Source organism: Bubalus bubalis, chromosome 6 (assembly GCF_019923935.1).
Source record: "Bubalus bubalis isolate 160015118507 breed Murrah chromosome 6, NDDB_SH_1, whole genome shotgun sequence".
Taxonomy (NCBI): domain Eukaryota; kingdom Metazoa; phylum Chordata; class Mammalia; order Artiodactyla; family Bovidae; genus Bubalus; species Bubalus bubalis.
This window is the reverse complement of record NC_059162.1, coordinates 2,183,700-2,255,044: the sequence shown is the minus strand read 5'-3', so window position 1 is coordinate 2,255,044 and position 71,345 is coordinate 2,183,700. Positions and strand designations below refer to the sequence as shown.

The following is a 71,345-nucleotide window of genomic DNA, read 5'->3' as shown; positions in this document are numbered from 1 at the left end:
ACTTTTGCAAAATCTCTCTCATACATGAATATCTACCCAGGGCAACACTCTCCAGGGTTTTTCTTGGCTGTACTGATGAAGGCCTGGGTAAGTTTGCTGGCTCCCCAGTTCCACAGCCCATACCAACGTCTGTCTGCCTATTATTGAATGCACAGGTGGGCACGACTCCTCCCAGATTCCTTGGCAATATGGTGCTAGGTCCCACAACACCCACAGAGGCCCTTATGTTCATGGATGGGATATTTCATTGTTTGAAAGTAAAAGTGTTAATCTCTCAGTTGTGTCTGACTCTTTGCTACCCTATGGACTATAGCCCACAAGTCTCCTCTGTCCATGGAATTCTCAGGTAAGAATACTGGAGTGTAGTCAGTATTCTGCCATTCCCTTCTCCAGGGCATCTTCCTGACCCAGGGATCAAACCTGTGTCTCCCCCACCGCAGGTAGATTCTTTAACAACTGAGCCACCGGGGAAGCCCATTTTGTTGTTTAAAAGGGAGGATATAAAGGAGAACTGTCTTACACCACCATGATGCTGACACTGTTCCTAGGCAGCACATCTAATGGTCTTGCTTAGAGACCCTTAAGCAGCTACAGTCAGACTGATCTTGAGTGACTGCAGTCTGCAGTGGCTTGGAATAGGGTTTTGGTTCCCAGCCAGAGATTAAGATCAGGTCACAATAGTGAAAACACCAGATCCTAGCCACTAGACCAGTCGTCAGTGACAAGGGCTGTGACTCTTTTGACTGTGCAAAAAAGAATTTCTAAAAAGATGGGAAATAATGAAGCAAATAATTATTAAGAGGAAAAAGAGTACAGTGTGTGTGGATAGATACATGGGCAGACTCAGGGGGAGAGTCCCTGAGTCGTGCCCTCATGGCAGTTTAAATCATTTATGTGGAACATTTCTTCCAGTTTTCCTTTGGCCAAACTTTTTTATTTTCCTGGATCACAGTCCATATTTTGTATATGTCATGATTCTTCCATGTGTGTGAAAGCATCTCTTAGCCAAGATGGATTTTATCAAACAGGTGTATGGGTAGAGCATCCCTTGACATCACCTCCCCCTTTGATCTCCAGTGAGCCTTTCTGTGCACGTGTGGTCAGGGAAGTCTACTGACTTTGGGAATGAGAAATATGTGGTCTGGGAAAGGTCCATTCTTCCCCCCCCCAGTTGTCCTGCTTTTCTCATCTTGGAGTTTTGGTCCATACAGAATGAATCTCCAATTGCTTTACCATGGGTTGGGGAAGCGGCAGGGGACATCAACCTTTCTGCCTCAAGACAACAGGATGGCTGGGAGCTTACTCTTTCCCAATGGCCTCAGTCACAGAGCTGGAGATCGGTTTGGGCTGCCATACCTTGATTCTCCTGCACATCACCTCTCCAGCAGGATGGCACAGATTTTTTCCTTGGGAACCAGGCTCCAAGAGTGACAGTATCAAAGCAAAAGTGCTTATCAAACTTATGCTTGCTTCAGACTTGTTGATGTCTCATCAGTCAACACAAGCCCCACGGCCAGTCCAGTTTATGTGGAAGAATACCACATGGGCACCCCCATCCTAAGACACATGACTCTTTGGAGATAGTAATATAACAATATCTCATAATTCAGTAAGATGCAGATAGAGAATTGGAGAGGGAAATAACCAACTCCAGCCCTGTCTTCCTGTCTCATTTAAGGATAATAAATGGAATGTTTTCTGCATATTAGTCATCAGTGATTGCAGCCCTCTAACATGAGGAAACGCAGGATGTGAAAATATAGTATACGAGCCCAGATAGCTGAGGTGTATATCAAAGGAATGATTGCAGTGAGCCTAGATTCTTGCATCTTCCTATACATAGGAAAGCGCTAAACTTCTTAACTTGGGATACCTGGCTTTTTTAATTAACAATGATCTTTTGACGTTCAGACTACCTACACTTTGTTGCAGAACTTCTGTATAGCCTGGCTCCCCACTCGCCCCCTCAGAGCAGTTCTATCAAGGTTACTTGAGATGCTGCCTCCTGGGATTGAAGTCCTAAAAATTCCTTCAGACTAAAACACAACTCTCAATAAGGTTGTGAATAATTTATGGCAACAAGGGGGGAGGAGGGAGAAGCTGAAAAGCACTTGTGAAGATCAGAGTCCAGGAACACAGGCTCATTAGAAGACTGAGACTTAATCATAGCAGTGTGGACATTACTGATCACCTTGACAAGTTCCGCAATTAGGGAAAGAGAGAAAACAATGTTGAAGGGTGTTTAAGAGTAAAGAGGAGACAAAGGAGACAGTGAGAACAGACAACTCAAAGGGGATTGTGGTAAAAGAGTGAAAAAAGGTGTATGGAGGGAGATATGAGGTAAAGAATGGCTTGTTTGTTTGTTTGTTTTATTGAGAAATACTGTAACACACTTTTATGCTGATAGAAAAGACCAATAGATAATTCATGGGACTACTGTTTCTCGGTACTCTCTGTAGGACAATTGTTAACATCTGCTTTAAAGATTTTCAAGGCCAAAATTACTTTATCATCCTTGAGGTCAAGCACTTTAAGGATACCACCAAGCATGTGCTGAGGCAGATCTAAAATTCCTTTCATTTAAAAATAAAAGCCTAGCCTTTTTTGCCCACAGGTGCCCTTCTGTATATGTCACTTAATTTTTGTAATATTGTCATTGAATGTCAATTCCTAACCCCCATCCTCACCCTTTCCCACTGCTGATGTGGATCCCAAAGCACATGGAGTTTTCCTGTGGGTGATATAAGACACCAGCAATTCTGTCTCTCATTTGAAAATTATCTCCCTTCAAGCTTCTAGAAAAAGCTAGGCCAGTAGCAATGATATTCAGAGAAAACTGATCAACAAATTAATTTTCATTGACTCCTCCAGCAAAACCTGGAGGTGACTCTGGCTCAGATCATCAGCTCCTTACGGCAAAATTCAGGCTTAAATTGAAGGAAGGAGGGAAAACCACTAAGCCACCCATGTATGACCTAAATCAAATCCCTTATGATTATATACTGGAGGTGACAAATAGATTTAAGAGATTAGATCTGAGACAGAGTGCCTGAAGAAATATGGATGGAGGTTTGTAACATTGTACAAGAAGTGGTGACCAAAAACATTCCCAAGAAAAATAAACGCAAGATGGCAAAGTGGTTGTCTGAGGAGGTCTTACAAATAGCTGAGGAAAGAAGAGAAACGAAAGGCAAAGGAGAAATGGAAAGATATACCCAACTGAATGCAGAGTTCCAAAGAATAGCAAGGAGAGATAAGAAGCGTTCTTAAGCAAACAAGGCAAAGAAATAGAGGGAAAAAATAGAATGGGAAAGACAAGCGACCTCTTCAAAACAATTGGAGACTCCAAGGGAATACTTCATGCAAAGATGAGCACAATAAAGGTAAAAAAAATGTCAAGGACCTAATAGACGCAGAAGAGGTTAAGAAGAGGTGGCAAAAATATCCAGAAGAATTGTACAGAAAAGGTCTTAATGATCCAGATAACCACAATGGTGTGGTCACCAAACTAGAGCCAGACATCCTGAACTGTAAAGTCAGGTGGGCCTTAGGAAGCATTACTGCAAACAAAGCTAATGAAGGTGATGGAATTCCAGTTGAGCTATTTCAAATCCTAAAACATGATGCTGTTCAAGTGCTGCACTCAATATGCCAGGAAATTTGGAAAACTCACCAGTGGCCACAGAACTGGGAAAGGTCAATTTTCATTCCAAGCCCAAAAGAAGGCAATGACAAAGAATGTTCAAACAGCCACACAATTGCACTCATTTCACATGCTAGCAAGGTAATGCTCAAAATCCTTCAAGCTAGGCTTCAATAGTACATGAACCAAGAACTTCCAGATGTACAAGCTGGACTTAGAGAAGGCAGAGGAACCAGAGATCAAATTGCCAACATCCATTGGATCATAGAAAAAGCAAGGGAATTCCAGAAAAGCATCTATTTATTTTTCATTGACTATGCTAAAGCCTTCAACTGTGTGGATCACAACAATCTGTTGAAAATTCTTAAAGAGATGGGAATACCAGACCACCTGACCTGCCGCCTGAGAAATCTGTATGCAGGACAAGAAGCCAGAGTTAGAACTGGACATGGAACAATGGACTGCTTCAAAATTGGGAAAGGAGTACATCAAGGCTGTATATTGTCACCCTGCTTATTTATCTTATATGCAGAGCACATCATGGGAAATGCCACATTCTGGAAGGCTTACAAGCTGAAATCAAAACTGCTGGGTGAAATATCAACAACCTCCAATATGCAGGTGATACCACTCTAATGGCAGAAAATAAAGAACCTCTTGGTGAAGGTGAAAGAGGAGAGTGACAAAGCTGGCATAAAACTCAACATTCAAAACACTAAGATCAAGGCATCTGGCCCCATCACTTCATGGCACATAGATGGGGAAAAAGTGGAAAGAGTTACAGACTTTTCTTGGGCTCCAAAATTGCTGCGATCTGTGACTGCAACCACAAAATTAAAAGACCCTTGCTCCTTGGGAAAAAAAAAGCTATGACCAACCTAGACAGCACATTGAAAACCAGAGATATCACTTGTCCAACAAAGGTCCATCTAGTCAAAATTATGGTTTTTCCAGTAGTCTTGTACAGACGTGGGAGTTGGACCATAAAGAAGGCTGAGTGCTGAAGAATTGATGCTTTTGAACTGTGGCGTTGAAAAAGGCTCTTGAGAGTCCCTTGGACAGCAAGGAGATCAAACCAGTCAATCCTAAAGGAAATCAACCCTGAATATTCATTGGAAGGACTGATGCTGAAGCTGAAACTCCAATATCCTGGCGACCTCATGCAAAGAACCGACTCATTGAAAAAGACCTTGATATTGGGAAAGATTTAGGGCAAGAGGAGAAGGGGTGAAGGAGGATGAGATAGTTGGATGACATCACCTACTCAATGGACATGGGTTTGAGCAAACTCTGGGAGATAGTGAAGGATAGGGAAGCCTGGCATGCTACAATCCATGGAGTCTCAAAGAGTCGAACACAACTGTTACCAATAACAACTCCTCCAAAATCTCTAAATTCACTCTTTACATCAGATTGGATATCTAAGAGAGAAATAGTAAATGTCATCCATTTATGACCTTCCTGACTCCTTTTACTGAGTTACATTTCTATGTTATTCTCTCATCTTCTCCTAAAAAACAACCATATTTAGCAGTTACATGTGTGTCATGAGAGTTTCAAGTGATTTTTATTCTTTTCTGTGAGTAAAAGTCTTCTTTTTTCCTGATAAGAGAATCAGTTTCTTTCTGACATATAATGGGCTTGGAAGTGGTCGTTCCTGTCCTCCCAAGAAAAGAAGCTGAACAAATTGAAAATCAACAACCCTTCTTAGATCTGTGAGAAAGCTGAAGTCACTGTATTGGTGTACGAGACAGCAAAAGAGACACTGATGTATAGAACAGTCTTATGGACTCTGTGGGAGAGGGAGAGGGTGGGAAGGTTTGGGAGAATGGCATTGAAACATGTAAAATATCATATATGAAACGAGTTGCCAGCCCAGGTTCGATGCACGATACTGGATGCTTGGGGCTGGTGCACTGGGACGACCCAGAGGGATGGAACGGGGAGGGAGGAGGGAGGAGGGTTCAGGATGGGGAACACATGTATACCTGTGGCGGATTCATTTTGATATTTGGCAAAAACTAATACAATTATGTAAAGTTTAAAAATAAAATTAAATTAAATTAAAAAAAAAAAAGAAAGAAAGAAAGCTGAAGTCACAAGGCAAGTAGCCACACTGAAAATCAGAGAGATGGGTGAACACAGAGAAACAGTTTCCTGGAAGCAGGAGCCCATGCTAGCGCCAGTGTAGGTACAGCCCTTTGCTAGAGGCTATGTGTGCACCAGCCATAAGCTTAAAATCCCAGGGGCCCGGTCTTAGTGGAACCCTAACTTTCATAAGCTTTACCTTCAGAAGCCCCATCAGGTCCTCAGAGTAAAGACTAGATTAGAGAAAATTTCCCTTATGTTTCTGGCAAGGGGAGAGGACAAATAGGTTTTTTAAAACAAGTCCATAGCATTCTGTTTTTGTTTTTATTTATTTGTTTATTGTTGTATGGCTGTTCTATTTCTAGTTTTATAAGGAATCTCCACACTGTTCTCCACAGTGACTGTATTAGTTTGCATTCCCACAAACAGTGTAAGAGGGTTCCCTTTTCTCCACACCCTTTCCAGCATTTATTGCTTGTAGACTTTTGGATAGCCGCCATTCTGACTGGCGGGAAATGGTACCTCATTGTGGTTTTGATTTGCATTTCTCTGATAATGAGTGATGTTTAGCATCTTTTCATGTGTTTGTTAGCCATCTGTATGTCTTCTTTGGAGAAATGTCTGTTTAGTTCTTTGGCCCATTTTTTTGATTGGGTCGTTTATTTTTCTGGAATTGAGCTGCAGGAGTTGCATGTATATTTTTGAGATTAATCCTTTGTCAGTTGCTTCATTTGCTATTATTTTCTCCCATTCTGAGTCTGTCTTTTCACCTTGCTTAGAGTTTCCTTTGTTGTGCAGAAGCTTTTAATTTTAAGTAGGTCCCATTTGTTTATTTTTGCTTTTATTTCCAATATTCTGGGAGGTGGGTCATAGAGGATCCTGCTGTGATGTATGTCGGAGAGTGCTTTGCCTATATTCTCCTCTAGGAGTTTTATAGTTTCTGGTCTTACATTTAGATATTTAATCCATTTTGAGTTTATTTTTTTGTATGGTATTACAAAGTGTTTTAGTTTCATTCTTTTACAAGAGGTTGACCAGTTTTCCCAGCACCACTTGTTAAAGAGATTGTCTTTTTTCCATTGTATATTCTTGATTCCTTTGTCAAAGATACCATGTCCATAAGTGTGTGGGTTTATCTCTGGGCTTTCTATTTTGTTCCGTTGATCTATATTTCTGTCTTTGTGCCAGTACCATACTGTCTTGATGACTGTGGCTTTGTAGTAGAGCCTGGAGTCAGGCATGTTGATTCCTCCAGTTCCATTCTCCTTTCTCAAGAAGAAAGAAGAATCGCTTGCTTTGTCTATTCGAGGTTTTTTGTATTTCCATACAAATTGTGAAATTATTTGTTCTAGCTCTGTGAAAAAATATCGTTGGTAGCTTAATAGGGATTGCATTGAATCTATAGATTGCTTTGGGTAGTATACTCATTTTCACTATGTTGATTCTTCCGATTGATGAACATGGCATATTTCTCCATCTATTGGTGTCTTCTTTGATTTCTTTCACCAGTGTTTTATAGTCTTCTATATATAGGTCTTTTGTTTCTTTAGGTAGATATATTCCTAAGTATTTTATTCTTTTCATTGCAATGCTTAATGGAATTGTTTCCTTAATTTCTCTTTCTATTTTCTCATTATTAGTGTATAGGAATGCAAGGGATTTCTGTGTGTTGATTTAATATCCTGTAACTTTACTATATTCATTGACTAGCTCTAGTAATTTTCTGGTGGAGTCTTTAGGGTTTTCTCTGTACAGGATTTCTTTGGAAGGAATGATGCTAAAGCTGAAACTCCAGTACTTTGGCCACCTCATGCGAAGAGTTGACTCATTGGAAAAGACTCTGATGCTGGGAGGGATTGGGGACAGGAGGAGAAGGGGACAACAGAGGATGAGATGGCTGGATGGCATCACTGATTCGATGGACGTGAGTCTGAGTGAACTCCGGGAGTCGGTGATGGGCAGGGAAGCCTGGCATGCTGCGATTCATGGGGTTGCAAAGAGTCGGACACAACTGAGCAACTGATCTGATCTGATCTGATCTGATGTAGAGGATTATGTCATCTGCAAACAGTGAGAGTTTTACTTCTTCTTTTCCAATTTGGATTCCTTTTATTTCTTTTTCTGCTCTGAGTGCTGTGGCCAAAACTTCCAAAACTATGCTGAATAGTAGTGGTGAGAGTGGGCACATTTGTCTTGTTCCTGACTTTAGAGGAAATGCTTTCAATTTTTCACCATTGAGGATAATGTTTGCTGTGGGTTTGTCATATATAGCTTTTATTATGTTGAGGTATGTTCCTTCTATTCCTGCTTTCTGGAGGGTTTCTATCATAAATGGATGTTGAATTTTGTCAAAGGCTTTCTCTGCATCTATTGAGATAATCATATGGTTTTTATTTTTCAATTTGTTAATGTGGTGTATTACATTGATTGATTTGAGGATACTGAAGAATCCTTGCATCCCTGGGATAAAGCCCAGTTGGTCATGATGTATGATCTTTTTAATGTGTTGTTGGATTCTGATTGCTAGAATTTTGTTAAGGATTTTTGCATCTATGTTCATCAGTGATATTGGCCTGTAGTTTTCTTCTTTTGTGGCATCTTTGTCAGGTTTGGTATTAGGGTGATGGTAGCCTCATAGAATGAGTTTGGAAGTTTACCTTCCTCTGCAATTTTCTGGAAGAGTTTGAGTAGGATAGGTATTAGCTCTTCTCTCAATTCTTGGTAGAATTCAGCTGTGAAGCCGTCTGTCCTGGGCTTTTGTTTGCTGGAAGATTTCTAATTACAGTTTCAATTTCCGTGCTTGTGGTTGATCTCTTAAGATTTTCTATTTCTTCCTGGTTCAGTTTTGGAAAGTTGTACTTTTCTAAGAATTTTTCCATTTCTTCCAAGTTGTCCATTTTATTGGCATATAGTTGCTGATAGTAGTCTCTTATGATCCTTTGTATTTCTGTGTTGTCTGTTGTGATCTCCCCCATTTCCATTTCTAATTTTGTTGATTTGATTTTTATCCCTTTGTTTCTTGATGAGTCTGGCTAATGGTTTGTCTATTTTATTTATCTTCTCAAAGAACCAGCTTTTGGCTTTGTTGCTTTTTGCTATGGTCTCTTTTGTTTCTTTTGCATTTATTTCTGCCCTAATTTTTAAGATTACCTTCCTTCTACTAACCCTGGGGTTCTTCATTTCTTCCTTTTCTAGTTGCTTTAGGTGTAGAGTTAGGTTATTTATTTGACTTTTTTCTTGTTTCTTGAGTATGCCTGTATTGCTATGAACCTTCCCCTTAGCACTGCTTTTACAGTGTCCCACAGGTTTGGTGTTGTTGTGTTTTCATTTTCATTCATTTCTATGCATATTTTGATTTCTTTTTTGATTTCTTGTGTGATTTGTTGGTTATTCAGCAGTGTGCTGTTCAGCCTCCATATGTTGGCATTTTCAATAGTTTTTCTCCTGTAATTGAGATCTAATCTTACTGCATTGTGGTCAGAAAAGATGCTTAGAATTATTTCAATTTTTTTGAATTTACCGAGGCTAGATTTATGGCCCAGGATGTGCTCTATCCTGGAGAGGGTTCTGTGTGCACTTGAGAAAAAGGTGAAATTCATTGTTTTAGGGTGGAATGTCCTATAGATATCAATTAGGCCTAACTGGTCTATTGTATCATTTAAAGTTTGTGTTTCCTTGTTAATTTTCTGTTTAGTTGATCTATCCATGGGTGTGAGTGGGGTATTAAAGTCTCCCATTATTATTGTGTTATTGTTAATTTCCCCTTTCATACTTGTTAGCATTTGTCTTACACATTGTGGTGCTCCTATGTTGGGTGCATATATATTTATAATTGTTATATCTTCTTGGATCGATCCTTTGATCTTTATGTAGTGTCCTTCTTTGTCTCTTTTCACAGCCTTTGTTTTAAAGTCTATTTTATCTGATGTGAGTATTGCTACTCCTGCTTTCTTTTGGTCTCTATTTGCGTGGAATATCTTTTTCCAGCCCTTCACTTTCAGTCTGTATGTGTCCCCTGTTTTGAGGTGGGTCTCTTGTAGACAACATATATAGGGGTCTTGCTTTTGTATCCATTCAGCCAGTCTTTGTCTTTTGGTTGGGGCATTCAACCCATTTACATTTAAGGTAATTGTTGATAAGTATGATCCCATTGCCATTTACTTTATTGTTTTGGGTTCGAGTTTATACACTCTTTTTGTGTTTCCTGTCTAGAGAATATCCTTTAGCATTTGTTGGAGATCTGGTTTGGTGGTGCATAATTCTGTCAGCTTTTGCTTGTCTGTAAAGCTTTTGATTTCTCCTTCATATTTGAATGAGATCCTTGCTGGGTACAGTAATCTGGGCTATAGGTTATTTTCTTTCATCACTTTAAGTATGTCCTGCCATTCCCTTCTGGCCTGAAGAGTTTCTATTGAAAAATCAGCTGTTACCCTTATAGGAATCCCCTTGTATGTTATTTGTTGTTTTTTCCCTTGCTGCTTTTAATATTTGTTCTTTGTGTTTGGTCTTTGTTAATTTGATTAATATGTGTCTTGGAGTGTTTCACCTTGGGTTTATCCTGTTTGGGACTCTCTGGGTTTCTCGGACTTGGGCGGTTATTTCCTTCCCCATTTTAGGGAAGTGTTCAACTATTATCTCCTCAAGTGTTTTCTCATGGCCTTTCTGTCTCCTTCTTCTGGGACTCCTATGATTCAAATGTTGGGGCATTTAACATTGTCCCAGAGGTCTCTGAGATTGTCCTCATTTCTTTTCATTCGTTTTTCTTTTTCCTCTCTGTTTCATTTATTTCTACCATTCTATCTTCTACCTCACTAATCCTATCTTCTGCCTCCATTATTCTACTGTTGGTTCCCTCCAGAGGGTTTTTGATCTAATTTATTGCATTATTCGTCATATATTGACTCTTTTTTTATTTCTTCTAGGTCCTTGTTAAACCTTTCTTGCATCTTCTCAATTCTTGTGTCCAGGCTATTTATCTGTAACTCCATTTTGTGTTCAAGATTTTGGATCATTTTCACTATCATTATTTGGAATTCTTTGTCAGGTAGATTGTCTATCTCTTCCTCTTTTGTTTGGTTTGGTGGGCATTTATCCTGTTCCTTTACCTGCTGCATATTTCTCTGCCTTTTCATCTTGTTTATATGGCTGTGTTTGGGGTGGCCTTTCTGTATTCTGGCAGTTTATGGAGTTCTCTTTGTTGTGGAGTTTCCTCGCTGTGGGTTAGGTTGGACAGGTGGCTTGTCAAGGTTTTCTGGTTAGGGACGCTTGTGCCCGTGTTCTGGTGGGTGGACCTGGATTTCTTCTCTCTGGAGTGCAATGAAGTGTCCAGTAATGAGTTATGAGATGCCAGTGGGTTTGGTGTGACTTTGGGCAGCCTGTATATTGAAGCTCAGGGCTATGTTCCTATGTTGCTGGAGAATTTGCATGGTATGTCTTGCTCTGGAGCTTGTTGGCCCTTGGGTGGTGCTTGGTTTCAGTGTAGGTATGGAGGCATTTGATGAGCTCCTATCGATTAATGTTCCCTGGAGTCAGGAGTTCTCTGGTGTTCTCAGGATTTGGACTTAGGCCTCCTGACTCTGGTTTTCAGTCTTACTCTTACAGTAGCCTCAAGACTTCTCCATCTATACAGCTTTGATGATAAAACATCTAAGTTAAAGATGAAAAGTTTCTCCACAGTGAGGGACACCCAGAGAGGTTCACAAAGTTACATGGGGAAGAGAAGAGGGAGGAGGGATATTGAGGTGACTAGGAGGAGAAGAGGGGGAATCAAAAGGGGAGAGAGCACGCTAGCCAGTAATAACTTCCCTATGTGCTCTCCACAGTCTGGATCCCTCAGAGATGTTCACGGAGTTACACAGAGAAGAGAAGAGGGAGGAAGGAGACAGAGGTGAGCAGGAGGAGAAAAAGGGGGAATCAAAAGGAGAGAGACAGATCGAGCCAGTAATCAGTTCCCTAAGTGTTCTCCACAGCCCAGAACACACAAAGAGATTCACAGAGTTGGGTAGAGAAGAGAAGGGGGAGGGAGAAGATAGAGGCGACCTGGTGGAGTAAAAGGAGAGTCCAAAGGGGTAAAGAGCAGTCAAGCTAGTAATCTCATTTCCAAGTAAAAATGGGTACTGAAGATTGGGTTCTTAAAGGTACAAAATTGATAACAAATACCAAAAAGCAAAGATTAAAATTCTAGAGTAGAGGCTGGATTCTCAAAAAGACAATATTAAAGGAAAAAAACAAAGTTACAAAACTTATAAAAAATATATATATATATATGAAGTTTGCTTTAAAAAAAAAATAGGGTCTTTTTTTTTGTTTGTTTTTTGCAAAGTAATCTGTCCTGTCACTTCGGTCATGTCCGACTCTGTGCGACCCCATAGACGGCAGCCCACCAGGCTCCCCAGTCCCTGGGATTCTCCAGGCAAGAACACTGGAGTGGGTTGCCATTTCCTTCTCCAATGCATGAAAGTGAAAAGTGAAAGTGAAGTTGTTCAGTCGTATCTGACTCTTAGCAACTCCATGGACTGCAGCCTACGAGACTCCTCTGTCCATAAGATTTTCCAGGCAAGAGTACTGGAGTGGGGTGCCATTGCCTTCTCTGCCTTGAGAAGCTACCAGAGCCCAACTGATGTGAGGGAAGGGTGATACTCAGCTGCAGCCCCCTCTTATTATCTCCCTTAAGGGTGTAGGGGTAGAAAGCAGAGAAACACTTGAGAAGGTCAGAGCCCAAGAATACAGGCTCATTAATGACTGAGACCTAAGCAGAGAATTAGAGGATGCTTCTTCTCACCCCCATATCTTTATACCATATCATTCAGGTACCTAATAACAGGGAGTCAGCAGAAAAGCAAATGGAAGGTAGCTGAGTGTGTGTGTTAGTTGCTCACTCATGTCCGACTCTTTGTGACCCCATGGATTGGGGCTGACCAGGATCCTCCCTTTCATGGGATTCTCCAGGAAAGAATACTGGAGTTAGTTGCCATTCCCTTCTCCAGGGGATCTTTCCGACCCAGGGATCAAACCTAGGTCTCCCACACTGCAGGCCGACTCTTTACCATCCGAGCCATTAGGGAAGCCTAATTGTGCTAAATTGTTATCAGTTATCAGCCCCAATTGTTCATGCTTCTGTGTTATTTTATGCCGATGCCGTTGCTATGGCCTTGAGGTCAGCAGGGTGTACGTTTCTCTGCTCCTTGACTTCAGACTTGGCCATGTGATTTGCTTTGGCCAACAGGATATTAGTAAATAAGTGAAGACTTGAAACGTGTTCTCCTACAGTGGGTCTTGCCCTACTGTGTTTCTGTAATTCCCCCATGAGAAGAATTTCCTTCTAATAGCTGCTGCTCCTTCAATCTGTTTGTTGTTGCTTAGTTGTTAAGTTTTGTCTGACTCTGTGACCCCCATGAATTGTAGCCCACCAGACTCCTCTGGCCATGGGATTTCCCAGGCAAGAATACTGAAGTGGGTCGCCATTTCCTTCTGTAGGGGATCTTTCCAAACCTGGGATCGAACCCATGTCTCCTGCAATGGCAAGTGAATTCTTTACACTGAGCCATGAGGGAAGCCCCTTTGATTTGGAACCCAAAGCAAACACATGTGAGCACACCTGAGCCTAGGCCACAAGCTGGAAACACATGCAGCCAGCCTCCTGCCAGAAACACATGCAGCCAGCCTCCTGCCAGAAACACATGCAGCCAGCCTCCTGCCAGAAACACATGCAGCCAACCTTTAGCACAGCTAAAGCCCAGCTGAGATCATCTAAACAACAGTTGACATGCAGGCCCATGAGCATAAAAATAAATGCTTGAGCTTTTTTGTGTTTTGCTTTGTGTTTTTGGTTATACTACATGTAGGATCTTAGCTCCCCCACCAGGAATATAACCTGCACTCCCTGAAGTGGAAGTGAGGAATTTTAACCACTGAACAGCCAGGGAAGTTCTAATAAATGCCTGTGTTTCTAAAACGCTGAGTTTTGGAGTATATATAATACAGCAAAAGCTAATAAAGAAGCTCGTAGCCAGAGGTGAGTTACTGCTACAACAGAAATGTAAAAACGTTTGGGACTGGGAAGCAAGTGGCCCAGAAACTGTTATAAGCTGGAAGATGATGATGTGTGTAGTGGTAACATACTTGATAAAACTTTCACTATTTATTCAATATTGATAAAACTTTCAATATTTGATAAAACTATCTACTTGAAAGGTAGATAATCTAACTAATGAAAGGAGGACAATGTTTTAAGTTGGACTATTTGACTGTGAACTAACTGCTACTAGCTACATTTTAAAGCCCTAGAGCAAAGACAGCTCTGAAATGAGCTGAGGAAAAAACTGGTCAGATTTTGAGCAGAGATTAGAAGGAATATAGAGGTCACAGAAATTGCAGAGTAGGGAAAAGAAATGATTTCTCGTCAAATAACAGGAGTGGATATTAAAATAGGATCTCAAGAAAAAAACCCAAATCAAAATTATAGCTTTTATTAAGACCTTGGAAAGGACAAAAGTATCATAGAGCAGATCCTTCCAGCTGCACAAAAGGATCACTTGAAATATTAAAAAAAAAAAAAAAAAACTTGGCCCAGAAGCTGGAAGCACCCTAAATTTCCTTAACTGTGTCTATAGAAAGAAAGCCATCTCCCCCAAAGAATGGAAGATGTGTCTTTGGACACATGATGCAGATTGTAATCAAATACTTAGAAAACTCACAAAGTTTTTAGGAGAGCTGTGTTGGCAAAAGGTTCCTCACAAACCCAGACTATATTAAAAAAAAAAAAAAAAAACACCTTGAGGGTGTTCACAATGTATAAGGATCTATAAATGATGATTACTATATAAGAAGCAACAGTTAGACTCCTGTATGGAAAAACCGATTGATTCAAGATTAAGAAAGGAGTACAACAGGGCTGTCTTCTCTCACCCTGTTTGTTTAATCTATATGCTGAGCACTTGTGAGAAATGCCAGGCTGGATGAGTTACAAGCTGGAATCAAGATAGGTGGGAGAAACATCAACAACCTCAGATATGTGGATGATACTATTCTAATGGCAGAAAGTGATGAGAAACTAAAGAACTTCTTGATGAGGGTCAAGGAGGAGAGTGAAAGAGCTGGCTTAAAACTAAATATTAAAAAAAAAAAACAAAACACTAAGATTATGGCATCTGGCCCCATTGCTTTGTGGCAAATAGAGGGGGAAAAGGTGGAAGTAGTGACAGAATTCCTCTTCTTGGGCTCTAAAATCACTGCAGATGGTGATTGCAGCCATGATTTCAGAAGACGTTTGCTTCTTGGTAGGAAAGCTATAACAAACCTAGAGAATGTGTTGAAAAGCAGAAACATTACTCTACCAAAAAAGGTCCCTGTAGTCAAGACTATGGTCTTCCCAGTGGTCACGTATGGTTGTGAGAGCTGGACCATAAAGAACGTAGAGCATTGACGAATTGATAGCTTCAAATTATGGTGCTAGAGAAGACTCCTGAGTGTCCCTTGGGCAGCAAGCAGATCAAACCAGTCAATCTTAAGGGAAATCAACCGTGAATACTCATTGGAAGGACTGATGCTGAAATTGAAACTCCAGTATTTTGGTCATCTAACGTGAACAACTGACTCATTGGAAAAGTCCCTGATGCTGGGAAAGGAGATGGTGGCAGAGGAGAAGAGGACATCAGAGGGTGAAATGGCTGGATGATACCACCAATGCAGTGGACATGAACTTGGGCAAACTTGGGAGATGGTGAGGGACAGAGAGGCCTGGTGTGCTGCAGTCCATGGGGTCTAAAGAATCAGACACAACTGGGAAACTGAACAACAACTATATAAGGATCTATATAAGCATCTATAAAAATAAAGCCTTTTGTAGTTTAAAGGCAGGAAGCAGGTTGAGAAGGTTACTCTTGCCACCAAGATGGGCATGTTCCCCTCTGGCCTTGGAAGAGGCTAAGGAGAATGATGGAAAGTGAAGGGCCTCCTAGAGCTTGGAGCCATAATGGTAAAGAACATAAACTTGGGAGTCACTCCCAGGAGCAGATCCAGGGCCTAACCAAGGGACAACATTCACCTAGTGGGCTTCCAGAGTTGTTATGATTATGACTGCTCTACCTCTCACTCCTCTTCCTTTCAAATCAAAGTGTTCATGTGGTTTTCCTGTCCCTGGGCTCTCATTCTACACAGGTGTGCAGGGCTGGGGAGGAGGATAACTTGCCTTCTTAGTTTATAGAGGTCCTGATTAAGCAGACATGATGAAAGTCGTGAAAATCTGGACTTTGAGCTGATGCTGTGATTAGATGAGACATGGGTGGAGAAAGATCTTGGACTGGGTGTGAATATATTTTGCAAGAGGAAAGGTCATTAGTAATTTTTCAGATTGAATTAATGGTGCCAATTATTCATCCCTTATGGTAATATGACACAGTGACACCTACTATGGACTGAATTGCCTCCTAAAAATTCATATTTTGAAGCTTAATACATGTCTGCATTTGGACATGGGGTCTTTGGGAGGTAATTAAGGTTGTAGGATTAGGTCCCTAATCCAATAGGACTGGTGATCTTATAGGAAGAGGAAGAGAGAAAGAATTCTCATTCTCTCTTTCCACATGCAGCACTGAAGAAAGTTCGTGGGAACACACAGTGAGATGGTGATCACCTACTACCTAAGAGAAGAGGCCACAGAATGAAACCTTAGCAGCACTTTGAACTGGGACTTATCAGATTCCAGAACTGTGAGATTTAAATGTCTGTTCTTTAAGCACTTTCTTAAGGCAGTCTGAGCAGATAAGACAACAGTCTTACCATGGCCCCATGGTGGACAGAGTATTTCTCTAGCTCTTGACTTCAGGCCTGGCGATGAGAGTTGCTGTGACCAATAGTAAGTTCAGTTCAGTTCAGTCGTTCAGTCGTGTCCGATTCTTTGCGAACCCATGAATCGCAGCACGCCAGGCTTCCCTGTCCATCACCAACTCCCGGAGGCCACCCAAACCCATGTCCATCGAGTCAGTGATGGATCTAACCATCTCATGCTCTGTCGTCCCCTTCTCCTCCTGCCCTCGATCTTTTCCAGCATCAGGTTTTTTTCAAATGGGTCAGCTTTTCACATCAGATGGCCAAAGTATTGGGGTTTCAGCTTCAACATCAGTCCTTCCAATGAACACCCAGGACTAATCTCCTTTAGGATGGACTGGTTGGATCTCCTTGCAGTCCAAGGGACTCTCAAGAGTCTTCTCCAGCACCACAGTTCAAAAGCACCAATTCTTCAGCACTCAGCTTTCCTTATAGTACAACTCTCATATCCATACATGACCACAGGAAAAACCATAGCCTTGACTAGACAGACCTTTGTTGACAAAGTAATGTCTCTGATTTTTAATATACTGTCTAGTTTGGCCATAACTTTCCTTCCAAGGAGTAAGTGTCTTTTAATTTCATGGCTGCAATCACCATCTGCAGTGATTTTGGAGCCCAGAAAAATAAAGTCTGACACTGTTTCCACTGTTTCCCCATCTATTTCCCATGAAGTGATGGGACCGAATGCCATGATCTTAGTTTTCTGAATGTTGAGCTTTAAGCCAACTTTTTCACTCTCCTCTTCCACTTTCATCAAGAGGCTCTTTAGTTCTTCTTCCCTTTCTGCCATAAGGGTGGTGTCATCTGCATATCTGAGGTTATTGATATTTCTCCCAGCAATCTTGATTCCAGCCTGTGCTTCCTCCAGCCCAGCATTTCTCATGATGTACCCTGCATATAAGTTAAATAAGCAGGGTGACAGTATACTGTCTTGATGTACTCCTTTCCTATTTGGAACCAGTCTGTTGTTCCATGTCCAGTTCTAACTCTTGCTTCCTGACCTGCATACAGTTTTCTCAAGAGGCAGGTCAGGTGGTCTGGTATTCCCATCTCTTTCAGAATTTTCCACAGTTTATTGTGATCCACACAGTCAAAGGCTTTGGCATAGTCAATAAAGCAGAAATATATGCTTTTCTGGAACTCTCTTGCTTTTTTGATGAGCCAGCGGATGTTGGCAATTTGATTGGTTCCTGGTTCCTCTGCCTTTTCTAAAACCAGCTTGAACATCTGGAAGTTCATGGTTCACACATTGCTGAAGCCTGGCTTAGAGAATTTTAAGCATTACTTTACTAGCGTGTGAGATGAGTGCAATTGTGCAGTAGTTTGAGCATTCTTTGGCATTGCCTTTCTTTGGGATTGGAATGAAAACTGACATTTTCCAGTCCTGCAGCCACTGTTGAGTTTTCCAAATTTGCTGGCATATTGAGTGCAGCATTTTCACAGAGTCATTTTTCAGGATTTGAAATAGCTCAACTCAATTCCATCACCTCCACTAGTTTGTTCATAGTGATGCTTCCTAAGGCCCACTTGACTTCACATTCCAGGATGTCTGGCTCTAGGTCAGTGATCACACCATCGTGATTATCTTGGTCGTGAAGATCTTTTTTGTACAGTTCTTCTGTGTATTCTTGCCACCTCTTCTTAATATCTTCTGCTTCTCTTAGGTCTATACTATTTCTGTCCTTTATTGTGCCCATCTTTACATGAAATATTCCCTTGGTATCTCTAATTTTCTTGAAGAGATCTCTAGTCTTTCCCATTCTGTTGTTTTCCTCTATTCTTTGCATTGATCGCTGAGGAAGTCTTTCTTATCTCTTCTTGCTATTCTTTGGAACTCTGCATTCAAATGGGTATATCTTTCCTTTTCTTCTTTGCTTTTCACTTCCCTTCTTTTCACAGCTATTTGTAAGGCCTCCCCAGACAGCCATTTTGCTTTTTTGCATTTCTTTTTCTTGGGGATCATCTTGATTCCTGTCTTCTGTACAATGTCACGAACCTCCATCCATAGTTCATCAGGCACTCTGTCTATCAGATCTAGTCCCTTAAATCTATTTCTCACTTCCACTGTATAGTCATAAGGGATTTGATTTAGGTCATACCTGAATGGTCTAGTGGTTTTCTCCACTTTCTTCAATTTCAGTATTTTAGTGGTTAAACATGCACAGATGATTGACATGTACTTACACAGTTGGGCTTGTTTCTTATGCCCAACTGACAAGCCTGGTCCCATCTCCTAAAACTCAGCGATTTACATAAAAAGTATTTTCATGTTTACTGGTCCTTAAGTCAACTATGTATCAGATGATCTGGACTGGGCTTCCACGGCAGCTTTGTCTGCTTCAGGCAATGAATTGGTTGGGCTTGGTTCCAGGCTGTGGGTTGAGTTAAGGTCAGCTCCACATGTAAGGTCCAGAGACCAAGCTTGAGGAGCAGCCACCCAGGGGAAACTCTTCATAGCCAATCACTGGTGCATCAGAGGCAAATCCCACTGTGCCAGCACAGGTCAATTCTCTGCTCACATACATCCACTAGCATCCCATTGTGCAGCAAAAGCTGGCAATTACATTATTTGAATTTGAAACTACATTTTATCAAACAATGTTGTTGAGGATGGTATTATATCACTCAGTATCCCTTATACAAGACACATGAGAAACTGAGCTAGCATTCACTGCTAGGGAAGATTTTGTTTCCTGCTGAAGAACTAGTCTGCTTTTTCCTTTCCAGTAAAAAGCCTTTCTGTTTGTAGAAAGAAGAAAAAATAAATGCACATAGAAATATATGTGGGAAAATTACTATGAGGATCATGTACCACTAAGACCCATAGTCTCAGGAAAATCCTGAACTACAATAAATGATCAGTTCAGTTCAGTTCAGTCACTCAGTTGTGCCCAACTCTTTGCGACCCCATGAATCGCAGCATGCCAGGCCTTCCTGTCCATCACCAACTCCCGGAGTTCACCCAGACTCACGTCCATTGAGTCAGTGATGTCATCCAGCCATCTCATCCTCTGTTGTCCCCATCTCCTCCTGCCCCCAATCCCTCCCAGCATCAGAGTCTTTTCCAATGAGTCAACTCTTAGCATGAGGTGGCTAAAGTACTGGAGTTTCAGCTTCAGCAACATTCCTTCCAAAGAAATCCCAGGGCTGATCTCCTTCAGAATGCAGTGATTGGATCTCCTTGCAGTCCAAGGGACTCTCAAGAGTCTTCTCCAACACCACAGTTCAAAAGTATCAATTCTTCAGCACTCAGCCTTCTTCACAGTCCAACTCTCACATCCATACATGACCACAGGAAAAACCATAGCCAATGATAAATAATCTCAAAGGACAAGAAACGTGAAACCATGCCCTATGAAGGACTATTGAAGAAAAAAGGAACTTTTAGGAGATTTTTAAAGGAACAGAAGTTTTTAAATCTTAGATTTGGTTTGAACAACTTCAGAGACTAAGACTAGGAGCAATAAATAAATATTACAGAAGAGAATGGAAGAAGGTTGTAGACAAAACATATAAACTGAGAGTTAAGAAGAACAGTGATTAAGACTCCACACTCCCAAAGCAGGGGGCATAGGTTCAATCCCTGCTTAGGAACTAAGGTCCCACATGCTGTATAGTGCAGTCAAAAAGAAGCAGCAGCAGCATGAATGAGCTGTACTGAGCTCAACTCTGATGGTGAAAAGAAAATTAGCTCTTATACTGTGTCATCTCTGAGGATAAAGTAAAGTAGGAGACTCTTGCCATAAGCCTTATCTCCAACTTAAAAATCAATAGCTTCCCTATTTAAAGAACCCCTGGCCAGTCTGACTTGTGAAGAGCTTGGAAGTCATCACTCCTATTCTCACAGAAAGAAAATACCTTGAACAAACTGAAAATCAATGAGTGTTAGATATACCAGGGAACTGAGTTTACAGGAAAAACTGCAACCCCAAAAACGCAAGAACTGCAACCCTGGAGAGACAGGAAAATACAGAGAATTATAGTTTACTAGCTGGAGCCTTGTGCTCCAGTGTTCTTGCCTGGAAAATTCCAGGGATGGTGGAGCCTGATGGGCTGCCGTCTATGGGGTCACACAGAATCGGACACAACTGAAGCGACTTAGCAGCAGCAGCTGGAGCCTTGTAGAAAGGGCCACTGACTAATTACTGGATACTGGGCCTGGGTTAGTTTAGGAGATAAATGTGCCTGGGGGGCCCCCAAATTTTTGAGTTTTATGTCTAGAAGCCTCACAATGTTCTCAGGCTGAATATGGGAGAAAAATCCCTTCATACATCCAGAAGAAGGGGGAAAGTAACCATTTTAAAAGAGTGCTTTGTTCTCTTTAACAAAAGCCTGCTTTTAAGGAAAGCTATTTTACCAGAGCTTAACCAACTCTGTTTTACCGGAGCCTAACTGACCTGGGAGAAGGGCAAGACCCAATGCCAACTCCTCTTCCTGTCTCAGTTAAGGAGGAGGGGGAAGACTGAGACCCAAGGCCAACTCCTCTTCCTGTCTCAGTTAAGGAGGAAGGAGAAGAAGACTGAGAAGTACTTGTGAAGGTCATAGCTCAGGGATGCAGGCTAAAACAATGAAGACCTGATTATAGATTATGACATGCTTATCCTCCCCCAATAGTTTTCACCATATCAAAGAGGCTCCTATATGGTACAATAACATATATTTACAGCTAAAAGAACTTCAGGGCTCAGAGCCTAAAGAAAGAGTCTCTAGGGAAATCCAACGACAACAAAGGAGACAAAAACAAAGACACTCAGGAAATTTTAGGGTCAGCTGAAACTCCAGTACTTTGGCCACCTCATGCGAAGAGTTGACTCATTGGAAAAGACTCTGATGCTGGGAGGGATTGGGGGCAGGAGGAGAAGGGGACGACAGAGGATGAGATGGCTGGATGGCATCGCTGACTAGATGGATGTGAGTCTGAGTGAACTCCGGGAGTTGGTGATGGACAGGGAGGCCTGGCGTGCTGCAATTCATGGGGTCGCAAAGAGTCGGACACGACTGAGTGACTGATCTGATCTGATCTTATCTAATGGTTAATATGCTAAGGGATTTAATAGGAAAAGTATATCATATGTAAGCAAAGTCAAATGATGTCAGCAGAGAGATGGAAACTCTGAGAAGGTATCAAAAGGAAATTCTAAAAATAAAAAACAGTGCAATATAAGTCAAGAGTGCTTTCAACAGGTTCATCAGTAGTTTGTGCACAGTCAAGGAAAGAATCAGTGAACATGAAGATATGTCAGTAGAAATTTCCCAAACTGAAAAGCAAAGAAAAAAACAGGTGAAAAATAACTATAAACGATTACAGCAGGTATAACATACACATAACAAAAACGCCAGAAGGAGAATAGAGAAAGGAATGAAAGAAATATTTTAAGTAATAATAATGAATTTCCCCAAATCAATGACTGACAACAAACCATAGATCCAGGAAACTCAGAGAATAACAAGCAGGAAAATATCAAAAAACTACACCTAAAAATATCCTATTCAAACTACAGAAAAACAAAAAGAAAATCTTAAAAGCAAGAGGAGAGTAGAGTAAAATAATTCAAGTGTTGGGGAAAAAAAAAAAAGCATCCCCGTGGCAGAGACAAAAATCCAGGTTCCCCTTAACAATGTGTGGAACTGTCATTGGAAAGTGACTGCCTAGATACATTCTACATTTCCCAGCCCCTCCTCATATAAATGTAATTAATCCTAACTAATAGAATGTAAGCAAAAGAGATGTGTATCACTTTAGGGCTTAAAAAAAAAAAGGTGTACATTCTCCATTTTCTCTTTTCTCCTCACTCAGGTGGATGAAGGAAGCCACAAGGCCTGGAGGTGTGGCAGAGCCACAAGGTGAAAGGAACCTGGCTCCATAAATGACAGCGTGGAGTAGAGTCATCTGTGCACCAGGAATACCCACAAAGGACTGTTACCTAAGTAAAGACACATTTCTATTGTTTGAGCCTTTACATATTTGATAGTCTGTTTGTAGTCTGTACAGTATTCTCCCCTCATCCACAGTTTCACTTTCCATAGCTTTAGTTACCCATAGTCTATCATAGTCCGAAAATATTAAATGGAAAATTCCAGAAATAAACGACTCATAAATGTTAAATTGTGCATCATTCTGAGTGGCATGATGAAGTCTTGCACCCTCCCCTCCATCTTGCCTGGGACATGAATCATCCCTTTGTTCAGCACATCCTTTCTGTTAGTCACTTAGTAGCCATTTTTATTATAAATTGATTGTATCAGTATATCAGTGTTTGTGTTCAAGTGATACTTATTTTACTTGATAACAGCTCCAAAGTACAGGAGTAGTGATGCTGGCAATTTGGTTATGCCAAAGAAAAACCATAAAGTGCTTCCTTTAAGTGAAAAGATAAAAGTTCTAAACTCAATAAGTAAAAAAGATCATATGCTGAGTTTGCTAACATATGGTAAGAATGAATCTTCTATCCATGAAATGGGGAAAAAGAAAAAATAAACTCATGCTAGTTTTGCTGTTATATCTCAAACTGTAAAAATTACAGTCACAGTGTTTGATAGTATTTAGTTAAGATGGAAAATGTATTAAATTTGTGGGTGGAAGACATGAAGAGAAAATGGTTCAGTACTATCTGTGGCTTCAAGCATCCACCGAGTGCCTTGGATCATGTCCCCTGCTAACAAGGGGAGACTACTCCACCACAGTCCATATTACAATTCTCTTCCCTTTTTCTCTAGAAAATTCTTTACCTGTTCCTTCACCCCCTGAGTTGCTGTAACAACAAACTGCCTCTCCAGGAACTTAAACCTTCTAAGAACTGTCCCAAGAAGGTTTTCCCTTAGCACTTTATCAAGATCTCCCAGGAACAGTTTGAGGCTTTATGGGGAATATGAATGTAGAGGTCCTATCTTGATCTTCCTCTGAAGTGCCAGAATCCCAGGGGAGAAAAAGAGCCAGCAATGACACTCCTCCCCTGTTTTGGTTCTCTCTTCCTCTGCTTTCAATCTTGGATTCGAAGGAGGAGATGGAGACGACAGAGGATGGCATCACCGACTCAATGGACATGAGTTTGAAGAAGCTCCAGGAGTTGGTGATGGACAGGGAGGCCTGGCATGCTGCAGTCAATGGGGTCGCAAAGACTTGGACATGGCTGAGTGACTGAACTGAACTGGACTAAGTCATGTTAGCAATTGTGACTTCTACAAAGGTAGGCCCCATGACAGGAATTGAGATCATGGGGCTGGGAGTTCAAAGTTAAGAACTCAGGTGGGTCACTGTTAGTTGGCATCTTCCCAGGAAAAAGCTAGTCAAAACTGCATGAGAATAGTCAGGCTATTAGAGACTCAAATCCTAGCATAACATTCCTCTTTGGTTATCTCATACTCTGTCTTAATACTTTTTTTGTAAGAAGGTGAGTTACCAGCAGTGTCCCTAGTATTCTTCTCCTTCCTGATTCCCTCTTCACCATTTCACTTGAACCAGCTATTTTCTCAGAAAACTTAAAAGTGGAATGTCAGTCAGTGTACGCTAAAATGTCACTCTTACCCTAAAATGTTAAATTTATATAGAAAAAGAATATTTTGTAAAAACAAAAAATCTTAATATCTGTCCCAATATGTGAATCAAATGTTCTCCATTGACTAGACTTCTTTGGTCTTGAGTTGTCTGCCACAATTACTCTTCAAAGACATGACTATCATACTATATTTCATATACTGAGTGATACATGGTCCCACTGTACCCTCTCCATGGCAGAGAGAAGTCAAAGTCACACGTGAATACAGGAATGGTGACAAAAACTTGGAGAAATATTTCTCTGCAGACAACTCATGTCTAAAGGACAATCTGAAATGTGACAAAACCCTCTCCTTCACCAAATTTGAGTCAAGCTCCTCTGAACCCTCTTCTCTACCTTGAACACATAAACACACTCACTCTGATCCCAGGACCGCCAAGCCCAGTGGTAGTAAGAATTCTGCTAAGTCAGGTTAGAGAGAATCCCCCATCTTGGATATCAATCAAACCAGCTTGCCGTCAGCAAGAATCCTTCTACCCTTCATGTCTCCTCTTAGTATTCAATCCACTGACCCCCCACTCAATGCGAGCGATGATCCCCCAATTTGTTTTTCCTGTATTGAGCCAGAGAGCTCATCTCAATTGCAATAGTATTGCCAACTATGTCAATGCTGCTGCTGCTGCTAAGTCGCTTCAGTCGTGTCCGACTCTGTGCAACCCCATAGATGGCAGCCCACCAGGCTCCCTCGTCCCTGGGATTCTCCAGGCAAGAACACTGGAGTGGGTTGCCATTTCCTTCTCCAATGCATGAAAGTGAAAAGTGAAAATGAAGTCGCTCAGTCGTGTCTGACTATTAGCGACCCCATGGACTGCAGCCTACCAGGCTCCTCTGTCCATGGGATTTTCCAGGCAAGAGTACTGGAGTGGGGTGCCATTGCCTTCTCCCTAATCCTGAATAAAATCCTATTTCACTTTAAGCAGTGTCAGAATAATTTCTTATTTGAGATACCAACAAAAACTCAAACCTGAGATCTTTTTTCTGGAATGAGATGAGCTTCAGGGCTTCACTGCTCACTTTTATTGTATCATCCACAGTTCAGTTCAGTTCAGTCCCTCAGTCGTGTCCAACTCTTTGCGACCCCATGAATTGCAGCATGCCAGGCCTCCCTGTCCATCACCAACTCCTGAAGATCACTCAAACTCACGTCCATCGAGTCAGTGATGCCATTCAGCCATCTCATCCTCTGTCATCCCCTTCTCCTCCTGCCCCCAATCCCTCCCAGCATCAGAGTCTTTTCCAATGAATCAACTCTTCGCATGAGGTGGCTAAAGTACTGGAGTTTCAGCTTCAGCAGCATTCCTTCCAAAGAACACCCAGGGCTGATCTCCTTTAGGATGGACTGGTTGGATCTCCTTGCAGTCCAAGGGACTCTCAAGAGTCTTCTCCAACACCACAGTTCAAAAGCATCAATTCTTCAGTGCTCAGCCTTCTTCACAGTCCAACACTCACATCCATACATGACCTCAGGAAAAACCATAATCTTGACTAGACGGACCTTTGTTAGCAAAGTAATGTTTCTGCTTTTGAATATGCTATCTAGGTTGGTCATAACTTTCCTTCCAAGGAGTAAGCGTCTTTTAATTTCATGGCTGCAGTCACCATCTGCAGTGATTTTGGAGCCCAAAAAAATAAAGTCTGACACTGTTTCCACTGTTTCCCCATCTATTTCCCATGAAGTGATGGGGCCAGATGCCATGATCTTAGTTTTCTGAATGTTGAGATTTAAGCCAACTCTTTCACTCTCCTCTTTCACTTTCATCAAGAGGCTTTTTTTTTTTTTTTTTTTTTAAGCTCTAAAAACCACCAGGCCATTCAGTCAGTTAAATATGTTGCTCAGTCGTGTCCGATAGTTTGTGACCCCATGGACTGCAGCACACCAGGCTTCCCTGTCCATCACCAACACCCAGAGCTTCTTCAGACTCATGTTAATCGAGTCAGTGATGCCATCCAACCATCTCAACCTCTGTCGTCCCCTTCTCCTCCTGCCCCCAATCCCTCCCAGCATCAGAGTCTTTTCCAATGAGTCGCCTCTTCACATCAGGTGGCCAAAGTATTGGAGTTTCAGCTTCAGCATCAGTCCTTCCAGTGAACACCCAGGACCGATCTCCTTTTTAGGATGAACTTGTTGGATCTGCTTGCAGTCCAAGGGACTCTCAAGAGTCTTCTCCAACACCACAGTTCAAAAGCATAAATTCTTCTGCACTCAGCTTTCTTTATAGTCCAACTCATACCTGACCACTGGGTGGGGGCGGGGGGGGGGGAACATAGCTTTGACTAGACAGACCTTTGTTTGCAAAGTAATGTCTCCACTTTTTAATATGCTGTTTAGGTTGGTCATAGCTTTTCCAAGGAGCATGCATCTTTTAATTTCATGCCTGCAGTCACCATCTACAGTGATTTTGGAGCCCAAGAAAATAAAGTCTGTCACTGTTACCATTGTTTCCCCATCTATTTGCTATGAAACAATGGGACCAGATGCCATGATCTTAGTTTTTTGAATTTTGAGTTTTAAGCCAGACTTTTCACTTTCCTCTTTCACTTTCATCAAGATACTGCTTAGTTCTTTGCTTTCTGCCATAAGAGTGGTGTCATCTGCACATCTGAGTTATGGATATTTCTCCCAGCAATCTTGATTCCAGCTTGTGCTTCTTCCAGCCCAGTGTTTCTCATGATGTACTCTGCATATAAGTTAAACAAGCAGGGTGACAATACACAGCCTTGATGTACCCCTTTCCCAATTTGGAACCAGTCCATTGTTCCATGTTTGGTTCCAACTGCTGCTTCTTGACCTGCGTACATGTTTCTCATGAGGCAGGTCAGGTGGTCTGGTATTCCCATCTCTTTAACAATTTTTCACAGTTTGTTGTGATCCACACAGTCAAAGGCTTCGGCGTACTCAATAAAGCAGATGTTTTTCTGGAACTCTCTTGCTTTTTCTATGATCCAGTGGATGTTGGCAATTTGTTCTCTGGTTCCTCTGCCTTTTCTAAAACCAGCTGGTACATCTGTAAGTTCTCAATTTACATACTGTTGAAGCCTGGCTTGGAGAATTTTGAGCATTACTTTGCTAGCGTATGAGATGACTGCAATTGTGCCATAGTTTGAATAATTGTTGGCATTGTCTTTCTTTGGGATTAGAATAAAAACTGACTTCTTCCAGTCCTGTGGCCACTGCTGAGTTTTCCAAATTTGCTGGCATATTGAGTGCAGTACTGTCACAGCATCATCTTTTAATATATGAAACAGCTCAACTGGAATTCCATCACCTCCACTAGCTTTGTTTGTAGTGATGCTTCCTATGTCCCACTTGACTTCACATTCCAGGATGTCTGGCTCTAGGTGAGTGATCACATCATTATGGTTATCTGGGTCATGAAGATCTTTTTGGTGTAGTTCTTCTGTGTATTCTTGCCACCTCTTAGAATCTTCTGCTTCTGTTAGGTCCATACCATTTCTGTCCTTTATTTTGCCCATCTTTGCATAAACTATTCCCTTGGTATCTCTAATTTTTTTGAGGAGATCTCTACTCTTTCCCATTCTATTGTTTTTCTCCATTTCTTTGCATTGATCACTGAAGGCTTTCTTATCTTTCCTTGCTATTCTTTGGAACTCTGCATTCAAATGGGTATATCTTTCCTTTTTTCTTTTGCCTTTAGCTTCTCTTCTTTTCTCAGCCATTTGTAGGGCCTCCTCAGATAACCATTTTGTCTTTTTGCATTTCTTTTTCTTGGGAATGGTCTTGATTACTGCCTCCTGTACAATGTCACAAACCTCTGTTCATAGTTCTTCAGACACTCTGTCTATCAGATCTAATTCCTTGAATCTATTTCTCACTTCCACTATATAATTGTAAGGGATTTGATTTAAGTCATACCTGAATGGTCTAGTAGTTTTCCCTACTTTCTTCAATTTAAGAATGAATTTGGTGATAAGGAGTTCATGATCTGAGCCACAGTCAGTTTCCGGTCTTGTTTTTGCTGACTGTATAGAGCTTCTCCATCTTTGACTGCAAAGAATATAATCAATCTGGTTTTGGTATTGACCATCTGGTGATGCCCATGTGTAGAATCTTCTATTGGGTTGTTGGAAGAGGGTATTTGCTATGACCAGTGTGTTCTCTTGATCTTTTCTCTGCTTCATTCTGTACTCCAAGGCCAAATTTGCCTGTTACTCCAGGTATCTCTTGACTTCCTACTTTTGCATTCCAGTCCCCTATGATGAAAAGGACATTTTTGGGGCATGTTAGTCCCAGGAGGTCTTGTAGGTCTTCATAGAATCATTCGGCTTCAGCTTCTTCAGTGTTAGTGGCTGGGGCATGGACTTGGATTACTGTGAAATTGAATGGTTTGCCTAGGAAATGAACAGAGATCATTCTGTCGTTTTTGAAACTACACCCAAATACTGCATTTCGGACTCTTTTATTGACTATGAGGGCTTCTCTATTTCTCCTAAGGGATTCTTGCCCACAGTAGTAGATATAATGGTCATCTGAATTATATTTGCATATTCCCTCCATTTTAGTTCACTGGTTCCTAAAATGTTCACTCTTCCCATTTCCTGTTTGACCTCTTCCAATTTACCTTGATTCATGTACCTAACAGTCCATGTTCCTATGCAATATCGTTCTTTACAGCATCAGACTATTTCCATTACCACTCACATCCACAACTAGGTGTTGTTTTCACTTTGGCTCTATCTCTTCATTCTTACTGGAGTTATTTTTCTACTCTTCTCCAGTACCATATTGGGCATCTACTGACCTGTGGAGTTAATCTTTAAATTTCATATCTTTTTGCCTTTTTCATACTGTTCATGGGGTTCTCAAGGCAAGAATACTGAAGTGGTTTGCCATTCCCTTATCCAGTGGACCACATTTTGTCAGACCTCTCCACCATGGCCCGTCTGTCTTGGGTGGCCTTACATGGCATGGATCATAGTTTCATTGAGTTAGAATGGCTGTGGTCCATGTGATCAGTTTGATTCATTTTCTGTGACTTTCATTTTCATTCTGTCTGTCCTCTGAGGGATAAGGATAAGAGGCTTATGGAAGCTTCCTGATGGGAGAGACTGACTGTGGGGAAATCTGGGTCTTGTTCTGATGGGCAGGGGCATTCTCAGTAAATCCTTAATCCAATTTTCTATTGATGGACTGGGCTGTGTTTCCTTTCTGTTGTTTGACCTAAGACCAAACTATAGTGGAGGTAATGAAGATCATGGTGACCTCCTTCAAAAGGTCTGTGCGTGCACTGTTGTATTCAGTGCCCCTGACCCTGAAACAGGCCACTGTCAACCCACACCTCCACCAGAAACTCTTGAACCCTCATGAGAATGTCTGGATCAGTCTCTTGCGGGGTCACTGCTTCTTTCTCCTGGGTCCTGGTGCACACAAGGTTTTGTTTGTCCCCTCCAAGAGTCTGTTTCCCCATCCTGTGTAAGTTCTGTAATCAAATCCCACTGGCCTCCAAGTCAAATTGCTTGGGGGTTCTCAGCCCCTTTGTCAGACCCCCAGGTTGGGAAATCTGTTGTGGGTCCTAGAATTTTAACAATGCAAGAATTTATTTGGTATAATTGTTCAGCACTTTGTGGGTCATTTGCTCAGCAACTCTATGGCAGGGTTACTGGCGACCTCCTCCAAGAGGGCTTATGCACACGCTATGTGACCAGGTATGCTGCACCCAGAGCCCCTGCCCCTGTGGCAGGCCACTGCTGACCTGTATCTCTGCAGGAGACACTCAAAAACACTCAAAGGCAGGTCTGGCTCAGTCTCTGTGGGTTCTCTGGGTCCTGGGCACACAAGATTCTGTTTGAGCATCTCTAGCGAGTATTGGATTTGATTCTAAATGCAATTACACCCCTCCTACCATCTTGCTGGGGCTTCTTCTTTGCCCATGGACGTGGAGTATCTTTTTATGATGGGATCCAGCATTCTCCTGTGGATGGTTGTTCAGCAGTGAGTTATAATTTTGGAGTTCTTGCAGGAGACAAATAGATTCGAGGGATTAGATCTGATAGACAGAGTGCCTGAAGAACTGTGGAGGAAGGTTAGTAAAATTGTACAAGAAGTGGTGACCAAAAACATCCCCCAAGAAAAAGAAATGCAAAAAGGCAAAATGGCTGTCTGAGGAGGCTTTACAAATAGCTGAGAAAAGAGGAGAAACGAAAGGCAAAGGAGAAAGGGAAAGATACACCCATCTGAATGCAGAGTCCCAAAGAATAGCAAGGAGAGATAAGAAAGCCTTCCTCAGTGATATATTCAAAGAAATAGAGGAAAGCAATAGAATGGGAAAAACTAGAGATCTCCTCAAGAAAATTAGAGATACCAAGGGAACATTTCATGCAAAGATGGGTACAATAAAGAACAGAAAGAGTATGAACCTAACAGAAGCAGAAGAGATTGAGAATAGGTGGCAAGAATACACAGAAGAAGTATACAAAAAAGCTCTTAATGACTCAGATAACCACAATGGTGTGATTACTCACCTTGAGCCAGACATCCTGGAGTGTGAAGTCAAGTGAGCCTTAGGAAGCATTACTATGAACAAAGCTAGTGGAGGTGATGGAATTCCAGCTGAGCCATTTCAAATCCTAAAAGATGATGCTGTGAAAGTACTGCACTCAATATGCCAGCAAATTTGGAAAACTCAGCAGTATCCACAGGACTGGAAAAGGTCAGTTTTCATTTCAATCCCAAAGAAGGGAAATGTTAAAGAATGTTTAAACTACCACACAATTACATCCATTTCACATGCTCAAAATCCTTCAAGCTAGGGTTCAACAGTACATGAACTGAGAACTTACAGATGTATAAGCTGGATTTAGAAAAGGCAGAGGAACCAGAGATCAAATTGCCAACATCCGTTGAATCATAGAACAAGGGAATTCCAGAAAAACATCTATTTATTCTTCGTTGACTATGCTAAAGCCTTTGAATGTGTGGATCACAACAATCTGTGGAAAATTCTTAAAGAGATGGGAATGCCAGACCACTTGACCTGCCTCCTGAGAAATCTGTATGCAGGTCGAGAAGTAACAGTTAGAACTGGACATGGAACAAAGAACTGGTTCCAAATCAGGAAAGGAGTACATCAACACTGTATACTGTCACCCTGCTTATTTAACTTATATGCAGAGTACATCTTGCGAAATGCTGGGCTGGATGATGCTCAAGCTGGAATCAAGATTGCTGGGAGAAATATCAATAACCTCAGATATGAAGATGATACCACTCTAATGGCAGAAAGCAAAGAACTAAAGAGCCTCTTGATTAACGTGAAAGAGGAGAGTGAAAAGTCTGGCTTAAAACTCAACATTCAAAAAACTAAGATCATGGTATCCAGTCTCAGCACTTCATGGCAAATAGACGGGGTAAAAATGGAAACAGTGACAGATTTTATTTCTTGGGCTCCGAAATCGCTGCAGACGCTGACTGCAGCCATGAAATGAAGACGCTTGTTCCTTGGAAGAAAAGCTTTGACCAACCAAGACACCATATTGAAAAGCAGAGACATCACTTTGCTGGCAAAGATTTATATAGACAAAGCTATAGGTTTTCCAGTAGTCATGTATGGATGTGAGAGTAGAACCATGAAGAAGGCTGAGCACCAAAGAATTTATGCTTTCAAACTGTGGTGTTGTAGAAGACTCTTGAGGGTCCCTTGGATGGCAGGGTGATCAAACCAGTCAATCCTAAAGGAAATCAACCCTTTATAGTCAATTGTAAGTACTGATGCTGAAGCTCCAATGCTGTGGCCACCTGATGAGAATAGACCACTCCTTGGAAAGGACCCTAAAATGCTGGGAAAGATTGAAGGTAGGAGAAGAGAAAGACAGAGGATGAGATGCTTGGATAGCATCAGCGATTCAATGGACGTGAGTTTGAGCATAGTCTAGGAGATGGTGAAGGACAGGGAAGCCTGGCATGCTGCAGTCCATTGGGTCCTACAGAGTAGGTCACTACTGAGCGACTGAACCATAACAACAAAGTTCTCATATGCCTGCCAGAATGTGCATATGCAGGCCTCCCCCAAAGTCCAACACCCCTCACTCTCCCTCATGCCCTTGCTGGTCATTCTTCATAACACATTCCTTGAAGCACGGCCCCGAGTACCCGGAGTACTCATCTAACTAAGCGCAAAGCAGTGGTTCATGCAAATAAGCGCAGGAACGCGTGCACCCAGGCTACGTTCACTTCAAATGTAAATAAGGGCTCTTCCTGCCTCATCTATGCCGAGGTCACAGAAGGTGCGTTGGAAACTGCACCAGGGGAGCAGAGAGGGCAGAGTGCAAGACTGTTCAGGCAGGCGAGGCATAGGCTGCCAGTGGGTCAGGAGCTCAGCCTCGAGGAGCACAGGGCGCTCACCAGCCGGAAGCCACGCCAGGAGGAGGGTCGGGAGCTGGCGCGGACGCCGTCCCCCGGCGCCGCCGAGCCCGCTGACATCAGCCGCGCTCCTCCCCTCGCCTCCCAACACTCTCAGCTCCCGGCCGGACCCTCCCTCCTCCCACCACGTGTCCTCTCCCCTCCCTCCCGAGGGGCCGCGCGCACGGGAAGCCAGAGAGACGGGAAGGATGGCGCTGTGACAGCCGGGACGCAGCCCTCGGCGTCTGCACCGCGGCCCCGGCCCGCGCCCTGGCGCTCGGCCCGGCGGTGAGTGCGCGCGGGCGGACGGGGCGGGGGCAGCGCGGCCCCTCCCTCGGGCCCCAGGCCGCTGGGCCGCGGCGGGGGCGGGGGCGCCGACGCTGCAGCTGCTACCACCGCCGCCGCCGCCTTTGTTGCGGGCCCGCCGGGGGAGGCAGGCGGCGCCGGCCCCGGCCGCTCGGCAGGTGCGCTGGGGCCGGGAGCGGGCCAGGCGGGGAGGCGGGCCGAGCCCGGCGCGGGCAGGCAGGCGGCGGGAGCGCTCCCGGCGCGGGGCCGCGGAGAAAGGGAAATGGGACAAGATGGCTGGAGAAACCCGAGCGCGCCCCGGGGGCGCGGCAGCGGCGGCGGGCGGGGCGCCGAGCGGGTGGGCGGCGGCGGCGGCGGGGACCTCTTAAACCACACCTTTGCTGTGGGGCGGCGCCCCCACTTCCCGGGAGCCGGCCGGCGAGGCCGTAGCTAAGTTCTGGCCGCAGCTCCAGGGATCTGAAGCCTGTTTCACCCGCCCCAGACGTATCTTGCTGCATTTGCCCGTCCTTTTTGAAAATACCGAAGAAGCGGACTTTGAACTCCGGAAGGATCTTTTTTCTTTGGAAGCCTGGGAGGATGCGGCCCACCAGATGCACACTCACTCCACACCTAGGAATTGCCCGCGCCCCTAGAGGGCAGGAGCGCGGCCTTTGTACTGGCGTAGGAGCTGGGCGAAAGAGAATTTGCAGAAGAGAGAATTTGCGGTCCAGAGGCAACGAGTTTTGCCGGTAGGGATGGGCCCCAGACCCTGGTGATTTCTGCCTCTTCTTGGGTATCCAAGCATTACTCTTCACTAAGGGTCCTGGGCTTGGAAAGTCACTAAAGGCAGAATGACTCTATTTTCTGACCTGGCTCATGGACAAAACCTTTGACTCTGGAAAATCCAGGTCTTCTGGGCCAACCAACCTCCTGACACAACTGGCCCTGTAGGAACAACCCAGTTGAGCGAGTGCACTGTGAGTTCAAATGCCTTCATTGACAGGAAGCCAACACACCTGCTGCTGATTCCATGTTTGGGTGGCACTGGCTATGAGAAAGTTCTGCCTTTTGTTGCATTAATAAAACTTCCTGGAATGTTTACCCACCAACCTGTTATGCCCTTGGGTCTCTACAGAACCAGTTTGGTCTCTCTTCCAGTTTTTTAAATATTTGAAGACAGCCAGGTATGCTGACTGCCTACAACCCTCTTCTTTTCATAACTAAATGTCACCTTCCACCTTCCTGGTGCTTTCCCTGAAGCCCTTGCTCCCCAGACCTGGCTCTTCCCTTTCTCTTGTTCCCCTGAACTCTCCTGGGGCTAAAAAGCTTTGTATAACCTGAGCTGCCCCCTTCACAGGCTCTGAAGAGTTCACACTAGCACCTGATTTTTCTGAACTGAATCTTGCTTGCAGAGATGGCATCCACAGCCTGCCCTCTCAATTTGACCCTGAAGGAAGAGGAAGAAGAAGAAGAGATTCAGAGCCGGGAACTAGAGGATGGCCCCACAGATATGCAAAAAGTCCGAATCTGCTCAGAGGGTGGATGGGTAAGTAAGAAGGTGTGGGGTTCTCACACAGCTGTGAGGGGCAGGCCTGGGAGCCAGGTTTGTAATAAGTCTCTTCCTCAGGCAGCCACAGGAAGTAAAAATAGCCTAGCCTAGCCCAGTCCGGTGTGTTTGCATTCCTGAGAAAACAGTTCTGTGGCTTTAAAAGGCACAGCGAAGAATGGAGAAGCTGGTTATGGGAACTATCTCTTGAGCCACATAATGTATCACCATCAAGATTGGAAGTCCAAGAGGCCACGACTGTCTCTCTCTCCTGTATCCATGGATTCCCTATATCCTGCTTAATGCTAGGCACCTTGTAGATATCAACTAAATGTCTGCTGACCCATGTGTAAAAGAAAAATTATTCTGGCACTTGTTTAGATAATAAGGAATATACTAAGGAACATATTAATATTCAGAATACTGAGATAGGCTTCAAGACTGTCACAATAGGAGAGAGAAGAGAACAGGAGAGAGCTCAACAGTAAAGACACGTGGGGATTTATAGCCAGGGAAGAGAGCGTAGGGCTCAGTGAATGGAAAATTGCTAATAGGAGCCATCAACAGTGGCATCAACAGATTCTTTCTAAACTGACAGTGAAATTCTTGCTAAAACTGGGCTCTGCAGGCTGTGGACCATAGCAGCTGTGTATGTGTCCAGGGTAGAGGCCTAGTGGAGAAGAGGGCTCAGAGGCTGACCAAGTTTGGGGTGAGGAGAAAATCTTTGTCACCTACTGCTGATTGAAGGGAACCACTTAAACCATTTAAGTCTTGGGGCACTGAGCTGATATGAGGAGAGCTTTATGGGATGAGGCCAGCTGGTTCTGTGTGAACACCTCTTACGGTAGTTGACACAGGACAGAACTGCATTTCCAGCTGGCCTTGGATTGGGATGGTGGGCAGCAGTGAGTAGGGAGCACATCCGAACATTGTAGTGTGATAGAATTCAAATTTAAAGCATAAATGGAACAGATACTTACAGTTATGTACATTATTTACAGTACTTACTGGACTTCATGATAACTCAGCGTGCATGGTAAACATTTTAAATAAGCACCAAATGACATTCCTTTTCTCTGCTTAGTTTTCCACTGTGTATGTGGAAAACCAATGTCATCGGTATACATAGTACGCTTTGTTTCCAATGAGAGATCTGTATCCATAGAATCACGGTCTTTGCAAACTATCTCGTCCTACTCCCCTCCCACTGCATGAGGTGCAGCAGGGTTATCTGCTTTGCCCCTGGGATACACATGTATGCTGACTTCTGTTCTTAAAAACACCTCTTGAGCTGGAACCTTAAAAGTAGTGCATTTTGTTGTATGTATGTTATACTCAATTAGGAAAAAAAAAATACAACTCCAGGCTGTGGGTTTGCCAGTCTAGCTGTTGAAGCTGGACTGCTTCTGTCTCTTCAGACCATGCTGCTGTCCTCCTCAGTTCTAATCCCTGCAGCTGGGGAGATTTTAGAGAGCAGGAGTCATCCCATCTAGCCCTGAGCAAGAACTCAATGCTTTGAGGCTATACTGGCCAACCGAGAACGTTTAGACAGGATGGAGAAGCATGCAAAACGGGTGCAGTAGAAGCAAGCATTAGAGTCTGTTGGGACAACACAGAGAGGAGCAAGGTGAAGTCCATGCTTGGCCGGGGCTGGAGGAGGAGGACCGGCACGAGTGGCATCCAAGCAACCGGCCATCCATCTGTAGTTGCTCAGCGCAGTGCTGGGTGTCATTAAGACAAAGTCCTTAGTCTCGTGGAATTATTAATACTTGTTGTATGAGTAAGACAGGAAAGTAAATCTGATTAATTGCACAGTATTTGGAATTCTGTGGTAGATGTCAGTCTCTCCTACAGGCCTGAGAACTCCTGGAAAAAGCAGGCAAGGACCTGGTCTTGAGTAGTACGTAGTTTTGCCCCCTCCCAGGTACATCTGGGTGGAGACATTTCTGGTTATCTTGATTTGTGGTGGAACTTGGGAAGTGGGAGAGCCTACTGGCATCTGCTGGGTAGAGGCCCGGGATGCTGCCGTACATCTGTGATGCCCGGGACAGCCCCTGCAACAGAGGATGATCTGGCCAGAAGTGTCAGCACTGGCCAGCAGTGCTGAGTGAAAAAAATCCTGTTCCAGGGCAACTAGAAGAAAACAATCAAATCTGTCTCTTACATATGTGTTTTGGCTGTAGGTTGTGTTAGGGTGATCAATAAAAGCTTTCAATCTTAAGAACCATGCTATAAGGGTAATATTGCATGGGAGAATTGGAGTAGAAATACAATTTCAGCTAGAGAAAAGGGAAGATGTACTTTGAACCAAGTCTTAGGCAGAGGTAGAACCAGCCAAGGGACCGGAAGATCTTGCTATATAGGAAGCCAGGAGCACAGGCACTGGAAAAAAAAGTTTATGTGTAGAGTCAGCAGCAGCTCTTGCAGCTGGAGCCTGCAGTGCGTGTCGGGGAGTGGAGGAGACGGTTGAGAGAAGAAGGGCGGGCCCCAGGCTCAAGCCAGCCACTCGGGGGTATATGCTGCACCCTGGAGTCTGAGCTCTCTCCTTAGAAGCTCTGAGGAAGAAGTCCTCGGTTCATCTTGCTTAAGGGACCCTGGGGTTTTCTACTGCCACGAAGCAGGGGCCTAAGTGACCTGCTGAGAAAGTGCAGACATGGGAGTCAGACTTGCTAACTCTGTGATCTTGGGCAAGATGCTTATCAGCCTTTCGCTCACCCATAAAACTGGGATAGTGATCCCTGTATCCTTGTATTATCTAAAGGATTCAATAAGTGCAAGAAAGAGTACCCTACACAGTGCCTGGCACTCTTATCAGTGCACTGGTCCCAGGCCTCTGCCCTGAGAGCCCCACTGTCTTTGTTGAGTGATTATACAGCTTCGTCAGCATGCCTGGGCAGCGGGTAAGTACTCTAGGATGGTTAGATAAGCATTGGAATGCCAGCTCTTGGGGCCGAGCGAGGCAGTGCACACAAGCAGAAGGAAGAACACCTATCTGATGAGACCTTGACCTTCTGGGAAGGGAGGAGGGCAGGGATCAAGGGCCCCTACCTGTGAGGCCAAGCAAAGGGTGGGTGTCTGGGGGTTGGACGCTGGCTGCCTGATTTCTGAGTTTGGCCCAGGGCTGGCCCTGTTTACCTTCTGCTGTGCTTGGCCAGATAAAAGGCCTCTGTAGAGAGCGGGAGGCCCGCACAGCAGGGCCTGGCTAAAGGCTTGCTCAGTTCTCACAGAAGGTTGCTGTGAGCAGCATCGCTAAGCCACACTACACCGTGTGCCTCTGAAGCATCATGTGGGCTTGTCTGAGGACCCTCCGTGGCTCAGTCGTAAATGGGAGGAGATGAATCCAACCCCAGCCTCCAGGTGCCTTCTCACCACTCCAGGGCTGCTGTATTTTTGCCACACTGGGTACGTGTTACCTTCTATGAGTGTTGATAGGGATCGCCCTTCTGAAATGACAGGCACAGCCCGTCCTGTGTCCTGTTTTATCAGCAAAGGGAAAGGGACTATAAATAGGTATAGCCTAGATCTGAAATTTCCTAGGGAGAGAAAAGGCCAAAGGGAGAGTTGTTCAAAAGCCTGGGAAGTGGGATGGGGTGGGATGGAAAATTCCTAGCTGCCTGGCTTTCCAGATTGATGAAATCTGAGCAGAGCCCGGAGACCCATCCATTATACCTCCTGGTATTTTACACTAGGCATTTTTGTCCATTCTTACTCAAAAGAGTAGGCTCAGTTTTGTGACAGATAAATTTTAATGATTATTTGAAACTATTCCAGGTAGAACAAGAGAAACGAAGAGAGTATATACTTAAATCTTTGACTCAAAAACACCATTTCAAGGGATTACTTTCTACAGGAAGTGTCCTAGGCTTAGGGGAACAAAACAAAATAAGCCCAGGTTCTGCCCTCAGTGAGCTGATACTCTAGTGAAAGAAGCAGACAGGTAAACCAAGAGGATCGTACAGTGTGATAAGTGCCACAGAGCTTGAGCCCAGGGCATTATAAGGTACACAGCCCAGGTTGAGGCCAGCTTGCCCAGGGAACAGGATATCTGGGCTGAATCTTGGAAGGCGGGTGGGTGTCAGCCAGGCCAAGAATGAGGAAGACTTCTGAAGCAGCATGTATGGAGACCTCCTGGTCTTTGGAGGGGTGGGAATGGTTTGTTCAAGGAACTGCAGGAGTGAAGTTCCACTGAGCGTGTGGGGTAGAAGTGCGAGCCTGCAAGCTGGGTACCAGGGAGGCCATTCTGCCCTCTGTAAGGGCCAGAGCCTTGAAGTCAGACATCCTAGGTCCCAGCCTCAACCCTATTGTTTATTGGCTGTGTGATTTTTAGACCAGAAACAGGGCTGCTCTGAGTCAGTTTCCTCCTGGATTAAATGGGGTTGTGGGGGAAAATAAATGAAGCAGTTACAGGGCCTTTTGCAGAAAGTTCTCCCTATGTGGAAGGGGCTGTGAGGATGAGGAGGGATGGGGTGGACTTTGTGAATAAGGCGGAAAGGCCAGGAGGTCTAAATGACTGATGGCCAGACACCTGAAGAAGCTGCAGAACATGCAGACACTGAACTTTTCTAAACATCATCATGACCCCCCCCAGGCCCTAGACTGTGCCACGGGAAATAGCTCTGAACGCTGTAGCCCAGTGATGCTTTACCACAGAATATGATGAGCTTTGGAATAGGATTTTTAATGACTGCAAGATGACACATAGTAAAAAGAAAGAGTTGAACAAGAGGAGGTTGGTCTGGGTGGCTTGGCTGCATTCGACCATATGGGCACCCTCTCCCACTGGCCCACGGTGTCGGGGAGTTATGGGAGTGGGGAGTGGAGCTCTGTCTTTAGGGCTTTCTGCTGTGGGTCTTGGAGACGGCAATGGCACCCCACTCCAGTACTCTTGCCTGGAAAATCCCATGGATGGAGGAGCCTGGTAGGCTTCAGTCCATGGGGTCGCGAAGAGTCAGACATGACTGAACGACTTCACTTTTACTTTTCACTTTCATGCATTGGAGAAGGAAATGGCAACCCACTCCAGTGTTCTTGCCTGGAGAATCCCAGGGACGGCAGAGCCTGGTGGGCTGCCGTCTATGGGGTCGCACAGAGTCGGACATGACTGAAGCGACTTAGCAGCAGCAGCAGCAGCTGTGGGTCTAGGCATCAAGGCAAACCAATTTGCTCTAGTATCTCATTACATAAATTGAAGCTCTAATTAGCCCTTCTCTCCTCCTCCTCATCCTCTTATGGATTGGAAAAGGCCAGATGAGGTCCCTTCTCTTACCGGCTCCTCCCCAGGCAGCTTTGGGCTTCTGAGTCATACACTGGGGCTAGTGCTCTGCAACTGGAGACTAGTGCCCAGGCAACCGCCAGCACCCCTGTGGTCTGAGGGTCTGTGACTGAGGGAGACAGCAGGGCTGTGTTGGCAGGGGAACCGTCTCAGGGTGTTCATTCCTGTGGTCGACTGGCTCTGGGTGGGGGCTGAGCTGTGATCAGCTCTCCCTGCTTCAGGTGAGGATCCAGTCTCTCGACCGGGTGATCCATGGTGGGGAGTTTTCATCTCAAGGTTCTGCTCTCCTTATCCGTGAATGGGAGTGTGGCAAGCACTTAGCAGGGCACAGAGGACCTTGTTGACATCCAGATTTTGCTTCTTGGAGCCGTGTGAGGACTGATGTGTCTCTGGGCCGAGGCCGCCCTTGTGAGATAATGGTGTGTGATCTGTGTCTGCGTGTGCCGACTAGTCGTTGAGAAAAGCCTGTTCACTGTTGCAGGTGCCAGCCCTATTCGATGAGGTGGCCATATATTTTTCCGATGAGGAGTGGGAAGTTTTGACGGAGCAACAAAAGGCTCTCTACCGGGAGGTCATGAGGATGAATTATGAAACTGTCCTGTCTCTGGGTAAAACTTTGTTTTCCTTTGTCTCTTAGAAGCTCTGAGCCCAGAGAATTGCTTCCATGTCTCTCTTCTCAGGTGTATCCAGCATACGTCTCTCCTGAACCTGGACTCTGTCCCCTCAATGCCTGTGCCCATTTAATTTCCTGTTTTTGACTTAGGCAGGATATAAATATTGTGTCCTCCTACTCAGCAGCTTATGCCAGCTCTCAGAACCATCCTCATTCAACCCAGGCATACTTATCAAAAAAAAAAAAAAAAGACATCTAGGAAATGTCACTGTGGATCTGGGCCTGTACTTTATACTTCTCTCCTAGGAGAGAAGGCAGGCCTCGCTGTTATCCTGTCAGCCTCAGAAGCTTGGGGACATATCCCCAAAGAATCCTTGTTGCTTCCCTCCCAGCACTGATATTATTAGAGTCTAACCATTTGGAGGGATTTCCCCACTTGGCTCATGCAGGTACTGGAATGGTCATTAGATCAGTGGCTGCATACACCTACTTCCCTGCTAAATGCAGTTCGTTTTTGTCGTTTCTAGTCCAGCCCCTCATTAGCAAAGATCCATAAATTCCCTTCGACAGACCTATTTCCCATCATAGTTTTTCTTTAAGTATCCCTGAATTCTTCTCTACGGCCTCATAAATCTCCATACTGAGAAGACTATAGGGGTGAGAGTGGACGGGAGGTTTGCTTAAGTATTACCAAGTACTTATTTTGGCAATTGTCCAAGACAGTAACACAGCTGTTAACCTGTTTTATTTCCTGTAAACAGAATTCCCATTCCCTAAGCCTGACATGATCACTCGGTTGGAAAAGGAGGAGTCTCAGAATTCTGATGAATGGCAGCTCCAAGGAGGAACCTTTGCAGGTACTATGATTAACCCAATCCAGAAGGCATCCAGTGGGAGAATTATGAAGATGGATTTTAAGTTTACATTAAGGTACATTCTGGGGGTATTTAAGCCTAAGGCAAGGTTCTGAGGCAGAAAAGCTATGGGCTTTGGAGTTTAAAAATCTCCTTGTTTCCCATGCTGTGTGACCCTAGGCAACCTCATCCACCTCTCTGATTGTCCATTTCTTCATCTGTCAACTGCGGGTTACAAATCTCAACATGCAATCTCGTATGCAGGTGAATGAAATTGAAGTTTGTGTGGCTTTGGTCCAGTGCACATCCTGAGTGCCTTGGGAGCACACCACACACTTCTGAAAACTAAGGAAAACAGCGTGACAAAGCATGCATCCAGGGTGCTTTACTTGACGTCCTGTCTACTTCATCTTGGATAGAAAAAGCAGTAGCAGCTGTAGTACACATTTGAGCAAATACGTCTAAAGAAGCAGCGTTGTACCGAGAAACAACGAGAGGGCAGGAGTTGGATAAATACAGCTTCCCAGCAGCCAGAGTGATTTTATTTGCCTTCTCTCTATAAGTAATAGTTTAAAATTCTGTGTTTCATTGATTCTAAAAGATGTATTTCTCTCATCACTTTAACATCTCTGCAATTAAGAATGCATCTTAAAACTGGTGGGTCTTCCTTGGTGGCTCAGACAGTTAAGAATCTGCATGCAATACCAAAGACCCAGGTTCAATCCCTGGATCAGGAAGATCCCCTGGAAAAGGGAATGGCAACCCACTCCAGTATTCTTGCCTGGAGAATTCCATGGACAGAGGAACCTGGGCTACAGTCCGTGGCATCTCAAAGAGTTGGACACGACTGAGTGACTAACACTTAAAACTGATGGCATGTTCCAGTTTCACTAGTGGCATTTTTTTTTTTATTATAAATTTATTTATTTTAAGTGGAGGCTAATTACTTTACAATATTGTATTGGTTTTTTTCTTTTTTTTTTTTCTTTCTTAATGGCATATAATGGTACATCTTGCAATCGATGGGTTCTTAGTTTTGGTGAGATATGGTAATATCCCTGAGTAATATCTAATTTCTGTGACCACTCTAAATAGAAACATACAGTGAAACCCAGTTCTGACATGGGTATGCAAAAACCATACCTTATAAAACCATACCTTATGCAAACTTATAAGTTAAGCCTTATAAGCTTAACTTTGCTAAGTGTGGTATTGCCATAGATTTGGTTTAAGGGATGTGATTCAGTTCATGATGATACAGATTCTGTAACATTACGTGTAGAATGGGTTGCATTTGGCTTCTCACCCAGGTGAAGGTTACTTTGGCCCAGATGTGGCCCTCACAGTCAGTACATTACTCAAGCTGGGAGCCTGTGTTCAGTTGCCAGCCCGTGTCACTTCCCAGCTTTGCCACCTTGATGCGTTACTTAATTTTTCTACACTCATCTGCAAAGACAGAGTAAAGAAACAGTTATTGTGAGAATCAGAAGTGGTGATCTATGGAAACTGGCACAGGGGTGAGGACTTTGGAAGAATCTGTTATTAAAGTGACTGCTTTTAGTGAACTTCAGATTCAGGTAGTCTCGGTATTTTGACCAAAAACAAATCAAGGAATGACCCCCAAATCATTTGACTCATGGGCACTGTCTTCACCCCTCCCTGTATGTCTTCCAGAAAAGGAAGAATCCGACATGAAGCCCCCAGATTGGGCGGGCCCGATGAACGCAGCCTCGCAGCTTCCCCAGGCTCAGCACCTGGATGGCTTTGGCCTCCGTCTGCCTCGGGACATCACAGAGCTGCCCGAGTGGGGCGAGGGGTACCCTTTCTACATGGCCATGGGCTTCCCCGGGTATGACCTCTCGGCCGACGACCTGGCCGGGAAGTTTCAGTTCAGCCGGGGCATGCGCCGCAGTTACGACGCAGGATTCAAGTTAATGGTGGTGGAGTACGCCGAGAGCACCAACAACTGCCAGGCGGCCAAGCAGTTTGGGGTGCTGGAGAAAAACGTCCGCGACTGGCGCAAAGTGAAGCCGCAGCTGCAGAACGCCCACGCCATGCGGCGTGCCTTCCGCGGCCCCAAGAACGGGCGCTTCGCCCTGGTGGACCAGCGCGTGGCCGAATATGTGCGATACATGCAGGCCAAAGGGGACCCCATCACCAGGGAGGCTATGCAGCTGAAAGCTCTGGAGATCGCCCAGGAGATGAACATTCCAGAGAAAGGGTTCAAGGCTAGCTTGGGTTGGTGTCGAAGAATGATGCGGAGGTATGACTTGTCACTGCGACATAAGGTGCCCGTGCCCCAGCAGCTGCCCGAAGACCTGACCGAGAAGCTTCTCACCTACCAGCGGAGCGTCCTGGCTCTGCGCAGGGCACATGACTACCAGGTGGCTCAGATGGGAAACGCAGACGAGACGCCAATTTGCTTAGAGGTGCCCTCGAGGGTGACTGTGGACAACCAGGGGGAAAAGCCTGTCTTGGTCAAGACGCCAGGGAGGGAGAAACTGAAAATCACAGCCATGCTTGGTGTCTTGGCTGATGGGAGGAAGTTACCTCCATATATCATTCTGAGGGGCACGTACATCCCCCCTGGGAAGTTCCCGAGTGGCATGGAAATCCGCTGCCACCGGTATGGATGGATGACGGAGGATCTGATGCAGGACTGGCTAGAGGTGGTGTGGAGGCGGAGGACGGGCGCGGTGCCCAAGCAGCGAGGGCTGCTGATCCTGAACGGCTTCCGGGGCCACGCCACCGACTCAGTGAAGAGCTCCATGGAGAGCATGAACACCGACATGGTCATCATCCCGGGGGGCTTGACCTCACAGCTGCAGGTGTTGGATGTGGTGGTCTACAAACCGCTGAATGACAGTGTCCGGGCCCAGTATTCCAACTGGCTCCTGGCGGGCAACCTGGCGCTGAGCCCCACCGGGAACGCCAAGAAGCCGCCGCTGGGCCTTTTTCTGGAGTGGGTCATGGTGGCATGGAATAGCATCTCGAGCGAGTCCATCGTCCAAGGGTTCAAGAAGTGCCACATCTCCAGCAACCTGGAGGATGAGGATGACGTGCTGTGGGAAATCGAGAGCGAGCTGCCAGGCGGAGGGGAACCACCCAAGGAGTGTGACACTGAGAGCCTGACGGAGAGCCACTGAGGGAAAGCCGAGGTAAGCAGCCAGGAGGGGCCGATGGGCGCCTTCCCCGCGGGACATGTTGGGTTTCACAAACACCCTTTGTCTCTTGGCCATTCTTTGTTTCTGAGAACTCTTCAAACCCACAGTGCAATGCTGCAGGTAGCAGGCCATCAGCATTTTCTCCTTCATATGAAACTTTGGTTGCCTGGCTTATTTCATGGGTATTTTGTATAATGCATGGAGTGAACAACGAGTGAGCTGCCTGAACATTTAATCTGAGTGCCATAATGCTGAAATTATTTAATCCTGAAGGAGCATAGTTTGACATGACTCCAGTAACAAAAAGTTTTGTCTGCAAAACCAAAATTTTTCTTCCCTATATAAATCATGCTGAATATATAGGGCCGACGTGTGTACCTGATTCACTTGAAGCAACTGTGCTCACCTTGGCTAGCCTGGAGGGCTGGGATGTAAGGACGTGTGTACCTTCGAACTGTGTCTCCTGGGTCTCAAGTTTCCGTCTGGGGTAGTCTGCAGTAGCCCAATGGGGAATGAAAGAAATAGCTTATGTTTGCTTTTCCCTGGGACATCAAAAGTCTGTTTTAAAGCATCATCTTATCCTCATGATGACATTCACATGGAATAAACAATTACAATAATTTCACAGACACATGAAGGGTGATATTTTTAAACTGAAATTCTGTACCAAAAAACAAACCAGAATGTTTATCTAGGACTCCAGTAAGTGAAGTCTGAGGACAATAAGGCCTGGAATTTTCAGAGTTAAGTATATAGAAGGGCCACAGCTTTAATAGGAAGTTAGGAGTAGAGGACTACCTAACAACACAAGTAGAATGATTATTCCCCCCACACCCCTGAGAGAGGAAAGTGACCACCTAACAGTGGGCAGCATACAGAGAACAGACCATTCCACTTTTTTGTTATTTCCCTAATTTGTTCATTTGTTCAGTTCATTTGTTCCTCCACACAGTGTTTAATATGAAGAGAGCATGCCTTTTATAAAGGACCTAAATGTATCTTGATATTTTTTTCTTTCCTGTAAGGTATAATTAGGTATTTCCATCCTACTTGCTGCTTTCTCTAAATGAAATGCTAAGAGAAATCTCCTGTCAGACACCCCCACTTCATGCTGCGTAAGTTGAAGAGTGATTTAAATCTCCTTCCCTGCCCCCAAATCAAGTGAAAGTCACTCGTGTCCAACTCTTTGCAACAACCCCATGGACTATACAGTCCATGGAATTCTCCAGGCCAGAATACAGGAGTGGGTAGCCTTTCCCTTCTCCAGGGGATCTTCCCAACCCAGGGATCGAACCCAGGTCTCCTGCAGTGCAGGCGGATTCTTTACCAGCTGAGCCACAAGGGAAGCCCAAATCAAACTGTACTAACATTGATCCCATGCTAGTCTGAGATCCCCAGAATTACAGAGCCAATTAGAAGTTCTTAGGGTCAAAATCACTAAAATTGCTTTTTTCCTCTCATGTCGTATAATCTTTCTCTCCATGAATTCAGCCTCCCTTTATGAATTCAGCCTGCTAACCATTATACTGCATCCACTGAATATCAAACTTTGAGTTATAGTGAGTTTTTACCATATTTACCTTCCTCCCCCACCCCATTGTTGTTGTTCAGTCGCTAAGTTGTGTCTGACTTTTTGTGACCCCATGGACTGCAGCACTCCAGGTTCCTCTGTTCCTCCACTGTCTCCCCGAGTTTGCTCTCATTCTTGTCCGTTGAGTTGCTAATGCTATCTAACCATCTCATCCTCTGCTGCCCTCTTCTTTTCCTTTCAGTCTTTCCCAGCATCAGTCTTTTCCAATGAATCTGTTCTTTGCCTCAGGTGGCCAAAGTATTGGAACTTCAGCTTCAGCATCAGTCCTTCCAGTAAATCTTCAGTGTTGATCTCCTTTAGGATTGACTGGTTTGATCTTGCAGTCCAAGGAACTCTCACGAGTCTTCTCCAGCACCACAGTTTGAAAGCATCAATTCTTCACTGCTCAGCCACCTTCGAATTGTGGTGCTGGAGAAGACTCTTGAGAGTCCCTTGGACTGTAGCTTCCTGGGTGGTGCAGTAGTAAAGAATCGGCCTGCCCAATGCAGGAGACACAAGAGATGTGGATTCAATCCCTGGGTCAGGAAGATCCCCTGGAGGAGGAAAATGGCAACCCATTCTAGTACTCTTGCCTGGAAAATTCCATGAACAGAGAAACCTGGTGGGCTGCAGTCCATGGGATCACAAAAAGTCTGGACACAACTGAGCACAATCATCATCTCACATCCATGCATGCTGCTGCTGCTAAGTCGCTTCAGTCGTGTCCGACTCTGTGCGACCCCATAGACGGCAGCCCACCAGGCTCCCCAGTCCCTGGGATTCTCCAGGCAAGAACACTAGAGCGGGTTGCTATTTCCTTCTCCAATGCATGAAAGTGAGAAGTGAAAGTGAAGTTGCTCAGTCATTTCCGACTCTTAGCGACCCCATGGACTGCAGCCCACCAGGCTCCTCTGTCCATGAGATTTTCCAGGCAAGAGTACTGGAGTGGGGTACCATTGCCTTCTCCCATCCATGCATGACTACTGGAAAAATCATAGTTTTGACTATACAGACCTTTGTCGGCAAAGTGATGTCTCTGCTTTTCATATAGACCTTTGTCCACAAAGTGATGTCTCTGCTTTTCAATATTCTAAGTTTGTCACAGCTTTCCTTCCAAGGAACAAGCATCTTTTAATTTCATGGCTGCAGTCACTGTCTGCAGTGATTTTGGAGCCCAAGAAAATTGGTCCCTGTTTCTACTTTTTCTCTGCCATGAAGTGACGAGACCAAATGCCATGATCCTAGTTGTTTTTAATGTTGAGTTTCAAGCCAGCTTTTTCACTCTCCTCTTTCACTCATCAAGAGCCTTTTTAGTTCCTCTTCACTTTCTGCTATTAGAGTGGTATTATCTGCGTATATGAGATTGTTGATATTTCTCCTGGCAATCTTGATTCCAACTGGTGATTCATCCAGCCTGGCATTTCACATGATGCACTCTGCATATAAGTTAAATAAGTTAAATATACAGCCTTGGTGTACTCCTTTCCCAATTCAAAACCAGTCAGGTATTTCATGACCAGTTCTGTTTGCTTCTTAACTTGCATGCAGGTTTCTCAGGAGACAGGTAAGGTAGTCTGGTGTTCCCATCTCTCTTTAAGAATTTTCCACAGTTTGTTGTGATCTACACAGTCAAGCTGGAATCAAGATTGCCGGGAGAAATATCAATAACGTCAGATATGCAGATGATACCACCCTTATGGCAGAAAGTGAAGAGGAACTAAAAAGCCTCTTGATGAAAGTGAAAGAGGAGTGAAAAAGTTGGCTTAAAGCTCAGCATTCAGAAAACGAAGATCATGGAATCTGGTCCCACCACTTCATGGCAAATAGATGGGGAAACAGTGTCAGACTTTATTTTTGGGGGTTCCAAAATCACTGCAGATGGTGATTGCAGCCATGAAATTAAAAGACGCTTACTCCTTGGAAGGAAAGTTATGACCAACCTAGATAGCATATTGAAAAGCAAAGACATTACTTTGCCAACAAAGGTCCGTCTAGTCAAGGCTATGGTTTTTCCTGTGGTCATGTATGGATGTGAGAGTTGGGCTGTGAAGAAGGCTGAGCACCAAAGAATTGATGCTTTTGAACTGTGGTGTTGGAGAAGACTCTTGCGAGTCCTTTGGACTGCAAGGAGCTCCAATCAGTCCATTCTAAAGATCAGTCCTGGATGTTCTTTGGAAGGAATGCTGCTGAAGCTGAAACTCCAGTACTTTGGCCACCTCATGCAAAGAGTTAACTCATTGGAAAAGACTCTGATGCTGGGAGGGATTGGGGCAGGAGGAAAAGGGGATGACAGAGGATGAGATGGCTGGATGGCATCACCGACTCGATGGACCTGAGTTTGAGTGAACTCCGGGAGTTGGTGATGGACAGGGAGGCCTGGCGTGCTGCAATTGATGGGGTCCCAAAGAGTCGGACATGCCTGAGCGACTGAACTGAACAGTCAAAAACTTTAGCGTGGTCAGTGAAGCAGAAGTAGATGTTTTTCTGAAACTCCCTTGCTTTCTCCATGATCCATAAGATGTTAGCAGTTTGTCCTCTGGTTCCTCTGCCTCTTCAAAACCCAGCTTGTAAATCTGAAAGTTCTTGGTTCATGTACTACTGAAGCCTAGCTTGAAGGATTTTAAGCAGATGACATTTTTGTGTAATTTTCATTTTCTAAGGTATATGCTACCCATAGGACTGGACCAAAAACTGTCAAAAGGAAGAAAATAAGACTGGGGCACAGCTGTGGACATGGGCTGTGCATTTACATCCCATCAGAACCATGAGTTTCGGCTCATCTTGACAGCCACAGGTCTCTGTATAGTTGCCCTGGTTTTGAGCTGAGGAAGTTACAGAAGTAGGACATTTGATAGGAGACATATGGGCATAAAATGGCCTCTTCTCATCTGTTTGGAAATGTGACTAATGGAATAATTATGTTCATGAAGTTACACAGTGTCTAAAATCCAAAGGTTAACTCATACTTATGTTCTGTTTTCTAGCAAATAGAACTGTGTTTGGAACATTTGGGGAGGAAAATCGTCAAGAAGATTCCTTGCAGCCTGAATGCACAGGGAGAAGCAAGAAAAGGCTGTGGGGCTTGAAATAACCCAGGTCTGGACAGCAGCCTGAGCATCCGGCCCTGGGATAGAGCCCAACCCCATCCCACACCATGAGGAGTCCAAAAAGTTGAGGACCCTTCATTTCATCAGAAACGTGATTAGAAAAGAAACTGCTTCTGCCTCATTTCTTGTTTTAGAAATTCCGTTTATAGAACCTGTAAATAGGTGTGAACAAACGTATTTCCTAGAGAAGAGACCATTTGTTCAACACCAACAAGAAACTCATCATATGGGCCCAACTCCACTGGTATTCTTTCTTTGGAGAAAACCTCAAGTTAATGTTTTTCCTTCTGCCTCTAAAAATGCTTCCATCAGTAGAACCTGTCCCCACACAGGTCAAGACTGCAGAGAAGGCTTTGTAGAAATGGCCATTTATGTACACGTGCTACTTACACATTTCCTTTTTTGGAAAAATGAGATGCTAATAATGACAAAATTCAGACATACTGGCCTAATGCCAGCAGATGGCTTTTCTACAAACTAGGTTAGTATGGAAGATACAGATTAAAATAAACTATGCTATTTTATTTATCTTCCCAATCTGGTTGGCAGCTAGACTTTTCTAGGGTCTCATTTAATGGCCCTATGTTTCATTATTATTTTATTTAATGATAGGGTAGCATTTAGTACACAAGCTCTTCTGTTTCTCAGGCTGCCTGCAGAAGTCACCATAAATTATCTGTTGTCTACATGGTACAAAGCTCATTGACTCACCTGATACCGTTTGGTTAATTCCTTTAATATTTTTATCACAAGGGTGGTAAGAGGGCTTGGGCCTTTAGCCACAGCTGTTTCAGGACTTCTAAACTTCTATCCCGCAAAAATAGGTGGGAGATCTTTGAAATTTTACACTATACTAATTTGCATTCCCACATAAGTTGAGTGTTATTAAAACATTCCATCAAAGCTACCTGTGCTACAAAAAAATATGCCAGAACCTCATAGACAAAGCCCTTGCTAGAAACGTCATTCCAATGTCAGATCTGGATAACAGGCTACCATAACCACTTTTCCTTCCTATAGACCCAGCTCATTTGTATAATATTCTTGGCATCCTGAAACACCTATTTCTACTCAGGTACTCATTCCTATTATTAGTGACCCATGTTCCTCATTTTTTAAAACCAGTTTTCCTCCAAGAGGGGAACTTTAACTTCTGGTGTCTGATTACTTTTCAGTTTGAATTGTTTCATTTGCTTTTACCTGCACTGTATTCTTTATCATCTCAAATGGCATCTAAATCCAGCTACTTTTCATTCCAGAAGTTTTCATTCCCTCCAATTCCACTTAATTTATCCTCCACTATCCTGGTTCCTGGCCCTTTCCTCTACGTACTGTTTTACTTGTTTTGGGAGCTTAAAGGATTTTATAAGACCTAGTTTTTGGTTCCCGCACTGGAGCCATAGTTGTCTTGCAGAGAAGAGTAGAAAATGGGTTCAACTCCTGTTTCATTCCACCAACACCTCCTTAAGTCTCATCATCAGCTGACAGGTGATGCCTTACAGGTTGCATAGCACTGGAACTTCTAGAGTAATGGCTCTACTGTCAGGGTTTTCTGGGCTCACTCTTCCACTGACTTATGATCTATGCCTAACAGAGCCCCAGTACAACTATTTTGCAGAATGGCTATTACCCTAGAGATACTATAGCACATATTGAGACATAGTTGTACTCCCCAGTAGATAGGAACTGAGTCTAACAATAAACTTTGATAATAAAGACAATAGGCTCTGGTGGTTTATTATCTGCTAGCATTTAAAAAAAAGTCACATTTCAAACTCTCATTTACACTTTATTCTCCACTCAGTTTGGTACCAATATATTATACCCTTGAATAAAAAAGTCTGTTCATGGGATGACAATGTAATTACTGTTGGTGTCTTTAAAGATAAATATGTGTGGTTTCCAACTGGCTTTTAAAGGTGGGGGAAAGGGCCCTAGCGAAAATAGTTTTTTCCCTGTCATGTTTGGTGACTGTTCTCAGGAATGGTATGTTACCAATCAATGAAGGAAATCCATAAAGGGATATTAAATTTAAAAGAATGGAAACATGCTAGCAGGTTGATGAATAGAAAACTTGGTCCTATTTTGATAAATATTTTTAAAAATGAAAGTATGATGAATCTATATGCCTTTTAATATTGTGTTTTTAGTAATTACCATGCCAGTTGATTCAATTAAATATTAGGCTACACACCAAGAATAATCTAGATATTTTTCCTTTATTAAGCCATGAGAACTGAATGCTGAACCAATCTGTTGGCCATAGCATCTAAGTGACTTGCAACCATTATTCAAACTGGAGGAATTTCTGGTTTAAGTCAAAGACACGATGAAACATAGGCCTTTTTATATGGTCAAAAGTGAGCAATCATTTAAGAGTCACTTCATGAAATCTGATCAGCAACACGCTAATCACTTCAGGCAATGGGAGAAGTGTTAGAGGCACTGTGTGCCTGACTGATCCCAGGAACGGCGATGAAGGTGTTAAGAGGATGTGCTAAACTGGCACTTGGTGCCTGGTAGAGAGGCGGGCCTCACCGAATCTGGTTTTCAACAATGATAACACCTATAGCTGAAAGAATTACTGAAATCTCTAAAGGAAAAATAAGCTTTATTCTAAGCCTGAAATTATCTCACTTCTAATTGCCTTCTTCCTCTCAGAAGCAGTTATTTTTCTAAATGATGCCTGATAATAAGCACTCATGATTTCTTAAGAAACTAATTATAAAAGATGCACTGCACTCAGGATCCCAAAATGGAGCTAGAGCTGGAGGCAGTGTTTCGTGGAACTGGGGTATCTGAATCTCAGTCTATCTTGAAAAATCATAAGTGTCAATCACTCTTGCTACCTGCCTGCTGTGCCCTTAACCTCATCTCTCCACTGTACAAAATACTTGAGGAAAACTGGCATGGAAAGCAGACCTGAAGAGTGAGGCCCCAAACTTGGGAGTCCTCTGGTGTCCTATGGTCCCACCAGAATAGATGAGTAGGGACTTAGGCCAGGTCCTGTAGAGCAGTGAGGAATTCTCTTTGGAGGTCCATTGCTATACAGATTTCAATGGGAACCTGCCCTTGTAATGAGCAGCAGGGCATGTTCAAGACGTCTAGGTGTCTCTGCATCTATGGAACACATGAAATATAATACATACTTAGCATTGAGGCTCAAGATAGAATATGGATCCACTACACATAGTTAGATATCAGTTCAAATTCTTAGAAATCCTAAAAATTCTTGAGTTATCTAAAACTCTAAATGACTTTTCAGAGTTGTGCCAAGAACTGAAACTAAGCTATTTATTTATTTTTTGTCTTAATCTATATATCACAAACGGAGAAGGCAATGGCACCCTACTCCAGTACTCTTGCCTGGAAAATCCCATGGAAGGAGGAGCCTGGTAGGGGGCAGTCCATGGGGTCACTAGGAGTCAGACACGACTGAGCGACTTCACTTTCACTTTTCACTTTCATGCATTGGAGAAGGAAATGGCAACCCACTCCAGTGTTCTTGCCTGGAGAATCCCAGGGACGGGGGAGCCTGGTGGGCTTCCGTCTCTGGGGTTGCACAGAGTCAGACATGACTGAAGCGACTTAGCAGCAGCATATATCACAAAAGGAAGTGATGACACACCTTAATTGGAACTTGTTTTTTATCTTTCTTATCTGATACATTCTTTTGAAAAGTTTCTGCTAAGATCCCATAAAGCATGGTTCTTCATATTTCTGAAGGCAGTATTCCTTATGTTTACTTTAATAAAAAAGTTTTCTCCCAAAAGATTTGTCGCATTTAAAGTACAAAAACAAATACACAGATCCAGATATTGAACCACACATACTTATCTATACATATATTATTTAGACCTACTTAAACCCATCTGTACATTCTAGTGTATCTACCTATAACATCTCTTGAATAAAACAACAAAAAGCAACATATCTTTTAAGAAACAAACTTGGTAGTAACACTGCCATTTGGAAGATATTTCACAAGAACAGGAGAATTAACCAAGTATAAATCCAGTATGTTTACTTGCACTTCTTAAAACAGTCTACAGGAATAATGAATAGATGAACCTACCAATCAAAGTCTTTGGGCCTAACAACTCTAAAAGAAAGGAATTATGAGAAGATATTTTATAAGGTTAATTACATCCTAAGAGATTATTCTGATTTAATTTTTAAAGAAAAGACTTTATCTTCTCAAACAGCATAGCATTTCTAAGTCTTATTTTCTATGAAATTGTAATAGGCAACTATATCTGTTAAAACTGGTCACACAAAAAAAGTATATTAAACTGACTACTAACAAAGATAACCAATTTTTAACACTTTGTTAAAAGCAGTTTAAAAAAAAAAACAGTTCTTCAGGAGAAAAGCAGAAATTTTAGACTTGCCAGATACAGAATATGTGATGTCTCTGAACAGAGAGACAGCCTCCTGATTGTGGAGACGAAGTTGTAACAGCTTCTTTGTTCTAGAATGTCACCTACCTCACATGAAGACCATAGGATACTAGGGCTCAGATGCCCAAACATCGCTATTCCAGGCACGGAACTTTCTCAGTGCCTAGTCCCATAACTGGGAACACACAAACATACACAAGAGAGATACGGGTCATTATCAAAATCAGATTTATATTAATGGTGTCACAGTAGCAACACGAAATGTACTGTCTCGTTTCCATAGGAAAGATTATATTTACACTATACACCTAAGTCTTGAAATGTGCACCCCCAAACATTCAGTTCAATAATCAATGAGTTTGCTGAGGGTCCCACACTGTCAAATCCTAATTCAGCAGAACAAAAGCCCCTCTTTGGCTGCCAAGCGCTGGCGATGGACTTTGTCTTGCTGCAGCTCTTCATGATTTGGATGCCAGAGTTTCATAATGATCCTTTCAATGTTGAGAGCATATACGGTATGGGTAGGAATGACTTCCCTGTGTACCTGGGATAAAAACATCAGCATGTCTCCAATTATACTTCAATATACTTATTTTTCCAACACAGAAAATGAAAGTAAGGTTTATATCAACAAAACACTCACAAAAAAGACACAAACCTGTTAAGTATTTGAGCCAGAACTTAATAAAACCCAAAACAGGTAACAAAATAACAAGGCTCTGAAGGAAAAATAAGGGAACAAAGAGTTTGTTTGTTTGTTTTTTCCTTTCACTGGAAAGGTGAGGAATGGGGGAGGTAAGTTAGGAAGGATCCCTGAGAGCAGGATTTGAAAATAAGGCTAGTATTAATGGCTTTAGTAACAAACAATAAAAACTGAAAAACAAAAGTCAGGAAATGGAAAAGCTAGTGAATACCTTTGTAGACATGAAGAAACTTTGAACCTATCCATAAATCTAGATAAACCTTAAGGTGCCAAGAGTTACCTGCAAAGCTTCAAAAAGGTCGTACATGTTCACTGGAGGCAAAGACGCGGGCAGTGTGTCTCCCGAGCAGGCCAGCAGGAGCGCAGCCTGCTGCTCGGCATCGTCAGGGGGCGGGTGCGACGCTGGGTTCTGACCAGCAAAAGGCGTGGAGAGGGCTGGAGGGCTGAAAACAAAACGTTCCAGAAACGTTCCAGTAAGAAAGAGGGAAACCACTGAACAACCAGAGTAGGGACGGTCTGCTAGAAAACTTCTTATAAAATGTATCTCAAAATGAATCAGAAATCCAATTATTTTTCAGCCAGTGTATACATGAATAACCTACAATTTTCATTTTTAAAGGCAGCCCATCTCTTGGGCTGGAAATAAAATGCAGTACAACTGCATTTACTCTCCTCCCTCCACAAGTGTCAAAATATTTGTTAAGTCAGGATACAGAGTCAAAATTGTCTCCTGCCCTTAAAGAGCTTCTAGGTGGAAAAAATAATAGACCCTAATTAAAGGAAAATGAAATTGCAAACCAACTTGGAGAGGAAACTAAAGACAACAGGATCAAAAAATAACAAGCAAGGAAAGAAGATAAGGCACAAAAGCAGCAACGGGCAAAACTGGAGGGTAGAGAAAATGCACCCAAATTTTGCCAAGTTCCCCAAATAGAACCCAGATATAACTGGGAAGACAAGCATGATTTTTGTATCGTAATACAGTAGGAGACAAGCTATGCCATTCTGGAGAACACACAGGAGGTCAAACAGCGAGGAGGGAACCCGGAGGAAAGCGCAAGTGGAGTGTGAGCGTGGGTTTCGGCACCAGACAAAGGGAGCCCTGATGGAGAAACAGGTGGCCGAGAACGAGGCAGGAGCCTTCCAGGGACAGGCTGGCAGGGAGAGAGGGCGGCTGGAGGCCGGGCAGGCCCAGACACTGCTCCAGCACTCACCCAACACAAGGGGCTGTTTTTCTCTAAAGACGAATGACTCACAAAGGAGAACAAATAATCAACAAAAGATACGCTTGCAGGAGGTTGAGAGAGTAAATCTTCACCTATGGCAGTCTGAAATAGTGAACCCAATTTAAGCCAGTGCTCTTCAAAATGAGCCTTGTGAGCTGTGTTGAGGTCTGCAGAGCCATGACACAAGCACCAGCACCAGGCCCTCCCTACGGTGTCAGCACCGTCTGCTCTGACTCCCTGCTCAGCTCTCCCACCACACACCCCACCACGATCACGCCACCAGCCTTCCTTGCCAGTTACTTCTTCCCCATCACCACTCCAGCCAGCCTTCCCAATAACTTTTTTCTACCTCTCTTCTCCCTGAAGAGAGACAACAAAGGGAAGGTAATCCAGGTCATCTCACAGGGATGTTTCAAGACAGCACAGAGGTCCTGGGAGCCCACGGTGCAGAGAGGTTCCAGACATCAGAGCTCAAAGACCAGATCTGCACAAGAGGGTGCCAAGAGCAACTGATGACACCCAGCCCAGGCCTCGATCTTGAGCTCCAGCTACAAAAGCCAGATAAGGACCTGGAGACACACCCACCACTGCTCCTCCCACCATCACGAAACCCAACCCTGACACAACCACCACAGGCCACATTTCCAAGTGACAGCTGGCCCACTCCCACCACCAGGAGGTGCTGCCCCAGGAGCCTTCAAGATGCACTGCCCTCAGAGAGTGGGGCACTCGATTAACCCACACACCGCAGCCAAACTCTACAACTTTACTTCTGATCTACAGAGTACCAAAAGAATTCACTAGTTATGCAAGGAAGGAACTTGAGAAAATAAAACTGTACTGCTCTCAGAGTTACCCTAGACTCACAGAAACTCAATAATCAATTATTTAACAGTGGTCCATTATGCAAGAGTAGCATAACCAACTAGAAAGGATGGATGCAAAAATCACAAGGAACTTCATATACCTTTCTATTAAGCTGTTGTAAGCTACTACACTATTCTTCAGGTATGGCTGTGGGGTCACATTGCTACCAAAGGCATATTTAAAATGACCATCACGTAACCGGTAAGCTTTCCTTCTTGACACAACTGATGACAGTATATCTTTAAGGTGATTCTGTAAAAACAAAAAAACAAAAAAAATGAAAAATAGCATGAACTGTTCTTAAAAGCAAACCATAAAACTTCCATTAACCAAACCATGTTTATTGGCACTTAGTGAATGGAGACGTGAGAACGGCAAGCAGGTGCTGAAGCCAAATGAATGCTCACTAAAAAGCCACAGACCACACCAGAGGGAGGGCCCAGCACAGAGTGAGGGGAGATGCACTGTTTTTATTTAGGTCTACTCAAGATGAGCTTGCTCTACGGAAATTTATTAAAGTCTTATACCTCTAAATTGGCTCCTCTCTCTCAAAAATGATTTTCAGATAGCTTTAAACAGAAGTACAAAAACAAGTAATTTTTTAAAGTAGCAAACTACCTTGAAGCTTATTTGAAAATGGTACAAAATGTTTTAAGATCAGAAATATATTATAGTACCCAATCTACTAAAATCCTTGCATAAATAGAACTCTGGCTCTCTCAAAAGCCACATAAAAGACAGATATATACAGGAAATAAATAGATATTAGGTATTTAACATCTCTTCACCTTTGTGACAGCCTAAGAGAGGGTTAGAGATTGTCTGTGAAAACGGAGACAGACTAGTCCCAGACTACCATTATTAACAGTGGAGCCAGGGGGCAAGGTATTTCAATTATACCAGTAAGATCATCTCATGTCAGGACATCATGGTACCACTTGTAACTTAAAACTTCATGAGATAGCTAGTGTAATCTCTGAGGTACAGGCGAGGAAACAGAGCCCCAGAGAATCGAAAGGAAAGACCCAACGTCCCCTGTCAGCACCTGCGCTGTAGACCCCAGTGTACGTCTGTCTAGTGACTGGATGAGTAAAAGCAATGAATGAAAGCGTGTGCTGAGACAGACTCCCACGGTTCGGACACCACGCCTAATAATGCTCTTCAAATGCTGTGCCACAGCAAAATCAAGGGATTTTAATCTTTAGGATTCTCAATCTGTTTTTTGCTTAAAAAACTGTCCCCTTGTTGTCAAGTTAAACATCAAAAGTGTTATGCCACCAGTAACCTTTTGAAAAGCTTAGTCTGTTAACTGAAGGCAACTGTTTGGATAGTGATGTTTCTCCCCTCAAGAGAAAACAATTTCAGCAAGGCAATTCTGAAATCAGAGTTTCATTTTAGTTCTTTTCTTGCAGTACGAACTCTGAATAACACACACAAGCCTGTCACATTCAATCTACAGGAGTGTTTTTGTGACACTAGCAAACCAACCTCCACCGCGTAGACCACAGCTGAGACGGCTTCTTCAGTGACGTTGTCCAGCCCGTGTTCGTAAGCAGTCACTATCATCCTCCCTTCAAGCTGACCCCGAGTAGGAAGCATCATTGTGTGGGAACAAAGTTTCAAGTCATCATCATCCTGGGGATCCTTTGCCACAAACTGCTGGGCTCCTGAGAGGGGATTCTGAGGCTGGAATCTATGCTATAGGTAAGAAAACTTCAAAATTATTCATTACATGGCAAGTAATAAGACACAAACAAAAGTAACCAATGAATTGGACCTGAGATCCTACAAATTAATGCCATCAAAACTAAACCACAAGAGTTAAAAAAAAGTAACTCATGCACAAATAATCACAGATTCACAACCATTACATAGCAGTAATGAAGACATGAGTTAAGGGGAACAGCAGCAGTATGCACAGTAGTTTATTCTATTTAATTAATTCCTTAGTAATCACAGAATATATGGCTTTGTGCTAAAAACAACAAATGGGGAGAAAGAGAATATATAAAACTATTTTCAAACAAGTCAAAACATTTTAAGTACACTTGTAAGTAAGCAGATTCTGAACGCAGAAATATACGGTGAATGTTTGAGAAAACTGGTAATTTCTGTTACCAGCATAACAGATCTAATAACAAATATTCCAAGATAATGTAGGGTAGTGTAACTCTTCAGTTACATTATATTCCACTAACAATTCTCAACACAGAATCTTTTTAAGACAGTCATTAGTTTTTTAAAAAATAGCCTTTCCCAATCTTTTCCACTTATAAAACCCCAGCCTTGCTCTGGGAGATGCTGAGAGCACATTTATATTCTCCATCATCAGCAGGAGATATGCCCCTGTAGCTTTTGCTGAAGTCCAGCTCACAAGATTTTGTAGCAAATATGGCTTGTCCTGTTTGAAGTCTGTATTATAAAAGCAACTTGCTTTTCCATTTTCCAAGTATAAAACTATTTCATATCAAACATGCTTTTTTAAAGCAAGTATGCCTCTCTGGAAATGCTGTTGCCCTCCAGATCGAATATTATTGATATAAAACATGGAGGAAAAAGTAGAAGTAAAAAAATGTTTGTTGATATTAATCAATAAAGTACTCAATAAAATCTATAAAAGGCACAGGGATACTTTGTTCACTGGATATAAACCTGAAAAAGCAAGTTATTCTAAAATGTTTACAAATTTCATAATCCAATGCCTTCAAGATTTCTCTGAGGATCCCCAGAAGGCTCAAGGTTTACCAGGGCATCACCAGGATCCTGCTGGAGGCCTTTAGGCCTCCTGGACCCTTGGAACAGAAGTCTTCAATCTGAGCAACATTATTCATTCCCAAAGATATTTTAGAGGAAAAAGAACACAGGTATAGTTCTTTAATCACCAAAAAATCATTATATACTAATGACAACATATAAATATAAATATATATATATATATAAAAATTCAGACACTTTGGTAAAGAGGGTTTCAAAGATTGAGTCCCAATTTCAAATTCAATAACATCTTTTCCTCCCCAAATAATATCTTTTTCTCTTCACCTTTTTTCAACTTTCCTACCAGAATTGTAATATTCATTAAAAAACTAAAGCCAGTTCCGTCACAACAGTTCTTAAATCAGTCATTACCAAGATTTACTGAAGAACAACCTACATCAAATTTCTGACGAACAGAAGAAAGCTTTTTCTTTCCCTTTGGTTTTCCAGGTTTGGCTGCAGAACCCCCTGTCCAGGGTAAAGATCCAGCACCCTCTATGAGACAGAAAAATAGCAATCATAAGAGAAAAGAACAACAACTGATAACTGCTAAGTTTGTTTTCCCTTTGGGTTAAAGAAGCATGAGATGCTCAAATGATGAAAATAAACAATAAACGCTTAAATTCAGATCTCTTTCTGCTTCTCTAAAAAAACTTCAAATTCTCTCAAATCTTTTTTTTTTTCTAGCTGTAACCAAAATTGTTCTTTTAGGAAGACAAATTTGTTTTTCACGTTTTTAATTGTCTATGGGGTGCTTGTTTGCTTAATAGTAGCAGTAATATTATAAAAGCAGGACAGAATTTTCTAGTTCAAGATAACAAACTGAGCACATGTATTTGTCTCCTCTCTCTTTCAAGACCCTGCTAAAGACAACAGTAGGGAAACGTAAATGGCACGTCCACAACAGAGACTAAAAGGAAAATGAGTGGCAGACCAAGATGAGATCTCGCCAAATTCCAAGGATAGGCTAAAAAGGAGCCAACTTACAAAGTGGACGCATGGAAGCTACGGCCTAAGCTAGGCAAGCTTGGTAAATAGGTGGAACTAAGTTAACCTGACTAGTAGACATCCACAAAGAATCTGAATTTGTAGGTGAGTCCAGTGGAAAGCAAGAGGGATAGTACAGCTAAAAACAAGATTAATGGAGTATCTATATTGAAAAGTCACCCATACAAATGCCTTCCCTCATATCCAGGACTGAACTCAGTACAACACAAAAAAGATGGGTCCCCTGATCAGAAGTTAAGAATTTCAAGACAACCCAGGTACAGCACCAAATCAAGTGCAGGCCCTTCCGAGTTCACTGAACAGTTGTTCCTGGCCCCACGCAACCAGTCCCGCTCACCCCTGTGCACAGGGAGGCATATGTAACAGGAGGATGGAGAGCTCTTCTCCAGTTGAAACAAATCTTCTTGGCTTTACTAAGGTGGCTGGTGTGGGTACTGGCACCCTCGAGCACAGCCCCACTGTAATGCTGGCCTCCTGCCACTCTAAAGAGCAATCTCCAGGCAGTTTTATGTTTCATTCTCAAATACAAATCATCAGACATTTGATAGAAATCTGTAACATGGTGAGAAAGACCAAGCTAAACAACAAAAAAATCAAAGTTATACATACACTTGAAAAAAAATCCCAAAGAATACTTTCAAAAAAAAAGACAATGCACATAAAGTGTCTAGGACACAGCTGTAAGGAGTCAACAAATAACATCATTAAAACCATCTTTCTTGCCTGGCTTAGGGAAATAGTAAGAAATTTGACCACAATTATTAACACACACAAAAAAATTATATTTCTATATTATACTTTTAGTAGAAATCATCTCTTTGTTGCCAACAAATACTTTAAGGAAAGATATTTTGGGTGTTTGATGGAGAAATAATCTCTTAAATGCCAATGTATCTTCATTTATTTTTAAACAACCAACAACAAACATTCAAGAGTATCAAAGGCTTTAATTACAATCAGCCACCTGTATTAAGAGCACTTCATATTCTTTTGGCATTTTTTATTTCTAAGAGAAATTTTACATGTTCTTTCACCTGCTTTTTTTATAACCATGTGGGGTAGATATTACAGTCTCATGGAAGCTCACAACATTCAATAATTAAATATATCACCTAAGCTAGTGGCAAAACTTAAACCTGAACCCAAGTCTCTTGACTCCTATCAACCAAAGTGTTTAATTCCAATCATCCCACTGAATCTTTTGGGTGTGTGGCACTTCAGAATATATCTACCTAAAAAGTAAGATCCATCCTCACAAAACGTTGGCTTTTCTGATCAAATTAAATTTTAAACAATAAAGTGGATTATGTTTATGATCTAACAAGCAAAAGTCCACTTCTAAATTAAATAAAACATCAGGCGCAGTGTAGAATGTGCAGAAGGGGTATGGTGAGGGTGGAGAGCAGCCTCCCTGCTCTAACACCAGTCTCCATAAACAAACGCTCTTTACCACTCCTCCCAGCCAAGGGTAACTTCTCTTGAGTGTGAAGATAGGATAGGATATCTTATCTGAATTCTCCATCTTAAACAGAGCTTAGCAGAGGGAGATGATACAAAATACTAGCCGTGTCTAGATAAAAGGGGCTTCCCTGGTGGCTCAGATGGTAAAGTGCCTGTCTGCAATGCAGGAGACCTGGGTTCGATCCCTGGGTTGGGGGAACCCTTGGAGAAGGAAATGGCAGCCACTCTAGTAGTCTTGCCTGGAAAATCCCACGGACAGAGGAGCCTGGTAGGCTACTACAGTCCATGGGGACGCAAGGAGTCGGACACAACTGAGTGACTCCACTTTCTCTAGATAAACACGGGCTTTTAATAAATGACCATCAGAATTACCACAGGCCCTTTAAAAGCAACAACAAAAACCAACAGTACCTGTAAATACAAAAACCCAGGATAAGCTTTACCATGAGGCAAATTTTTAATGTATCTATTTGGTTTTGACTAACTGATTAAAATAAGATTAAAAGAGGTGACTTGTACCACTTAAACCTCCAAAAAACTAGGGGCAAAAAATCATTGTCTGTATCCATCTTCTTAGGCTGACGTAACAGACGTGGCTTCCGTGCACCTCCCTACCATGCTGCTATTTACCACCTTTGTTCTCCACCAATAGTTCGCCCAACACAGGCTTAGCACTTAACCTTGCAGGTGCTAATACCTCACTGAATTAAGAACAGGAAAACCCAAGTTCTCAACACATGCTGTGGTTTATCCTCCACCTGGTTTATCCTCCATACATCCCTGGTAAACCTCTTCTAACCACCAAATGCCCTCTCTTCACTCTCCTCAGCTTCTTCCTCCTGACTAACTACTCGCCTCCTCACCTCTGGTTTACTTAACTAATTGAAACCCAGTAAAGCCCAAAAGTCAATGTAAGGACAGTGAAATTACCTGCTTTAAAAAGGTCCTATAAAAGAATCAGCACTTTATAACAAAATGTGTCTTCTAAGCAGTTCAAAGGACATTTCATTTGCAAACATGTCTGTCAGAGGCAGCGAGAGCCTAGTAAAAGCCCGAGTTTGTGGCTCTGCTGACTGACATCCCTAGAGGTTACTTGCACCCCCTTACCTGGTGTAGACACCAAAATCTGACAGCGTGTGAGAATGGCCAGGAGGAAATCGTTGTGAGAGTGGACTGGAAGAGGGAAGATGGCCACAAGTCAAGCACATGACATGTACAACATACAAAAACCACTGTGTTAGTCTAGTTTTTAAAGACTTTGGATATCCCCTACTCTGCCATTCTTTACATTTACTTTTAAATATCCACATTATTTAAATGACCTTATATACTACTAAAACCAAAAAAAAAAAAAAAAAATTTAACTTAATTTATTGCAGATCTGGGAAAACTTCAAAACAGTAAAATAAGTCCCCAGATTATTTTACCATTATCCTGTGTGAGAAGTCTATGAGCTTCAAGGTCAAACTCTTCTTTGCTGATCTTCTGCTTGAACCACAACTTTAAGTTAGCCCAGTATCTGCAGAGGCAGAAGCAATATTAAGAACCTCAGGTTTTGCTTCTTCCCCAAATTCACCTTATCTCCCTCAACTCCCAGGGAAAGAAGGAAATTTTGCATTCCCTAATGTTATGGACTGAGTTATGTTTCCCCCCAAATTCATATGTTGAATCCCTAAGCCCTAGTATCACAGAACATGACAGGGCCTTCAAAGAGGTAATTAAGTAACATGCTTATTTAATTTAAATGCAGAGTACATCATGAGAAACGCTGGACTGGATGAAGCACAAGCTGGAATCAAGATTGCCGGGAGAAATATCAATAACCTCAGATATGCAGATGACACCACCCTTATGGCAGAAAGTGAAGAACTAAAGAACCTCTTGATGAAAGTGAAAGAGGAGAGAGAAAAAGTTGCCTTAAAGCACAACATTCAGAAAACTAAGATCATGGCATCTGGTCCCATCACTTCATGGCAAATAGATGGGGAAACAATGGAAACAGTGACAGACTTTATTGTTTTGGGCTTCAAAGTCACTGCAGACAGTGACTGCAGCCATGAAATTAAAAGACACTTGCTCCTTGATAGAAAAGCTATGACCAACCTTGACAGCACATTAAAAAGCAGAGACATTACTTTGCCAACAAAGGTCCATCTAGTCAAGGCTATGCTTTTTCCAACAGTCATGTATGGATGTGAGAGTTGGACTATAAAGACAGCTGAATGCCAAAGAACCGATGCTTTTGAACTGTGGTGTTGGAGAAGACCTATGAGAGTCCCTTGGACTGCAAGGAGATCCAACTAGTCCATCCTTAAGCAAATCAGTCCTGAATATTCAATGGAAGGACTGATGCTGAAGCTGAAACTCCAATACTTTGGCTGCTGATGCAAAGAACTGACTCATTGGAAAAGACCCTGATGCTGGGAAAGATTGAAGGCAGGAGGAGAAGGGACAAGAGAGGATCAAATGGTTGGATGGCATCACCAACTCGATGGACATGAGTTTGAGTAAGCTTCGGGAGTTGGTGATGGGACAGGGAAGCCATGGGGTCGCAAAGGGTCAGACATGACCAAGCAACTGAACTGAACTGAACTGGAGGCATCAGGGTAGACCCTAATCCAATGAGACTGGTGTCCTTATAAGAAGGGATTAGGATATAGACAAGAGACAGCAGGCAATAGCCAATGGGAGAGGCCTCAGAAAATAACAACCCTGCTCACATCCTGATGTCAGACTTCTAGACTCTGGAATGGTGAGAAAATAAATCAGTTGTTTAAGCTACTAAGGAGCCAGAACACCATCAGAAGAGGAAAGTCCTCCCTAAAAGGGACTGAGCGGTAGTTACAGAATCTGACCTGTAAGTCAACCAGCTAAAAACCACAGCTGTACCTTTCCTTCCTCGCTGTTGCCTTTCCAAAGGACCTACTCCCCAGAAAAATACACTTAAAATTATTTTAAAATATTATTAAAGTTGTCAAATATTGCATATTTCAAAGTTTCTGAGAGTAAATCTTAATAACTTACTGCCCAAAATGTATTAATAAGTCTTTTGTTAACCTGAATATTATTGACCATAGTGTTTCAAAATTCACTTATATAACAAATAGATGGTCATAGGTATTAGTTTCTACAAAAACCCCCTAGTCAATAATGTATTAAAAGTTCTCATCACAAGAAAAAAATACTTTTTTAACTATGTATGATGAGACATGAACTAGACGGACTTATTGTGGTGCCACACTGCAATATATATACAAATACTGAATCATTAATGTTGTACCCCTGAAACTAATGAAAAGCTGTATGTCATTTATACCTCAATTTTAAGAAGGATTTATATTTTAAAGTTTGTTATGTGTTATAGATTGAGGAGTGTGGTTTTTTTAAAGTGAAAACCAACCACTAATCATAAAAATTACTACTTAACTGGTAGGAAAAAAGGATCCAATCTTTTATACCTTAACAACATTATTAAAAATAGGAGTAAAATACTTGATTTTTCACATCCACACCCCTTGTTTTGATGCTTAAGACAGCTACTCCTCATTCATGAAACAGGACTAATAATTACTTAATACATGTTTTACAGTAACTTTGAATTCACGATTAGCTACTTTCTAATGCTCATCTGAGTTTCTAACAAGAGTCCTAAACAAGACGGTTTAATGCTCTCCCTGCCATCATTATACTCATGGCAGTTTCTCCTGCTGTCCTATACACCGATCAGCTTAAGTCTGGCTAACTATATATATGTAATTGTTTGAGTTCCTGTACTCCCCACCCCAACCCCGCCGGAGAAAATTCACTTTAATGGAGCCCTAAAGTTTCCCAAGACCCATTTCATTCAACAGTAAAACAAGTTTAGTTCTAGAACCTGGCACAACATTTCACCTGAGTCAAATTCATTAGTCAATAATACCTTCCCGATAGCAAACACTTATATGATTCCTCTGCCTTTTTAAAGACAAGAACAATTTAAAAGTGAAATAAAGTGCCACAAAAAAGCAAAAGTCTTTTCCTATCCCATTCTATACAACAAAAGAGGCGAGTAACATGAGAAAAACTTCATTATTTAAAAACCCTGTGTTCCTATTTTACAAGAAAGGATACTTTCAAATACTTCCTATTTGAAGTGAACTAAGGCAAGACTCTGCCAACCTGATGCTATCTTTTCAAACTTTATAGCCCAAATAGCCGGCACTGGCTATCAAGTTGAAGATTCACTTCCCAATCCTGGTCCCTGTATTAACTGGTTGTATAGCCATGGACAACTGATTGTTTTCCTTAAAAATGAGGAAAACAAAGTAAGCCAGCCTCTATGTAGGTGAGGATAATGGATGATGCGTATAAATGGACCGGACTAGGAAGCACTGCAGAAACCTGGGGAAAATTAAATAACATATGGCTAAATCATCCAAAAAACAAAGCACTCATTTGAACCCGACACTATACTAAGTACTATACAGAGTAAGCTAGCAAAGCTCATGTCTTTCTAGAAGCTGACGTGGGCAGACAACCTGACATGAAGGACATTAGGACAACAGCATGAATAGGAAACAACTCATGCCCAAGATCCTTATACACCTGATATATTTTATCTACAAACAAGAACCGCATTTAAATGGTCAGGCTGTACAAACCAAGACAAACTACTCAAGCAGGATATGTGAGAAAATATTGCAGGACAGACTGCTCAACCAAGAAGCACTTTTTAAGGAGCAGAAAGAAAAAAAGACAATGGAAAACATTAATAGAGAACAATACTGTACCACTAACTCTTCCTAGCACAAAGGTATATTTTGATTGCATTCTTAATGGAGATTCAGCTACAGATGCACCAAATTTAGCTTAGACATCTGTATTTGACCAACAGCTGATAGCCAGCATTGATCTTTAAAGACCAAATAGGAAACACTAATTTCAATATTTCTGGTGACCTGTGTGAGAAGTGTGGCTTCACAGAGGGCATCATCACATCTAATCAGTCAATTATATAAAGGAGCCAAGTTTACTGCAGCATGAAAACATTCACTTTCAAATATTTGTAAGCCTCATAAACATAAGAGTGACAAGTCTATTGTGCTTAAAAAGTGTAAATTTCAGTGGTCAGTATTACAAAAATAAGCTACAGTAATTAATGACAGTAAAAGCTGTCAATTTTACTCATTAAAATAATTAAGGATTTTTAATTAAGTAAGCAAGGAAAGAGAAAGTCAACATGCATATTAAACTAACTTCAGGTAAAAATATTTAATCTTTGGGAGTCAATTAATGTTTATAAAAAATTAAATAATTATGCCCCAAGTAACAGATTATTAAAATTTAATTTCAGTGATTCTAGTTGGATTATATTATTGTTCTTAATACTAATCTCTAAAAATTATATTTTGTTTTTAGTTATTTTACATGGGAATTCTGTGTATCTTGGTAAGACACAAAGTAGACTGCCACATCAAAATTTCACAAGAAGGAAAAACCAAAACTCATGTATGACATTCAAGTTAAGTAACTTCAATTCAGTTATAATAAAAAAATAAAAAGATGAGAAGGAGAAAGAGTGGAGAAAAAGAAAGTATCCCCCAAACACCCTGCACCTCTAGAAACATTTCAAAGTGAGTGCCTCTACTGTAAAACGTAGAGAATATCACAAAAATCATCCAGCAGCAACACAGGCATTATAATCTTAAACGTTTAAAACTGGCTTCTAATATTTTAGAAAAATAAAAATGTAATCATACTGTTTTGAAAATTTCCAAATTTGTCCTTGTACTTCGGAGGGTTCCTTCTATGACTTTGGCTTTGTCTGAATTACTGATTTTACACTCAGCCATTTGGGCGATTCTGACCCGACTATGTACTCGGTCCCCTGCTATAACCTGGGTGAAAGTCTCTGGGAGCTTCTGGGATCCTTTGCAACTCCCCGGTAAGGTTTCTGAGCGAGAAATTAGACACGAGGGCCCCAACACTGCCATGACTTTTGAAGAGTTAAGATCTCTGTCCTCTCATCTATCAAACGGGAGTGATAACTGTACCTACCACAGATCTCTGGTGCGAGGATTAGATGAGATAGTACATCTAGAGCGCTTAAAAGGTTCGCTACTGCAATCATCACTGTAATTGCAGCAGTGTTCAGTGACCATTTCACCGGAGCGTCTGTCTGCCTTCCGAAATGGCTTTCTGTGTCTTACCCACAGTTCCTGCACAACACCTGAGCTCAATAAGCCTCCGCCTCCACGAAGCCCTCCGCGAGCGGGCCGCCTAGAGACGTGCCGGCTCGGACTAGGCCGCGGCTCAGCCACGCGCGTCCCGCACTCCCGCCCCCTTGCCGCACCCGCCCAGCAGGCCCCTGGGCGTGACGGCGTGGAGTACGCCTTGCTCGCCCCACCCAGGGCAGAGCCTCGGGGGAAGGCGCCCGCCCGGGTCCCGAGCAAACCGGGGAGGGCGGCCTCTCCAGCCGGGTGCGTCGGGGCTGCCCGCCGGCCCCAGCCGGAAAAACCCACATGCGCCACAGCCCACAACGCGAGGGGCGCACAGGCCCAGCGGCCGCGTGGAGCCACTCCACGATGGGTGGGCAGCCAGAGGCCGGGGGAGTGCCCGCGCAGAGATGCGGAGGCTGCGTCTGGAGAGTTCTTACTGTTTCACGTTGTCCCCCAGGGCCTCGCTCAAGTTCTTCTTCGCCGCCTCCAGCTCGCTCACAAAGGTCGCCATTGCTCCGCACTTATCAGCCCGACCTCAGACCTCTCGGCCACAGCGACCAGCAACCGAAAAAACAACCCCACGAAGGCTTGGGCTCCGGCGATGCCGTCTGCTCCCGCCTGCCCCACCCCCAGGAGCTCGGAAGAAGGGCGTTCGGTTTTCAGCTCCGCCCGCCTGTCTGAAGGGAAAGCGCTGAGCCGAACTCGGCGTTTCCGCGGTCCTCCAGCCCCCGCCCCTCGCGTCGCGTGCCCCGCCTCCTCGCGCTCAACCGTGCCGCCGCCGCCGGCCTGCAGCGCCGCCTGCAGGGCTGGCGCCTCCTGGGCCCTCAGTCTTAGCTGCTCGAGTGTCTAATTCGCTCTTTTTACCTGCATGAGTATCTCCTCCCTCCAAGTGAAAAGGTAAATGATGCTGATTTTATTCTCTTTCGTTGCCTTATTTTTTTGTCGACCACTTATCTAATTGACCTGTTAATTTTCTGGCTTCTCCAACTAACGTGTAAGTTCGTGAGGACAGGATCTGTGTTTTGTTCACTGCCGTTGCCCCTAATTCCTAGAGCAGTACCTGACACATAGTGGGCTGTCAATGAATATTTGATAAGTGGATGAAATAATGAGGACAAGTAGGGAAAATACACAGAAGGATAAAAGAAAAAAATGTTACCACCCCCAGACAAACTCTTTCCCCTTTCCCATAATTTATAATCATACCCTATCTTCAATTGTGCATCTTGGTGGGGTTTTCCTTATATTTACTTAATATAATAATATATATGTTTTCCTCTTATATCACGTCGTCTTTATAATCGTAATTTTATTGACAGCATCTTAAATACCCTACAGGAGAAAGGCACACAATAACTTGTTCCCCAATTCTTAGACTATTTCCATTTCTTCTTTTAAAAACAATATTGTAATAAACTTTATGCATAAAGCTTTCCCTCATTTAGGATTATTACTTTAAAACAGAGTCCCATAAATAGAATTATTGGGTTAAATGATAGGAATATTTAAAAGAGTCTTGATATATTTGTCAAATTGCCACCCCCAAGTTTGAAATAATCCTAAGTGGCTTTTAAATCTTGTATAATTTCTCAACGGAGGTTCCTTAAAGCTTCTTCATTCCTTCAGCAAGTATACAGTGAGTTTCTGTTATGCATCTGGCTCTCTTTTGGGTGCTGAGGATACAAAGATGAACTGGGCAGTTAAAGTCTTCCTGCTGCTAAGTCGCTTCAGTCGTGTCCGACTCTGTGCGACCCCGTAGACGGCAGCCCACCAGGCTCCCCTGTCCTGGGATTCTCCAGGCAAGAACACTGGAGTGGGTTGCCATTTCCTTCTCCAATGCATGAAAGTGAAAAGTGAAAGTGAAGTCGCTCAGTCGTGTCCGACTCTTAGCAACCCCATGGACTGCAGCCTACCAGGCTCCTCCGCCCATGGGATTTTCCAGGCAAGAGTACTGGATTGGGGTGCCATTGCCTTCTCCCCAGTCCCCCTAACCTGGCATTAAATTTTTCTTATGACCTGGATTCAGCCTACCTGTTTGCCTCACACACCCACAGGCCTGTCTTCCTCACCCCTTAGTATCTACTTCACATTCTAGTTATTTGACTTTCTATAACAAACCCTGTGTCTCAGTCCTTTTATATCTCCCCTCTGCTAGTTTTGAGACCTATGATTGGCTACCTATGTTTTTTACAGTCAGGTTCAAATATTAAAGGGCCCCTTCAGCAGAACTAGAAAGGGGCACAGATATTTGGGTATATCTGTCAAGAACAGTCCCTGGCTGTGTGGTTATCCCATCTACCTATCCACTAACAAAATGACTCATTTCTTGGAATCGATACTTGAAAACATGCATACCGCTACACATCTAGCTCAATTAAATAGTCCATCCTCTCTCATCATTTTGTACACCTATTAGCATTCATTTCAATATAGTTATTCAGGTAAATGTCCATTCAAACTGTAGTGTTAGACAATATAACAAACCAAAGACATCTGACCAAAACACATACTTAATAGAAATGAATACTAAAACCATTTGTAATTTGATAGTTTACCTTAAACTAATTTTCAGTCTTTTAGTTAAAAGAAAAACACATGTATCAGTGCATATATATATATATGGAATCTAGGAAAATGGTACAGATGAACCTATCTGCAAGGCAGGATAGAGTCATAGATGTAGAGAATGGAGATGTGGACACAGTGTGGAACAGGGAGAGTGGGTTGAGTTAGGAGAGTACCAATAACATGTACACTGCTGCTGCTACTGCTGTTAAGTCGCTTCAGTCGTGTCCGACTCTGTGCAACCCCAGAGACGGCAGCCCACCAGGCTCCCTCATCCCTGGGATTCTCCAGGCAAGAACACTGGAGTGGGTTGCCATTTCCTTCTCCAATGCATGAAAGTGAAAAGTGAAAGTGAAGTCGCTCAGTTGTATCCAACTCTTAGCGACCCCATGGACTGCAGCCCACCGGGCTTCGCCACCCATGGGATTTTCCAGGCAGGAGTACTGGAGTGGGGTGCCATTGCCTTCTCTGACCATGTACACTACCATGTGTAAAACAGATAGCTCCTGGGAGGCTGCTGTATAGCACAGGGAGCTCAGCTCAGTGCTCTGTGATGACCTAGAGGGGTGGGATTGGGGTGGGAGATGGGAGGGAAGCCCAAGAGGGAGAGTCTATGTGTACACAGAAAGCTGATTCATGTTGTGCAGCAGAAACTAAACAGTCATACTCCAATAAAATTTTTTTTTTTAGTTATAACAATACTAGTAAAAAAATGCATACCCTATACAGACAACTATTAAATGGCAGGGCTTCCTTGATAGCTCAGTTGGTAAAGAATCCTCCTGCAATGCAGGAGACTCTGGTTCCATTCCTAGGTCGGAAGATCTGCTGGAGAAGGGATAGGCTACCCAATCCAGTGTTCTTGGGCTTTCCTTGTGGCTCAGCTGATAAGGAATCCACCTGCAATGCGGGAGACTTGGGTTCAATCCCTGGGTTGGGATGATCCCCTGGAGAAGGGAAAGGCTACCCACTCCAGTATTCTGGCCTGGAGAATTCCATGGACACAGTCCAGGAGTCACTACTGAGCGACTTTCGCTTTCATTTTTCTTTCATTAAAAGACAGAAAGCGAAGAATTAAAGGACCTCTCGATGAAAGTGAAAGAGGAGAGTGAAAAAGTTGGTTTAAAACTCAACATTCAGAAAACTAAGATCATGGCATGTGGTCCCATCACTTCATGGCAAACAGATGGGGAGACAGTGGAAACAGTGACAGACTTTATTTTGGAGGGCTCCAAAATCACTGCAGATGGTGACTGCAGCCATGAAATTAAAAGACACTT

The 71,345-nt window shown here is 43.1% G+C and overlaps 2 protein-coding genes across 7 annotated transcripts; one reads left to right on the top strand and one right to left on the bottom strand.

Annotated features, from left to right (window-relative positions):
* Positions 1-32,543: 32,543 nt before the first annotated feature.
* POGK (pogo transposable element derived with KRAB domain) lies at positions 32,544-50,605 on the top strand. 6 transcript variants are annotated; one of them, XM_044944093.1, is made up of 6 exons: positions 32,544-32,761; positions 33,261-33,507; positions 34,171-34,304; positions 40,951-41,046; positions 42,718-44,201; positions 48,762-50,605. In XM_044944093.1, the coding sequence occupies exons 2-5, from the start codon at positions 33,356-33,358 to the stop codon at positions 44,187-44,189; spliced, it is 1,854 nt and encodes a 617-aa protein (XP_044800028.1). In that variant the 5' UTR covers positions 32,544-32,761; positions 33,261-33,355; the 3' UTR covers positions 44,190-44,201; positions 48,762-50,605. The 6 variants fall into 6 exon arrangements, with proteins under 6 accessions (XP_044800028.1, XP_025143223.2, XP_025143224.2 ...); XM_025287438.2 differs by lacking the exon at positions 33,261-33,507 and adding an exon at positions 40,058-40,184 and having other exon boundaries at positions 32,555-32,761; XM_025287439.2 differs by lacking the exons at positions 32,544-32,761; positions 33,261-33,507 and adding exons at positions 32,803-32,937; positions 40,058-40,184.
* Positions 50,606-52,513: 1,908 nt separating this feature from the next.
* On the bottom strand, positions 52,514-68,213 carry TADA1 (transcriptional adaptor 1). The gene is made up of 8 exons (XM_006057295.3): positions 67,938-68,213; positions 62,731-62,822; positions 62,411-62,476; positions 59,232-59,329; positions 57,569-57,778; positions 56,181-56,332; positions 54,268-54,430; positions 52,514-53,828 (listed from the first exon to the last, which is right to left on the bottom strand). The coding sequence occupies exons 1-8, from the start codon at positions 68,009-68,011 to the stop codon at positions 53,676-53,678; spliced, it is 1,008 nt and encodes a 335-aa protein (XP_006057357.2). The 5' UTR covers positions 68,012-68,213; the 3' UTR covers positions 52,514-53,675.
* Between the last annotated feature and the right edge of the window lie 3,132 nt (positions 68,214-71,345).

What these genes read in the sequence shown, in the direction of transcription:
- TADA1 (XM_006057295.3), bottom strand. Translation starts at nt 68,011, where the DNA reads ATGGCGACCTTTGTGAGCGAGCTGGAGGCGGCGAAGAAGAACTTGAGC. An exon ending in CTGTGGTCTACGCGGTGGAG is followed by an intron (nt 56,333 to 57,568) that starts GTTGGTTTGCTA and finishes TTGTTTTTACAG; the next exon opens with AATCACCTTAAAGATATACT. An exon ending in ACCTTTTTGAAGCTTTGCAG is followed by an intron (nt 53,829 to 54,267) that starts GTAACTCTTGGC and finishes TTTTTATCCCAG; the next exon opens with GTACACAGGGAAGTCATTCC.
- POGK (XM_044944093.1), top strand. Translation starts at nt 33,356, where the DNA reads ATGCGGCCCACCAGATGCACACTCACTCCACACCTAGGAATTGCCCGC. An exon ending in TCTGCTCAGAGGGTGGATGG is followed by an intron (nt 34,305 to 40,950) that starts GTAAGTAAGAAG and finishes TCCTGTAAACAG; the next exon opens with AATTCCCATTCCCTAAGCCT. An exon ending in CCAAGGAGGAACCTTTGCAG is followed by an intron (nt 41,047 to 42,717) that starts GTACTATGATTA and finishes TATGTCTTCCAG; the next exon opens with AAAAGGAAGAATCCGACATG.